Here is a 60,948-nt window from a genome sequence, read left to right as displayed (position 1 = left end):
TGAGTTCATCTTGTTTGGAACTCTCTGTTCTTCCAGGATTTGTGTGTTTTTTCTCCTGCACTAGGTTTGGGAAATTTGCAATTATTATTTCTTCAAATAGGTTCTTAATCCCTGCTCATTCTCTTCTCCTTCTGGTACTCCTATGATGCAGATGTTATTATGGTTGATGCTGTCCCAGAGGTCCCTTAAACTCCCCTCATTTTTAAAAATTCTTTTTCCTTTTGGCTGCTCTGATTGAGTATTTTCTGCTTCCTTATCTTCCAAGACTAGGAATGGGGTTTAGAGTAGTGCTTCTTAAACTTTATTTTAACATAATCTTGTTAAAATGAAGATTTTGATTTACTAGGTCTTAGTTAGGGCTTTGGTTTCTGCAAATTAAGAAGCTCTTGGATGATGCCAGTGTTTCTGGTCTATGCATCACACTTTGAGTGGTAAAAGAAGGGATAATCTGTATTATTTTATAGGCAATCATTCATAAGTGTTTTTCTTTCTGGGAGTTTTGATAGGAATGGACCAAGGGTAGGTGTGAGGTTATTCTAATATGTGTCTGGAAAGCAGCAATTATTCAATATGTAGTGCCACAGGCCTTAGCTTAGCTTTTAACAGTAAATTGTCTGGGATGTCAAATTAGGGGACTAATAAGGCAGCTACCTCACCTCTGCACAGAGATGGCTGTGGCAGCATCTGTAGGCAGGGCACAGATTCTTCTCAAAAAGTAATAACTGTTTGTTGATTTCTGAAACAGGCAAACGAGCTTTCAGAAGGTCAAAGTTCTTCATCCTGATTATGTACACAATTAATTTACCCTGGAAAAACTTTAGAGCAGCCATAATTATTTTCTTTAACCATAAAAGTAGTTCAGTAAAGGACCCAGAGGTTATACCTTGAAGAAATATAATTTTCTGGTGAACATATTAAGTTAAACTGATTGTAAAATATTATTAAATAGATATATGGAGTTTTAAATTATGAACTCATTTAATGTTGGGTAATAGTGAAAGAAAATAATGACTAATTCTAGAGTACTTGGTATCTAGTCTTTTGGGGGAAGTAATGTGATAAGAAGATGATTCTCTGTTAAAGAAAATCTTGGAGTGTTTGAATTGACATGCCATCTCTATATAAGAGAGTGCTTATATTTCTTGTCTTTTTTTTAAGTGAGAGAAAGAGAGACAGACAGACACACAGGAAGGGAGAGAGATAAGATGCATCGACTCATAGTTGCAGCACTTTAGCTGTTCATTGATTGCTTTTTCTTTCTCTCTCTCTCTCTTTTTTTCAACATGTCAGGGGAGAGCGTGAATGCAGTCCCCCACTACCACAAACTATGCAGTCAAGTTTCCCAATTTCGGGGAAATCGCAGGGATCAGTACATCTGGAGTGCAATGGATAAGCCTCGCCCTGGGAAAACAACCTTCATGATCATGGTATCTCCCCTGCCAGGTAAGTATTGATTACTTTTTCATACATGTCTTGACTGGGGTGCGCCAGCTGAGTCAGTGACCCCCTTTCTCAAGCCAGTGTGACCTTGGGCTCAAGCCAGTGACCTTTGGGCCCAAGCCAGTGGCCATGGGGTCATGTCTATGATCCCATACTCAAGCAGGTGACCCTGCACTCAAACTGGTGAGCCAGCACTCAAGCCCGAGACCTCGGGGTTTCAAACCTGGGTCCTCAGCATCTCAGACTGACAAGCCACCACCTAGTCAGGCTATATTTCTTATCTTTATAGTGGGGTAATGCACTCACATCAAGGAAAAGTGGCATCAAATCACAAGGATAAAAATATGAGAGGGGAAGGGGGCATTGCAGATTCTTATTTTTGCCTCAATGGAAATTCTTAGCTTTCCTGTCAAGAAACCACTTTTTTTTCAGATTAATTCTTGAGCTAGTTCTAAGGGAGATTTTAAATGGGCATAAGAAGACAAATTTAAAATTTTTTTATTTGAGTATAAGCAGTTTGACAATTTATTTTGTTTTCAAAGGACAAGAAAGATAAATGGAAGACAAAAGTATGATTATTATTTGTGGCAGAGATAGTAATACCAAATATTCCATTCAATCTTTTACATTTTTAATCCTCTTTGTAGTTTGTAAGCCAATGTGATTAGTTTTGAACAATGAAACGGGAGTAAAGGTAATCTTCAGACTGAGGTGGTAAAAAGCTTGGTAGTCCCTCTTTTTTTTCTAATTGCAGAAGCTATGTATTCTATATGGAGCATCTACAAGTTGGTCAGCCAGGTTTCCTTAGTGGAGCAGAGCCTCTTGATGACCTGTGATGGACATATGGTATGAGCAAGATATAAATTCTCATTCAGTTAAGCCACTAAGATTCAGGATTAATGTTACCATAGTTGAACCTAGTATATCTCAACTAACATATTTTTGTGATAGATTTCTCCACAAGCTAATAGGCGAGTTTAATAATTTTAACAGGGAAATGGCTTTCTCTAAAGAATCCTTGCTTTTTATGATAAGTATTGATTTGAGAAAGCCAGCATTAGTTTAAAAAACATAGAACTGACATACCGATTGGATGGCAGATGCAGTAAATTTGTAGGTTAAAGAATTATCCTTTGGCCTATGTGGTGGCACAGTGGATAGAGTGTTGGTCTGGGATTCAGAGGACCCAGGTTCCAAACCCTGAGGTTGCCAGCTTGAGTGCGAGGTTGCTAGCTTGAGCATGGGATCACAGACATGACCCCATGTCACTGGCTTGAGCCCAAAGGTCATTGGCTTGAAGCCCAAGGTTGCCGGCTTAAGCAAGGGGCCACTAGCTCAGCTGGAGCCCCTCTGTCAAGGCACAATGAACAACTAAGGTGCTACATGAAGAATTGATGCTTCTGATTTCTTTCCCTTCCAGCCTGCTGTCCCTGTCTGTCCCCTACCCCCTCTTACTTAAAATTTTTTTTTCCTTTGAAAAATAAAATTAAAATATTCTTATGATTGGGATCTAAACTGACAGGTTTATATGTATAAAGTTAATGAAACTAAACAAATTAGCATACATTCAAAATAGTATTTAAGGCTTAATGATCCCATGTACTTTTTTTATTCATTTAAGTTGAACTTTTAAAGTCAATATACAACAGATGAAAACAATACTGACATGCAGTCAGAGATCGTCTTGGGATGTGGAAAGTTAGGGTTTGGGATTAAATGTTGGCTATATTGCTTCTTAGTTTTCTAAATGTCTTTTCACTAATTTTAAAATGAAGATAAAAGTTCCTATCTTTTGGGGTTGTTCTGAGAAATAATAATAGTACCATCATATATATCATTGCTTAGTCTGGATTCTGGCCCTCAGAGAAATCACTTATAACTCTAATGATAATGGTAATAATTTCATCAACGAAGATATGAGATTTCACAATCTAAATCACAAATTCATACCTTGAATAACCTGGCTTTATAAGATTCGCTCTGATAGATAAATTTAAATCTGTTGTAATCCAAGATATGGCTTTGTGTGTGTGTGTGTGTGTGTGTGTGTGTGTGTGTGTATGAGAGGAGAGAGAGAAAGAGAGAGAGAGAGAGAGAGAGAGAGATTTTCTCCTTTTTAAAAAAGAACATTAAGGATATTAAACCATTGGTAGAAATAAGAAGCCAATAGCATCTTCTAATTTGTTTCAGATGTCTTATTATTAATTGTGTCTTTTGGGACTTCTGCAATCTTTTTTTTTTTTAATTTAAAATTTTTTTGTATTTGTCTGAAGTTAGAAGCTGGTAGACAGTCAGACAGACTCTTGCATGCACCTGACCAAGATCCACCGCATGCCCACCATGGGGCGATGCTCTGCCCGACTGAGGCCTTGCTCTGCTATGGCTGGAGCCATTCTACTGCCTGAGGCTCAGGCCATGGAGCCATCATCAGCGCCCAGGCAAACCATGCTGCAATGGAGTCTTGCCTGCGGGAGGGGAAGAGAGAGATAGAGAGGAAGGAGAAGGGGAAGGGTAGAGAAGCAGATGGGTGCCTCTGCTGTGTGCCCTGACTGGGAACCCAACCCAGGATATCCACACACTGGGCTGATGCTCTACCGCTGAGCTGACAGGCCAGGGCCCCTGCAATCTTTATCAAACAGCCTGCAGGGACTGTTGTCAGTTTGCTGAGAGAGCAGCATGTCTGTGATCAGCAATCCATTGATAAGAAAGAGGTGAGAGGAGTAGCCTCTCCTTTGAAGCTGCAGGGCTGAATTTTAGAAGTCATTGTATAGCAAGAAGCCACCCATAAAATCTGGAAGATTCCTGATGCCTTTACCCTTTCCAGAGCCTTATTTTTTATTATTCTGTCCCAAGCATGAATGGCTTCTGGGTAAACTATGTAAAAGAATGGAAAAAAAGGTGGGGACATTACTTTATCTTAGTCTAAATATTCCGTTTGCAAGAAAGCACAGAGGAAACAAACAAAAATATTTTCTGTAGCTATATCTAAGGTCAGCCAAAGCTTTTTCTGGGGTAATCTTATTTACTACTTTTTAGAAGACCTGGATTTTGTTCTTAAATGCATTTAGGGAGGCTTTTTCCTTTTTGATAAATATGTTCCTATCTTAAAGTCTGGATCATCAGGAAGCTTTAAGATAGGGCTCCACAGGAAGTCACAACCAATCTTTCCTGGGCTGCTTAGAATAAATAAAAGATAGAAGAACATAATGAGAAGCTACATATTCAAAATTTAGATTGGACCTTTATTAGGGAAATATAAATGTTAAATTACCTAAGGAAAAAAGAGGTAAGTATGGCTAATTCATCTTTATTTCTGATCATTTTATTCCCCTTGCATACTGAAGATAAAAACTCTAGATATTCTCGACCTGTTTCTCAGTTAAATTTTGTTTCATATTTTGTTTCCTCTTTTCCTTCAGAACATTATTGCAATTATAATTATGTTTTTCTTTGGGCTTTTTAAAAAATGTATGTGTCCTACTCAACCATAAGCACTGTGAAAGGAGTATACATACATTTTTGTTTACTCATCACCAATGTGGGGTGAACAGTGTCTGATACATGAGAGACAGCCAATGAAAGTAATTGAATAGAAAATTACATCTTATAATGTTTTATTATTATATAATATGTTAAAAAATTCAGTTAGTTTTTGGATATATATACTAAAGTTATCCATAAAAGTCAATGTATTCGACTCCTTATCTTTAATTTACCATCTGGTCTTATAACAGTAAAGAAATCTTAGATTTTGAGAATACTCAATGGAGTTTACTAACTTAAATAAAAGTAACTCCACAACTGTTGATTCTCTAATTAGCTTAGAACACAGACACTGTTTCTGGGTGGTATTGGTCATAGGAAATCAATCTAAGGCAGAATCTGACTGAAGCTGGATAAATTTTAGCTGGTTCCCTGGTTATATTTGATTGGTGTGTTAGCTTCCTACTGCTGCTGTAACAGGGCTACAAACTTACTGGCTGAAAACAACACAAATTTATTATCATATAGTTCTGAAGTCTGAAATCAGTTTCACTAGGATAAAATTTATTGAAAGCAGGCTTTAATTCTTCCCAGAGACTCTAGGGGAAAATGTATTTCCTTGCCTTTTCTAGTTTCTAGATGCTGCTTACATTTCTTGATTTATGGCCTCTTTCTTCACCTTCAAAGCCAGCAGCATAGCATTTTATCTCCTCTCTAACCTCTCTGTTTCTATTCTTACATTTATCTCTCTTTCTTTAATCCTCTTGACTCTCTCTCATAAGAACCCTTATGTTGCCCTGGCCGGTTGGCTCAGCGGTAGAGCGTCGGCCTAGCGTGCGGAGGACCGGGGTTCGATTCCCGGCCAGGGCACACAGGAGAAGCGCCCATTTGCTTCTCCACCCCTCCGCCGCGCTTTCCTCTCTGTCTCTCTCGTCCCCTCCCGCAGCCAAGGCTCCATAGGAGCAAAGATGGCCCGGGCGCTGGGGATGGCTCTGTGGCCTCTGCCCCAGGCGCTAGCGTGGCTCTGGTCGCAACATGGCGACGCCCAGGATGGGTAGAGCATCGCCCCCTGGTGGGCAGAGCTTCGCCCCTGGTGGGCGTGCCGGGTGGATCCCGGTCGGGCGCATGCGGGAGTCTGTCTGACTGTCTCTCCCTATTTCCAGCTTCAGAAAAATGAAAAGAAAAAAAAAAAAAAAAAAAAAAAAAAGAACCCTTATGTTTATATTGTACCCACCCATATAATCCAGTATATCGTATTTCCCCATGTTATACATAAGACACACCTTCATTTTGGGGTCTGAAATTTGGAAAAAAAATGTATTACATAAAGTTACTAAACTCAAGCTTTATTCATCATAAAATTCATACAACTCCTCATCACTGTCAAAACTACCATCCCTTAGCTTGTCCTTATCTGTGTCTGATGATGAATCATGGTCTTCATATAATTATCTTGTCCTCAGTTCCATCTATGGCATTTGAAATGTCACACTTCTTAAATGACTTGACAACAATCTCAATCTTGATATTATCCCAGGATCTTTTCACCTAGGTACAAATTTCTCCTAGAGTTGGTTTCTTCATTCTTTTTTCTGGTGTCAGATTGTCCCCAAAAGACTTCATGCATTGGTTCCATTTGTCTCTCATGGCAGCTTTGAAGGGTTTATTAATGCTGACATCAAGTGGTTGGAGTTGGGATGTCAAGCTTCCAGGTATGACGGCAAGCTTTGTTTTTTGCTCTGCAGCAATCTTCTTTGTATTTTTTGTTATGTGAGCCCTGAACTAATCAAGCACCAATAGGTTTGTATAAGAGCCCACCTGGTCTCCTTCTCCAAACTTTCTCAAACCAGATCTTCCTCCCATCCTGATGCATCCAACCCTTGTCCTGAATGTGGACAATCACTCCTCGAGGAATGTCTTATTTTGGCATTGTTTTGTGTTTGAAAACAAATTGAAGGAGGGCTTCATCCATATTTGCAATCTGTCCCAACTCAAACTGATGTGTCTTTTGACATTGAATGACAAAACAATGAAATGCAAGGACCTTCTGCTCATAGCTTTCAAGCATCTTTTGGGCAAGTCTGGTGCATGCACACATGCTTAGTCTGTTCTGTTTCATGAATCTGAAGCACCAATTGTATCCTCCTTTGAAATCAGTAACTTCTTTTTCATCAGCAATTCTTCTTGCCTCATGGTGAAACATCTTTGTGGACATAGGAATTCCAATTGCCCTTTGCTCTTCAATTCCCTCTCTAAATCAGGCCATTTTTCTGATTTGCCTCTCATGGCCTTTTTCTGCTGTGGTGTTTTCAGTAGGGTTTCTTCTTCCCATAGCCAGTCTCAGATTGATTTCTCAGTTGGAGGAAGTCCAAACTTATGTTCAGCAGCATGATTTCCATTCACTTTTGCAAACTGGATCACTTTTAACTTAAATTCAGCACTGTAAGAAAATCTTTTCTGAGCCATTTCTGGGCAGAACATGGCAAAATGCAAACTACCGTGATATATACCAGTAAAAAGTGTGAAACAATGAATGCAAAGACAACAAGTCTGAAAAAGCAGAAAATGCAAGTAAAAAAACAACAACAGTGAGTGCAAAATCAAGTGTGAATAAGCAGGAAATGCAAGTAAAAAAATCTACAACCACCTGTATAAGAAGCACCCAGTTTTTAGACCCCACATTTTTCAGAAAAGGGTGCATCTTATACATGGGGACATATGGTAATCTCTCTTTATCTGAAGAGACTTAATTTAGTCACACATGCAAAGTTCCTTTTACCATGTAAGGTAATGTATTCACAGGTTCTGAGGTTAGGATGCAGATATCTTTGTGGGAGGGGCATTATTCAGCCTGCAACAATTGATCCAGGGGTGCAATCTGACTGAGGTCAGGCCAGAGCCCTGTTTCTTTCCTTTTTTTTTCTTTTTTTGCTTGGGTACATGAAAAAATCCCCCACAGTGATAGAAGTTCTGACATAAGAGGCTTAGAATCCATCAGCAGTCATATTTCTTGAGGTACGGGAGAAGCGGTATAAAAGAGAAGCAGGTATAGTCCCTGGTCAGTTGGCTCAGTGGTAGAGCATCGGCCCAGCGTGTGGAAGTCCTGGGTTCAATTCCTGGCCAGGGCACACAGGAGTAGCACCCATCTGCTTCTCCACCCTACCCTCTCTCCTTCCTCTCTATCTCTCTCTTCCCCTCCAGCAGCCAAGGCTCCATTGGATCAAAGTTGGCCCAGGCACAGAGGACGTCTCCATGGCCTCTGCCTCAGGCACTAGAATGGCTCCGGCCAAGCGGCACCCTGGATGGGCAGAGCATCGCCCCCTGGTGTGCATGCCAAGGGGATCCCAGTCAGGCGCATGTGGGAATTTGACTGCCTCCCGCTTCTAACTTCGAAGAAAAAAAAGTGAGTGTGTGTGTGTGTGTGTGTATATACATATATATATATATGTATATATATATGTATATATGTGTGTATATATATAAAAGAATGTTTTTGCTGTATTGGCCAAGAGTTTGCTTAAAGGCTTTAATCATTGTAAAAAAAAAATAGAAGACTGGATAAAGAAGATGTGGCACATATACACTATGGTATACTACTCAGACATAAGAAATGATGACATTGGATCATTTACAACAAAATGGTGGGATCTTGATAACATTATATGAAGTGAAATAAGTAAATCAGAAAAAACCAAGAACTGCATGATTCCATACATTGGTGGGACATAAAAACGAGACTAAGAAACATGGACAAGAGTGTGGTGGTTACAGGGGGGGGGGGAGGGAAGGGGGAGGGGCACAAAGTAAACTAGATAGAAGGTGACAAAGGACAATCTGACTTTGGGTGATGGGTATGCAACATAATTGAATGACAAGATAACCTGGACATGTTTTCTTTGAATATATACATATGTACCCTGATTTATTGATGTCACCCCATTAAAATTAATAAAAATTTATTTACAAAAAAATAAAAAAAGAATGGAAAGCTCTGGAAGAAGGACAAAAATGGAAAATGGAGGTGCTGAGGCCCAGGTGTATTTATATGTTATAAGTCACCATAGTCTCCCAATCTTGCCCCCTTTTGCTAAACCAATTTGAGATGGCTTTCTAACAGTGACAAATAATTCAGTTAAGTTCTTGCCACAGGTGAGACAATTCACTCCAGTTACTCCAACACAATGTCAAATTTGCCCATGCCTGACAAATTGATAGACAAGGCAGACCTTGTGCACCCCATTCGTGTGCCAGGGTGGTCAGTGATTCAGATTCACCAGGAAGGTACTCAGGATCAAACCCTCGGGAGAGTGGAGCTGACAAAGGAATGAAGTGACTGAGGGCAGGTGTCTTAGCCAGGAAAACCTAGAAAAAATCTGAAGTTTCTGCCTGTCAGATTATATAATAAAGAAGCAGAGCTCTTCCCCTTAAGGGATCCCTGCACAAATCCTTCTCTCTCCTCTCTGGCAAGCTCTGACTCAATTCTTAAGACCCAACTCAAAAGTCTCTTCTCCAGTGCAATCTTCCCTGGATGTCTCCTTCACCCCCTTTCTTCTTCTCTACCACCTCCACTCTTCCAGAAGTAATTGTTCCATCCTGTGTATTCCCATACTATTTTGAGCATACTTCTGCTGGTGTCTTTAAAACATGGTATGTTACATTTGCTTGTTTTCTTCATGTATCCTTAACTACCTGCCCTGAAAGTGAGTTCCTTGAGAACATAGCATACTTCACTGTGTGTCAGGTACTATGCTATGAAAAGAATATGCAGTAAAAGACAGTCTTTACCCCCCAAAAGCTAAGAGATTAATGGAAGGTAGAGCAGTAGAATTCTCACTGTGTGATGAGTACTATTGCAGGGGCATTGACAATATGATGGGAGTACTGCTAGGGAGAGTTTACTCAGGAGTGTGCAGGCCAGGGATGATTACTGAAAAGATAATGTTTGGGCTGAATCTTAAGAAGATAATTAGAATTTTTGGACAGTCAGGGGAAAGGACATTTCAGGCAAAGTCACAGAGGCATGAAAGAACAGAATAGATTCAGTGCACCATCAACAGTTTAATACTATAAGAACAAAAAGTTTGTGTAAAGGAGTGATGAGAAATGAGGTTAAGGAGCTTGACAAGGGCAAAATTGAAAAGGTCTCAAGGGTCCTGCTAGGGAGTAAAGATTCTATTTCCAAAGGCAATTGAACAGTGTCTGGCATAGAATATTGACCATTACACCACTGATGGTTCTGATGCAGGGATTACTCACAATCGATACAGAAATCAAAAGACATGGTCACAGAATTGATGTTTGGCAACTATTACACTGACATCTTTGCTTTGGGAGAGAAAAAAATCAATGTTGAAGAACTAGATTTCTCTGCATTTTTAAAATTTAAAGATCAAAGACATAAGTGTGACTGGGTAACTGCATATGAAGGGGATGATGAGTAAAATTGAAAAGCTTGGAAATAATATGCACTTAAAACCTAGGACTCCTCTATATTCTTAACACACTATTACTAATAGCAGGGATTTTAGCCTAGGGTCTATTGATGAGCCTCTTAGAGTTCTGAAAACATCTGGAAATTTTAGGCAAAATTTTTTGCATATGTACATTTGTTTATTTTTCTAGCAATAGGAGTTATGGATTTTTGCCACATTCAGGAAAGTTAAAAAAAAGACATGCTAGCTTCTAGCACAGGCAACTAGAACAAAAGGCAACTTGAACAAAAAAATTATTTAGATATTACATGTTGGCTTATAGTCACAAAAGTTTTTTTTGGGTGGAATGTATTTAGCAGGTAGGCCAACACCCAACGGTCTAATAATCCCCTAAACACAATGCCTTATCATAATAACAATTTATTTCTTATTTACCTTGACGATCCATGCAGTCAGTGTGGAAGGGTCTTCTGTATATAGTCCTTTAATAACACAGGGGAACAATTTTTTTAATTTTTCTGTTGTATGAGGTTTTAGAACTGTTTCTATATATTTCTGCATCACTGATTCCAAATCTGAAATCTGTTTTTTTGGTGCATGCTCTAGTTTTTATGCAATTTTAATTTTTTTGTTATAGTTAATGGCATGCATTGGTTTTTAAATTGGAGTTAAAGGGCAATGACTCTTGGATTGAACATAACCACAAGGCAATTAATGTTTTACAAACATCACTTTTACATAATTGTAGTTGTTTTAAAATGTAAAAAATTATTATCTGATAAAAACACCCTCTTATTTTGTTTTAAGATTGAATCATAAAAACAAACAAACAAACAAACAAAAAAGATCGAATTATGGCTTCTTCGAGTAGGCGTAAATGTAAGAATAGTCCTGACACCTTCTGTTATATAAGTGGCTGTTATACACTTCAACATCAAAGGCACAATATTTCATCATTTGTGACACAAGCATATATTGCCTATTTTCAAATTCCTGCTTGGCGATCAAGACAAGAATTGGACTCCTCATATTGTGTGTCATAATTGTGAGGAAATGCTTCGTGACTGGACAAAAGGAAAATGCAAAGGAATGCCTTTTGGTATTTCCATGGTTTGGTGTGAACCTAAGGACCACAGCAGTGACTGTTATTTCTGTCTGTTCCGTACAAAGGGCATTGGCAAGAAAAAACGGCATATGATCGCATATCCTAATATTCCTTCAGCAATACGACCTATCCCACACTCTGAGACACTCCTGGTTCCAGTTTTCAATGGTTTTATTTCTTCTAAGGATGAAGAAAGTGAACATGGTGATCAAGTGTATTTTGATAAGATGCATGAGGAAATGGTTGTAGAATCTGAAGGGTCTTCTTCTGATGCCAAGCAGTCATTAACCCCTCAACAATTTAGCCAACCCGAATTGAATGACTTAGTAAGAGATTTTGGCCTATCAAAGAGAGCAGCTGAGTTATTAGGCTCCAGGCTTCGAGGAAAGAATGTACTTCACTGGTTAGCTAAAGTATCCCATTTCAGGAAGTGTGAACAAATTTTTGTGGACTTTTTTTCCAAAGACAAACACTTTGTTTACTGTCATGATATCAGTAGTCTTCTCAGCCAGCTAGGTGTTACCACTTACAGTCCAACAGAATGGCAGCTATTTCTTGACAGCTCTAAACAGAGTCTGAAATGTGTTCTCCTACAGAATGGTAATGCTTATGCAGCAGTTCCAACTGGTTATTCAACTCATCTGTGAGAAGATTATAATGACATAAAAATTGTCCTCGACTTTCTGAAGTATGAGGAGCATAAATGGATTGTTTGTGTAGATCTTAAAATGGTAAATTTCCTGCTAGGCCAACAGAGAGGTTTCACAAGTATCCTTGCTTTCTGTGTTTGTGGACAGCCAAGCTCGGGAGAAACACTGGACACAGAAGGAGTGGCTGAAACGTGTAGCCCTGGAAGTAGGGATGCAAGATATTGTGAATGAACCTGTAGTTAATCGAGACAGGATCATTTTCCCCCCACTTTACATCAAACTTGGCTTAATGAAGCAGCTTGTTCAGGCTTTGAATAGAGAAAGTGAATGCTTTCAACATATTATTTCTGCTTTTCCTGCCTTGTCTTTCGAGAAGATAAAAGCAGGTGTATTCGATGGACCTCAAATGTGAACCCTCATACATGACGAAGAATTTGCCAGGAAGACAAATAAGGAGGAGAAAGCAGTATGGCAGTCTTTTGTGGCAGTTACAAAGAACTTCATTGGCAACAAAAAAAACAGAAAACTATGAACTTCTGGTTCAAAAGATGCTGTTGGCTTTCCGCAACATTGGATGTAACATGAGTGTTAAGATTCACTTCCTGAACAGTCACCTTGATAAGTTTCCCAAAAATCTTGAAGCTGTTAGTGATGAGCAGACTACTGCTGGAGCATCAAACGAGATTGTCCTCAACAAGTACACAAACACAAGAGCTACAAACGCAAATTTTTGCCTAAATATATAGAATTTAAATAATTTTTGTGCAAATTTTATGATTAAAATAAGTGTTTTAATATGTTCTATTTTGAAATTGTAGACAAATTCTGATGCAATCATATCTTTTAGTGTATTAGTGTATTTACTGCATTATATAAATTATTATATTTTCACAAAGATGTTGCCCAAGAAGACATTCTACTTCATTGTTAAATTAAATGTTGAAAATTTTACAATAAGATGAAAAACTAAAATCTTGAATTGCAAAAAAACTGTAGCTTACAGAGAAAAACTAATGTCAGATTTGAGATCAGCACACTCGAATTAGGTAAGAATAAGTGTTTTTGTGGATGCAACAAAAATTTTGTACCCCAGTGTGATCAGATTCCGTCCATGCTGTGGCTATGCCATCTTCTGCATGTTACCTCAAAGGTATTCTGGCATCATCAAGGTAGCTAGCACTCGGGAAAAAGAGCACATGAGGAAGGTACATCCCTCTTTTTTTTTCTTTTTTTTTTAATTTTTATTTATTTATTCATTTTAGAGAGGAGACAGGGTTAGAATGAGAGAGAGAGAGAGAGAGAGAGAGAGAGAGAGAGAGAGAAAGAAAGAGAGAAAGGGGGGAGGAGCAGGAAGCATCAACTCCCATATGTGCCTTGACCAGGCAAGCCCAGGGTTTTGAACTGGTGACCTCAGTGTTCCAGGTCAACGCTTTATCCACTGCGCCACCACAGGTCAGGCAGGTACATCCCTCTTAACTGCCTAGATTGATCACCGAGAGATCCTTTCTCACATTTCATTCACAATAATTGATCATGTGGTTCCATTTCTAAGTGCAAGGTAGTTGAGAAATACCTGGCACACAAGAAGAGGAAATGTACTTCGTGAATCTCTAGCCCATCTCTGCTATTGGGAGTCTTAAAAACTGTTTGGATTCTTATTTGGTGGTCATGGTTTTGAGCTAGATACTCTTTCTCAAAGTCCTTCCTGTGGTTGTATAAGAAGTTTTGGAAAATGTGTCCTTTGTTTAAAAAATGTTTTAGGTTAGGAGCACAACCTCAGAATTCTCTGATTCATCCTTAGAGGTAGTCACCCACCCAGAGACAAAAGATTTCTCCCTATACTCCTTTTTGTACTGAAAATCTATAACATTTCAAGACCTAGTGTATTTAATTGTCAAATAAGATTCACTTTCTGCTTTCATTCTGATAATCTCTTTTCTAAAGCTTCAGTCCAGGAATTCCTTTATTCAAACTGCAGAATGAATTGATTTCAGAGGGGAACACAAAGATAAAATGATGTAGATCTTCTAAGAACAGAAGCATATTGAAATGCTTTACTTTGAAAGTCATATTCAAGTGACTACTTTAATCACATAGAAATTTTGCTAATTAAATAGCCAATTTAAATGTCAACTCTACTAACTGAATTTTGAGTTACATTTAATTTTAATTCTTTCTGTTCTTTAAAAATATACATCAGAGCTTTTTAATTTTAATTCCACATTTTATGCAGCAGTTAACTCTCCCACACAGTCAGCTCCAACATTCACAAAAGCAGAAATAAGTGCTTGCTAAAGGTACAGTTTTCCAGTTTTTAAAAAGTTTATCTGTTGAACTGTTTAAATTAAATTCTGCGCTTTACAGTAGCTCACCAGACTCACAAAAGCCAAATAAACAGTGATCTGTACAAATGTCATTGTGGTTCAATCCTGACTACATAGTCTTTTACCGACTTTAAATATCATATTTTCTTCTCCATTAAAAATAATCCTACCTCTTCCTCTTAAATGCAAACCAATATTCTGGCTCTGTCTTTGTTTATTTTAAAAAATGCATAGATCAAAAATCTACTTCGCTGTGTGACCTTAGGCAAGTCACCGTGCATTATATAGCCTCAGCCATTTTATCTTTGAAGTAGGAATAGTCTCTTAGGTTTGTTGAAAAGACTGCAAGCCAGATGATGAATAGGAAAGTTCTTTGAAATCTTAAAGGGCTGTAGAATTACAAACTACCATTATTAATATAACCACTAAAATGCCAAAGGGGTGAAACAATAAGTCCTGCAGAGTTCAGAGAAGGAACAAAGTATAACTTAAAAAATCTTACTGAGAGCCAGAGGAGAGAATGGGGAGGTAGGACTGAGCCATGGTGGAAGATGAGCACTTAAATATGTGGAGAGGAAAGGGGAGGGCACCTCAGACAGAACTGTAAGATCTGTTTTGAGGAAAATGCACACAGGTGAAAATGAAGTACTCAAGCTGGCTGGCTCTGAAGCAGGTTGTTGTCCTGGGCATATTAAGGAATGAACTTAAAAAGTAGATTAGGATCAGGTGGAGAGAGTCTTTCCAGTGACAAGGACCTTGAATCAATTTTTGATTAGGAAGTGGTGAGATGAGGTTGGTATTTTCAGAAGACTCATCTGGCAAGAAGGGAGAGTGACCAGATGCATTAAGACCAGTTGGAGGGCTGGCATGCCAATCCTGGTGAGAAGAAATGAAAGCCTGAACTACTGAGTAAAAGAGCTGTGGGATAAGAAAGAATGGTATGTGAGAGAAATGAAGAACTGTTGCTACCATTGTTCCGTTGCTGCCACCACAAAAACCACAAAACTATGCTATTTCAAGAAAGTTGCATGGAGTTGGTAGGACAGTTAAGGGGAGAGTCAAGAATGACTCTAGCTTTATAGTTTCAGTGACTAAGAAAATGACACCGCCTGACCTGTGGTGGCACAGTGGATGAAGCGTTGACCTGGAACCCTGAGGTCACTGGTTCGAAACCCCAGGCTTGCCTGGTCAAGGCACATATGGGAGTTGATGCTTCTTGCTCCTCCTCTGTTCTCTCTATCTCTTTCCTCTCTCTCTCTCTCTTTCTCTCTCTCTTCTCTCTCTCTAATAATAAAAATGAATAAATAAAAAAATAAAAGAAAGGTTTGTAAATATCTTAAAAAAAAAGAAAATGACATCATCAAGAGGCAAAATGGTATCTTTCCAGGAGACAGAGATGCAGCCTTTAGTGTTGGATATATTGAGCTTGAGGTGAGAGATGCGTGCGAAAGGCTCAGGGTTCCGTTGCTCACCATTTCTTTCTTTGTTCTGTCCTTGTAACACTGAACTGTTGCCATCCCTTTCTTGCACGCACCATATTATCATATTTCCATGCCTTTTTTATTCCTTTTATGATTGGAATGCTTTTCCCACCTTTATTTTATTATTTTTTAAAGTCAGGTTTAGTGATGTATAATCTACATTCAGTAAAATTCATCCTTTCTATAGGTATGGTTTAAGTATCAACAAAAAACATACAGTCATGTATATATAGAAAGATATGAAAATTTCTTTTGTGTGATTTTGAGTCAAGCCCATCACCTCATTCCTAAAACACTACTAATATGATCTCTGTCCTGATAGTTTTTCCTTTTTTCTTAATATCATATAAATGGAATCATACTGAGTATAACATTTTCTGTCTGATTTCTTAGTGTAATGATTTTGAGATTCATTCATGGTTTTGCATATATCAGTAGTTTGTTTCTTTTTATTGCTGAATAGCATGCCTTTGTATGGATGTGCTATACTATGTATTGTTAAGGAACAATATTCAACTGAATAAATTTGAAGACTTAATTAGCTTTATTGAGCAATTCATAAATTGTGCAGTAACCCATCTAACAACTAGAAGGGAGTGCTGAGGGGATGTACAGATCTTTATAGGAGGAAGGGTAGGGCAGAGGAGCTATAGCAAAAGAAAAGAAAGGATTATTTTTAGACGAGGACATCTTTTGGGGGGAAGAGAACAGCAAGGATTTTTATTTTACAAATTTCCTCTTTTTTCTATTGGGGACAGCGAGATAGAGAGGGCCCATGTGACAGATTACCTCATTGGTGTTGACCAGAGTATTACAGACTGTTTGATTAAGATTATGTTTTTGGAGAGGATGAAACAGCAGTTAGGTCAGGTGCTCCATTTAGGTTTGGTATTATGGGCTTTAGCACAGGTGACACCATATTAGGCCTATAGTTTTCTCTTTAACAATATATACATTCTTCAGTTGAAGACTGTAGAATAAACTATTTTTACTTTTTGGCTATTATGCTTGAAGCTAGTATAAAATTTCATATACAGGTCTTTGCATAGTCATATGTTTTAATTTATCTTGGATTGGCACTGGCCAGTTGGCTCAGTGGTAGAGTATTGGCCCAGCATGTGGATATCCTGGTTTGATTCCTAGTCAAGGCACACAGGAGAAGTGCCTATCTGCTTCTCCACCTCTCCCCTTCTAGCTTCTCTCTCACTCTCTCTCTTTCTCTCCCCCTTCTGCAGCTATGGCTTGATTGGAGTGCGTTGACCTCAGGTGCTGAGGATGGCTCCATGCCCTAAGGCACTAAGAAGAACTTGGTTGCTGAGCAATGGAGCAACACCCCAGAAAGGCAGAGCATTTCCCCCTTGTGGGCTTGCCAGGTGGATCCTCATGTGGGGGATGCGTGAGTCTGTCTCTGCCTCCCCTCTCACTGAATAATAAAAAAATTTTTTTGGATAAATAGCTAGGAAAGAGATTTCTGGATCATAATATAAATATATATTTAATTTTATAAGACATTGCCAAACAGTTTACTCAAATAACAATATTATTTATATTCCCACCAATAATGTATGGGAGTTCCAGTTACTCTGTGTCTTCACCAGCAATGGCTGTGTTGGATGCCTTCCCTCTCTCTCTGAGGGAAGACAGTTAGACAGTTGTCCTATGGAGAGGCCCACGTGGTAACCAACTTGTCACTGCCCAACAACCAGTGAGGAACTGAGGTTTTCCAGCAGCCACATGAATGAGTTCGGAAGTGAATTCTCTGTTTTAGTTGAGCCTTAAGATGATGGCAGATTCATCTGATGATAGCCTGGCTGCAATCTCATGAGATCTTGATTCAGAACCACTGAACTAAGATGCTTCTAGATTTCTGACCCTCAGAAACTATGTGAGATAGTGTTTGTTGTTTAAGCTGCTAAGTTTGGGGTAATTGGTTACACAGCAGTGTCTAGTTAGCACACTGAACTAAGACACTGGCATGAAGCTCAAGGGAGCTGTCTGGTCTGCAATAGATTGACATGATGCTATGAGAAAGGATGAGTTTTGTGTACTTTGTGCTTGAGGCCAGAGCTTCCTACCCTATTTCTGGGATCAAATCTGGAATGTCTCTAGCTCAAAGAATGTAAATAATTTTCAAAACAAAATTAATTTTAAAGAACAAAATTAATTTTAAAGGGCATAGGGAGAAAGGGCCACATACTCAAATAATGATTGTGTTATCTCAATTCTCTAAACTTTAGAAGTCAGTTTTCACACTGGTTTTACCTCTTTATCAACAATTCTTATGCTAAATTTATGGTATTCTATTCCTTTGACAATTTTCAAGTATATGCAAATTCTTTATATTCTACTCTTCCTCTTCCTTTTCTTCCTTTTTTTTCCCCCTGGAACTCAGTTTAAATGTTTCATAGAGTGACCCAAATTAAAGCAACTCTCGTGGAATCTGATCAGGCATAGAGGTAAGTGAAGTGGGGGAAACCTTTACTCCCTGTTCCGATTTGCACCCCCTCTCAGAGAGTACATTTATTCTGGAGATGTGAGTATGGGAAATGTATGGGTGTGGAGAAGACTTAGTGGGTTATGGCTAATTCATATTGTCTCAAACACTCTGGAGAAATGTGGAGACACGTTTGTGAGCTGCAGAATATTCCATTGTCTAAACAGTGACTGGAACTTGGTCAGCCTAGATGAAGCTTGGGCAGCATTTAGAGGCTGAGTTTAAACAGAATCTTTCTACCTTCTAATTCAGCTAGAGCTTGACAAGTACGGGTAGTTGGATATGTGGGGAGAAGGTATCAGGAAAATGTTTCTGATGACATCTTCCTCATCTCATTAAACATATTTTTCATTGAATAGCAGCCAAGATTTTAGGCTAGACAACTGGCACTACTGGATCCTCCTCCTTGTATGAATCATGGGATTCCTGTGACTTATACCGAAAACATCATCCAAAGGAAAGTTCCTTTACTTAATAAAAGTGGGTCTGATTTCCTCCATCCAGGTTCTTTACTGTCTCTAAAGGGGCACGCGGCCATTCATACAAACGAGAGGAAAACTACAGAGTCTTCTGAATGTAGCATCCTTACTTCTCATGGCAAAATAGCCATGCCCTTTAGGAGAGAGAGATTTCAGGCAAATCAAAATGATATCTAATGTCTTCTAAGACTTTCCTTGCAATATTAGGGTAGGAAGGTCTTTTGGGCCTCCTTATCCTCCTGCCATACCACATTATGAATATAACTGAGCCATTCTATCAATACAATTGCTTCTTTTTTCGTTCTTCCACAAAGCCCATTTCTCCCCTGAAGCCTTTCATTGATAGCCCATTACTGAAAGCTTTCTGAAATGGAAGTGGGAGGAAATGTGTGCAAAGCAAAAAGAAATGGGAAAATGTTAAACAAATTACTTTCAACTGAGATTTTTCTCCTTTTCTTCCCAGCATTATTTGCCTAGTCTATTGACATTTCACACTAGGGAAGGATTATGCATAATTGCACTGGCAGTTTCTTTCTCTCTCTGAGGGCTTATGTGACAGAGGTTGTTGGTCTGAGATACAGGATGTTTGCATTATTGATTAGGCCATACTGCTTTGACTGAAATACTAGTGAATATTGTTGGTTGATTTGCATGTGTCAACTTGGTTTGCTTCCTGTCCATCAATCCTGGGGAGATTTTGTTGCTGCTGCATGTATTAGACATCACATCTCAGGATGTTCTTTCAGACTGTCAGTCACCTTATCTGTTGCTGCTGATTGCAAACCTTATCTCAACCAAGAAACTGTCTGCTGCTTGTTTTTGTGTCTGTGACCACCAGTAGTAGTTGGGTGCTTCGGGCTATCTTTATTGTAGATTCCCATTTCTGGAAATTTCAGCTGTTTTTGTGGAGTGGAGGTTCACATAGCTGAACAAATTACTTTGCCAGTTTCAATCTAGTTGTACTAGAGGGGCAGCAAAAGATGAAAACAAAACATACTTCCTCTTAACAACATTTCTGACTTACTAAATAATGCTTTAGAGCCATGATTCTCAAGCTTTAGTATATAAAATGCAGATTTCTCAGCTGGATTGACGGAGATTTTGATCCAGTAGGTCCCAGAAGGGACCCAGGAATTCTGTGTTCTAAACAGCCTGGTAATTCTGATTTAGATGAAACATGGGATATGCTGCAAGAAACAGCTATACAGCATTGAAGAGTTGAGTGGAAGAGATCAGGTTCTGTCTTAGCCACATGGCAAGTCAAAGATAATGTCGAAGGAAAGGCCCAATACTTCTCATTTATAACCAGATTGTTAGCAACTTAAGGATATAATGTATGTCTAATTTTTCTTCAGTAATGCACTTAGATTGATACACTTGGTAGACAGGCACTAAACAATTAATACTGATTTTAACTAATGTAAAATATTTATCATTTATTGAACATTTTTATTAATATAACTCATAATAGAGAACCCAAAACTAAATCCCCAAATATTTAGGTATTTAGTAGCATTTTAAATTAGTCAGAAACAAAGAATTCATTATTTTCCACATGGTGTTATAACTGGCTTGCCATTTTGATTTTAAAAGGAGCTGGATTTCTACTTCACTTCCCACCCTCAAATAAATTACACATGAATTAAAGATCTAAACTAAAAATTAACAAAGCTGTATATATTCTGAAATAAAATACAGATACTTCTTTTTTTAATTTATTGATTGATTATAGAGAGTAAGGTGAGAGAGAGGGAGAGAGAGAGAGAGACAGACATTGATTTTTTGTTTTACTTATTTATGCATTCATTGATTGATTCTTTTATGTTCCCTGACCAGGGATCAAACCAGCAACTTTGGCATATTGGGACAACACTGCAACCAACTGAGCTGGTTTTTTTTTAGTGTCTTGGCATTGCATAAAACCAACAAATTTAAAAGCTAAAGATAGACATATTTGACTATGAAAACTATTGTATGATAAAGATATAAAAGAGTAAAAAAATCAAGCTTAAAATTAAAGATAAAATTAACAAGAAAACAATTTTTAAACAGGCAATTCACAGAAAAATTACCCCTAAATAGCCTATAATTTATGAAATGATATTCAACCCTGCTCAAAATTATGTAAATGGAAATAAGGTATTATTTTTCATTTATTTCACAAAAATTAACATATTTCATGATATCAGCATTGAAGAAGGCTAGAATGGTGGAGAAGAGTCCTTGAGCAGCCTCCAAACAAGATTAAAATACATTTTTTTTTTTGAATCTTTCTGAAGCTGGAAACGGCAGGCAGTCAGACAGACTCCCGCATGTGCCCTACTAGGATCCACCCTGCACGCCCACCAGGGGGGTGATGCTCTGCCCATCTGGGGCGTCACTCTGTGGTGACCAGAGCCATTCTAGCGCCTGAGGCAAAGGCCAAGGAGCCATCCCCAGTGCCCGGGCCATCCTTGCTCCAATGGAGCCTTGGCTGCGGGAGGGGAAGAGAGAGACAGAGAGGAAGGAGAGGGGGAGGGGTGGAAAGCAGATGGGCGCTTCTCCTGTGTGCCCTGGCCGGGAATCGAACCTGGGACTTCTGCACACCAGGCCGACACTCCACCACTGAGCCAACCGGCCAGGACCAAAATACATTTTTTGATCCAGCAATTCCACTCCTAAAAATGTATCCTAGAACTATAATTGTACATATAATCAGAACAGGGAGATGATAATTATAGTATTTTTTTGTAATAGTAAAAAAAAAACAAACTGGAAAGGCTACAAATGATAATTAATAGAGGCTGGTTAAATAATTAATAATCCATAATACTTTGTACTATTTATAAGGTTTGGTTATTAGATCTGCATATTTGGATATGGAAAAGCCATCAATATACTTTGTTAGAGTTAAATAGAAGAAAGAAGACAGGACAATAATGTGTATATTTCTTCTATTTCTATACAGCAAACCCCCAGAAAATGTATGTATATATGTAGGAAACTTCTGGAAACATTAAGAAATAGTAAAAAATGGGTTCCTTTGGGAATGGGAATAAAGATTTTGAGGTAGGAGAAAGACTAATTTTTCATAGTATATACTCTTGTTTTGCTTGAAAATCTAAAGTCATGTAATATATCATTGAAATTACTGAAGAAAAAGCTCCTTGAAAAAGGAAACATTTTATATACCTCAGCTGTTCTGATTACAGCATAATGTTTGTGATATCATACTTTGCTATTAGAAAGATCAAATTATGCTTAATAAAACAAATCAAGTAAAACATGTGAAACATTTGTAAAGGTGGTTATTTCTTAAAATTCAGTGTGTGAATAACAAAACTTCATTAGGAAATGCTGGCTGACTGGCTCAGATGTAGAGCATCAGCTGGGCATGTGGATGTCCTGGGTTTGATTCTTCGTCAGGGTACACCGGAGACACAATCATCTGCTCTCTACCCCTCCCCCTCTCCCTTCTCTCTCTTCCTCTCCCACAGCTATGGCTCAGCTGGAGTAAGTTGGTCCTGCGTGCTGAGGATGGCTCCATGGCCTCACCTCAGCTGCTAAAATAGCTCAGTTGCTTAGCAACAGAGCAATGGCCGCAGATGGGTAGAACATAAGCCCATGGAGGGCTTGCTGGGTAGATCCCAGTTGGGACGCATGTAGGAGTCTGTCTCTCTGCCTCCCTGCAAAGAAAAAAAAATTTTAAAAAGACTTTATTAGGAAAAATTCATGCAGTTGGCACAGCCTATATGTACTTTACTTTGTCATACTGCTATGCAAAGATGTTCCTGACATGCTGTCTGTTGCAAAACACTTTTAGAACTTTGCTTAGTAAAGGTGGCTATTTGACATATCATCTCAGTGTCTTCAGCCAGTCTACTTTCTTGGTAATCAGCACTCCAAATCTTAGCATCTGGGGGATAATTATAAATGAATGAGGAGTGGTTTGGGTCTTTTAGCTATAACTCAGCAATTATTGAAGATAAGAGAAAAATAGAGCTGTTAGGAATGAAATAAAACTGTCAAAAATACATATTACATATTGAAACTTAAAAACATTTTTGATAATACTTTACCCAATTATAATTAAAAATTATGTATCTGCAATTAACTAAAAAATAGTTTCCCCAATTATAATTAAAAGTAATATATGCCATTTTAGAGAGCATAAAGAAGTACAATTTATACTATATTAACAAAAAGAAAATTCTCTAAATTATGAACATAAATGCAGTTTCTTCCACTTTTGTATTCTGTTCATCATTTCAAGAGAATATGGATGGAGATGTGGAGTTATGTATAACTTACTCATGTATACCTAGGCTATGTGGAGGAACTGGACACATCACTCTTGAAGTAGGAAAATCAGGGGCCTGGGGAGGGGAAAGGTCATGTTTGGAAGGGACTGTTTTGACCATTCTTTAGTATAATTTATTATTTTACTACCCCATGTATTTTTGTAAAAATACAAAAGCACTGTAAACATTAAAAATGCTATAAAATATATGAATTCTCTATTCTTAATTTTTATATAAAAATATAAAATAAAAGTAAAACCCATTACTAAATCATAAACCAAATAAAATGATTTAATAAGAGCACACAAGGAACATATTTTCTTAATTGTCTAGATAAGAAAGAAAAAATGGACTGAAAGAAGGACAAATGGAGGGAGAAAATAGAATAAAGAAGAGTAAAATGCCTCAATGGAAAGGAGGGAAGGAAAAGGAATTTTTGCATAAGACTTAAAAGGTATCCTTCCCTAAGATCATGAAAGTGACTGATTTCCAAAAGAAGCCTTCTACTTTGAAAATACACTGCCAATCCTTTGAAATTTAAACAATAGAATTTCATAAATAATAGTGACATCAATAGTGCAAAAGGTGAATGGATAGTGTAGATATGGGGAGAAATCATCTGAAGGAGATAATGAAAATATGAAAAAGGTATAAGAACAGAAACAAATCAGTTTCTCACAAATTATAAATCCCCAAACAACTTTGTTTTCTTTAGTCAGTTTCTTTGTGTTAGACAAGAGTTAATTTTTCTATTACAAGAATCTTCTAAACTCTCCCTTGAGGAAGTTGCTGGTCATATGTATCTAAACTAAGCCAATCCCTACAGAAATAATCCTGAGAAGAGTAGGTGGAGACAGGCACCTATTTAGGATCATAATCTCAGTGTGGATAAAACAGCATAGCCATATGGGTAGGTTGGAGAGAGACATTATATTGGGAATCTTGGAGTTAAATGTACCACAGCTGGTAAGCCACAACGCGTATGTTCTTTTTAGGAAGAAAATGAGCTTTACAAAGGTGAAATGAGAGGGGGGAGAAGGCACAATGTTGAGACCCAATCAGCCTTTCTCACAGCTGCCTCATTCCTTCTCCATGCATCCTTATTAAATCTAGATGTACATCTAATTTTAGAAAAGTCTAAACAGGAGTGTGTTTTATTTTTCTGTTTCCTCCTGGTATAGTGTTGTATGCCTGGCAATGCTCTATATCTGTGATCTGAAATTTACAGCTCTTCTCCTGTTTTAAGTAAACATCAGGTACTTAGCTAATTAAATGTCATACTGGTAGGGTCTTGTTTATAGGAAAGTGTCAACTTTCAGGATGTTGTGTGTAAGTCTTGATAAAATTATGTAGAAAATGACAGCGTGCTCTTGTTTCATAGACTGACCTTGCAGTCATTACTGCCTGAAAATGGCTCAAAACTAAAAAAATGATGTAAGGGTTGAAACAAGATAAGATCAAATTGATGTCATTGTAATTACATGAAGTACCATTCAATCATTAGGTGGAATTTACTGTTGATCCCTGGGCTTAGATTCAGGTGGGAACACACAGTTTTTATTACTCTGCTGGTATAAAAGCAGGTGAGGGCTTTATTTAACTGCAGTTACTGAGAAATTACAAAACGAAGCTAAAATCCCTCTTCAGATCCACAATCAACTGCCCTGAACACATCCTGCAAAAAGTCCAGAGGAAGGTAATATAAAAATGGAACAATTTGGGGGACTGGAATTGAATGAGGAGTAGAAATATTTGAGAATGTAGGGGAGCTGTGCATAAACCTTAGTAGTTAGAGGGACAGGCGTTTCCACATTCTCTTTTCAGCGCTCTTGACTGAATTGGGAGGAAGGCTGTAGTACTGTGGTCTGTGATCATAGCCTAAGATGTTATCTAACAAAAGCCAGAAACCAAATGTCTCCTGCTGAGATGCATGATTGCGTATCAGTTCTAAATTTTTTTCCTTAAGAAATGTTGAATGTCATTTGAAAGGCATTTGTTTGAGGAACTTCCAAGGGTCAGGCAGAGGGTGAGTAGATATTATGTAAGTTGCTGATATTGTTTTATCATCAGTCTTTAAATGATGCATGACTGATTAAGCTGCCTACTGATAGAGCAGCTCACCTGTTCAGCTGAATGATCATAGCTCCTTATATCTTTTGAATAGATGTTCTTGTCTAGACTTGAATAGTAACATTGAAATCTCTTGAACAACATTGTTTCCATTGTCTCATAAAATGATATAAAAAATAAGAGCCAATAGTAGTTCTCCAACTATTACTGTTGACCTTGCTGTTCTAAATCATTTGCCCAAGTTTAATTGTTCCACAGAGAGTTTCTGGAAACTTTTGATAATCTTAGTTATATTTGCATCAATGTTAGTTGAAACGGCAGCTGGTTGGGAAATTGGAACTAGAAAAATGCTTTTCCACCTCCCCCCACCCCCATTAATGTTGAGGAATAGGGTTTGAGCACATGGGAGAATTATGTATGGGTCAACACTATGTTGGTTCCTTTGCTTTGGAATACAGAATTTCCATTTCATCGTCACAAGAAATTTGGTTTCCTAAATCCCACTATCCTTTCCCCATTTAAAAGTAAGATATTTTATATTAGAACAAAGGACTGTTTTTAAGTTTCTGAAGATGTCTTTTAAATATATACTTAACACCAATTCAATTACAGACAATCTCTGGGTTATGAATGAGATAGATTCTGTAGGTTTGTTCTTAAGTTGAATTTGTATGTAAGTTGGAACAGGTACATTTACCTATTAAATGGAACTTAAGCAGATGTTTGTTTTAAAACAGTATTTATTTTTGCCTTTTTGTGTATACAAATACTTAAACATTTTCAAATCTACAGAACCTATCTTGTTTGAAACCTGGGGACTGCCTGTATTCAAAATATTTGTCACCCAAATTGCTTCTAATATTTTGCCATAGTCTTGAATTATTTTAAAAAGAGAAAACACCATTTATGAAAAGTTTATATGTTTTCATTTCAACTTTAACTCTGGTTTTAAGATTTTTTTTTCAGTAATAGAGTTGTTGAAATTTGAGTCATATTTCTTACAATTTCCTGCTAAAAAGAGTAGCAAGTGAACAATGTTAGTAAAGCAAATGATTATGTTCCCGAACAGATTCTCAGTTTCACTGCATATTCGTTTGTAATGTGGGACTCAAATTTACATGAAAACTCAAAGTGAGAGCTGAGAAATAGAAACAGTAAAACTAGAAGGTCAAGTGCATCTCGTTCAAAAGTAGATGTAGATAATCTGCTTTCACAAAGAGAAAATATACAAGAATCAATTAATAGTGCTATTGAAAACAACATGACTCATAGCACTGGACTCCCACTTTTATATTATAGATTGTGAATCCCAAGGTAATTTGCTATTAACTTAGGATCCTTGCAAATTCTGGTTTTGGTGTGTAACATATCAACATTACCCATTGTAATATTGCACAAAGTAATCCAGTAATCCTTGGTTCATCAGACTCAGAGATGATATAGAAATGCTCTAGCATCCTTCCTTAATACACTGGGTTGAGTGAAGGGGGCTAAAGAGAGATGGAGGGGGAGGAATAAAATCAAGGTCAATATTAGGAATTGAATTAGAAAAGACAGTAGTAACAGCATGACCCCTGTGTTAAACAATGTCCTGAAGATGGAAATGAATTAACTGTTCTTTGAGGCTATAGAGGAAGAACAGGTGAAAGGGCATCATTTTAAGAATAGATCACTTTCCAGGTGACTTTGGCAAATCCTTCTACTTTTCTAAAGTGTGGTTTCCTTATGAAACAGATGCCATAATAATGCTTTCCTCAAATAAGGGTAAGGAGAATCAAACAAGGGAATGTATGTGAAGGACAGTTCTTCTCCCCTTTCCCCCACTTCCTACAAATCAGACACTAGTATAATTTGATCAGTTATAAAGTGCCTTTTTATCCAAATGAAATAGCTTTCTAAGGCTGTTCTGAAGAAACTGAAGTCAGATAAATAGTAAAATAAAACATATGAGCAAATTATATTTAAGCTGACTTGTTCAATGTTACTCTAAAAAGGATGTAAACATTTTAGGTAGAGATATACCATTTGAAAAGATTATTTAAGAAGTTCATTATAAAATATAAAGATTTGAAGGCACTATAGTGAAGTGTGCTTCAGATCTTAGAGTTTAGAATTGTGAAGAAACATTCTAAAATCTTGGCTCTGCCAGTGATGCATTTTGTGACTCTGTATAGGTTACTCTACCTCTAGAATTTCTTTATCTGCCAAAATTAGAATAATATCTCATAGGGTTGTCATGAATTTTAATATATTTGTGTGTTCAAGGTACTTAAAAGAATATGTAACACAAACAATGCTCACTTAATGGTAGGTATTATTTTTAAAGTATGTTATGTGTGTGTTATGTTCCATTGAATCAACTCTGATACCTGGTGACCCTATAAATGAGTGATGCCCACAATGTCCTGTCCTCAACAGCCCTGCTCAGCTCCTGTAGACCCATGCCCATGGCTTCTTTATGGAGTCAATCAATCTCATACGTGGTTTTCCTCCTGCTTTTTGTTTTTTCCAGCATTGTTGTCCTTTGCCAAGAACCCTGCCTTGTCATGATGTACCTGAATCATCAGTTTTGTCATTTTTGCCTCCAGCAACATTGTAGGCTTAATTTGCTCTGAGATACACTCATTTGTTTTTCTGGCAGTCCAGGGTATCTGTAGAGCTCTCCTCCAACCAATATTTTATTTGTTTGTTTGTTTGTTTATTTATTTTAAATGAGAAGAAGGGAGATTGACTCCTGTATGAGCCCTAACTGGGATCTACCCTGCAACCCCCATCTAGGGCCGATGTTCTGCCCATCTGGGACCCAAGCTCTCAACTAAGCTGTTTTTAGCATCTGAGGTAGAGGCTCCAGGGAGTCATCCTCAGTGTCTGGGGGCCAACACGCTCGACTCAATCAAGCCATGGCTGTGGGACAAGAAGAGAAAGTGAGAGAGAGAGGAGAGAGAGAGAGAGAGAGAGAGAGAGAAGGGGGAGGAGAAGGGTAGAGAACCAGATGGTCACTTCTTTTGTGTGTTTTGACTGGGAATCAAACCCAGGACTTCCACATGCCGGATTGATGCTCTACCATGGAGCCAACCAGCCAGGGCTCACAATATTTTAAATGCATAACTTTTATCCTATCAGCTTTCTTCACTGTCCAACTTTCACTTCTGTACATAGTAATTGAGAATATGAAAGTGTGGATGATATTAGCTTTGGTGTTTAATGACACATCTTTGCTTTTGGGAATTTTTCTTAATTCTTTCATTGCTGCCTTTCTGAAACTCAGCCTTCTCCTGATTTCTTGGCTGCAGTCCCTGTTTGAATTGACTGAACCAAGGCAAACAAAATCTTTAATAATTTCAGTGTTTTCATTGTGAATGTTAAAGTTGTGTATTTCTTCTGTGGTCATGATTTTTATCTTCTTGATGTTCACATGCAGTCCTTTTTTGTCACTTTTTTCTTTTACTTTCATCAGAAGTCATTTCAAATTTCCACCAATAAGATAGAGTCATCTGCATATCTGAAGTTATTGATATTTCTTAGACCAATTTTTAAGGTATGTTACTATTATTACCAAATCCAGTATTGTAAATACTGTGTAAACTGCTAAGTCTAATCTTTTTTTCACACTTTGTTACATTTCCTCTAATAGATTAATTGAATATGTATTATATAAACAGCATCCGACAGAGGAAAAGTGTCAGGAGAAAGTAGATAGGCAAGATTGGGATTCTATATCTCAGAATCTGGAGGAGAGATTTTTGTTAAAATAGAGAGCAGTTGTTCCTATTATCTATTGCTGTGTGACATACTACTCCAAAACTTAGTGGGTAAAACAAGTTACTATCTCTTAAGATTTTTGTTGGACTAGGCTCACCTGGGCAGTTCTTAACACGGGTTTCTCATGTATTTGTGATAAGATAGTGGCTGGGGCTGGATTCACCTGAAGGCTTAGCTGGATGACTTTATCACTCATTACTTCTTGGACTATTTCTCGCTTTTCATGTGGCATCTCATTCTTCAGAGCCTCTCCATGTGGCTTGGCCTTCTTATCCTTTGGTAGTAGCACTTCTTATGTGGTAACTGGCTTCTAAGAGACTGGGAAGCAGGAACTGCCAGGTCAGTGCAGGGGTGCATTCACAACTGGGCCAGTGTTGCTCCTGCCACATTCTATTGGCTTAAGTAGTAAGTAATTGGGCCCACATAGATCAAAGTGGAAGTGCAACTATAGACACACCACTTATTAATGTGGGAGTGGCAGGGTCATACTGCAGAGGAAATGTAGGTTGAGAGATATTTTTGTGGCTGTCTGTGGAGACTACAACCTGCCATAGCATTTAACACTTTGGGTCAATGAACAACAGAGGCTTTTCTATACAGCTCCTCTGCTCTGTTTTTATCACACAAAAAAATCCTTATCAAGTAGTATCCCAGGACTGAGAAATCCATAGTACCAGTTTGTCTATCCTATTGTTGAGACTTCAAAGAAAATGAAATATGTTTTTATGCTTTGAAGTAAGAAAGATATTTGGTGTGTCAAAAGATTGCATGAAAATAGCTCAAATAAATACAGAAAAAAATGATGCACAAATTTTAAAACTTACAACGAGTTTTATATTAGTATAACAAAGTATAAAAATTAAAAATAAATTTGCTGGCCTTTGGATGTTTTATTTTTGGATGCCAAGTTAACAGTACCCAATGTTTTTATTCCTGATAAGCATTTATTACTGGAATAATGTTAGTTTTAAAAATTGGGAATTTTGAAGCAATACACATTTGATTTTCATTTAAAATATTTTATTTTGCATAGAGTTTGTCTTATCAAAATTTCTTATTGATTTAGTGTGTAGACAATTTTTAAAAATGTTAATGTGCTAGGAAAACTAGAAAGGTAATGGAAAACCATAATTACATAACTATGTTAACTTTGTAAAGTGCCTTTAAATAACAATTGAAGAAGAGAGTGTACATCTTATTGTAAGCTCCTTAAATTTAGTTAAGTAAGAAACTTTTCAAATGTGATTATTGTAAAAATGGTCATAAAATATTGTTTCTATGAGCCTTCCAGTTTTCTTCTAGATACTGCTGGCTCTTTTTATATATTTTTAAGAATAAATATTTTAAGGCCATCTTTTGTTCTGTTCTTCTTTATGGAAACCCCTGTTTTCAAATGCATAGCTGTATAAGCTGTGCTATTTCCCTTGTCATGGGGACTCCTTTTTCACTTCTTTTCTATTTTATCTGGAAAACAGGTTGGCTCTCTTTGAAAATTTTGTGAAGGCACAAAACAATATTAAGTGGTTGGTAAACAGAAATCTCTTTCCAAATACTGCTGCTGAACTATGTGATGTCACTAGGCCTTCTTTTCCTCTTGATACTGTGGCACTTTGGGGACAAACTATTTGCTACCTTTACTTTCTGGGGAAATTATGAGTACTACTGAATAGAATAAGCTCCTGCACAAATGTCAAAACAATAAAAATATATTTACTACTGTCATGTTTTTTTAAATTCAATTTATTGGGGTGACATTTGTTAATAAAATTATACAGGTTTCAGGTGTACTAGTCTATAACACATCATCTGTATATTGTACTGTGTGTTCACCACCCCATGTCAAATCTCCTTCTATTATCATTTATCCTCCCCTTTACCTTCTTCTACTACCTCTCTCACTCCCTTTCCCTCTGGTAATCACTGCACTGTTGTCTGTCTATATGAGTTTGGGGTTTTTTTTTTTTTTTTTTTGGCTTAATCCCTTCACCTTTTCACCCATGTTATGTTTCTTATCCCATCAAGTATATGTTCTTTATTCCATTAGTTTTTCATGTGTCCATGTTCATGTGCATATAGACTACCAAGGGTCTCAATGTCTACAAATGCTTTTATCATAGCATTTAACACTTTAACTCATAGTTATTTGCCTCTGTATCTGGGTCAGATAGTAGGAAACCTTTTCATATTTGTGTTACCTATACTTGGTACGGTGCCTGACATGTAGCAGGTACTTATTCAAAGTCTTTAAATCTTTCAGGTGTTCAATTTGGACCTTACACTTGGCCCTTAACAACATTGAACTCCTGTCAAATTACCCACTTTGGATAAGAGAACACTAATTATCTATATCAAAGGATGAAGGTATTTGAGATGGATTGTGGGAGTACAACAAGGCTCTTCTCTTCCATCTCCTCAATCTCTCAGATGTTCCTTGTCACTACTTTTGGAGAAAGCTATCAGTGAATGTGTTAATTGGTCTCAAGGTCATGTTAGTGCCTGGGATTAATGGATGTCTGCTTGTAAAAACTGGGAACCTGGAGGATTATTGAGACTGGGGGCTGGAGAATGGGGTTATGGAGGCACTCACTGCTAGACTGGGGTTCAGAACATGTCAGAAGAACAAGGTAAAAACCTCCTTACTGCAACTAGAGCACACAATGAAAGAAAACCAGTAGCCATGGCCACTCTAAGCTGCATTTTCTGACCACTGACCCCAAACTCTTTAAACTCATGTACCCGAAGACAGAGGTAATCATTTGGTAGGAGGTAGGAGTGAGACTGCTGAGTGGGCCTACTCACTGGAAAGTGGTGAAATTAAGGATTACAAACATTCTACTTTACCTTGTGACGTCCCATCTTCAAATTTTTTATCAAGGCTGAATGATTGCTATGTTCTCTGGACCAGGCTAGATACTAAAATTCACAGGCCTATTTTTTAACGAATTATTGAATACCTAGGTCATGCCAGTTATGGATTAAAGGCTGTACTTTCAAGGTTCTCTTTCATTAATTACCATTCTCTGAAGGCAGCCTACTTTTCCTGTCTTTGGTAGTTAGTTGGGTTAGATGAGCTAGTGAGATGAAGTCTTTGGTTAACCATCTAGAAGTCAGTTAGATTTAATCTGTTTTATCAACAAAGAATTATGCCTTTTATCCTACCCAGTCATCTCAAAAACGTGTTATGAGTCAGCTGGGCTTCCTGGTGTGGAGACTATGAATGAGTCATCTCATCTATCACACCGTTAGAAAAAAAACACACCTCACTCTGGCAGTGGGGAGCAATGGCAGCATTTTTGCAGGTGAAAGGCAAGATGTCACACTGTACCACAAGTTTGTAGTCTTCTGGAAACAATCTTATATATATGCATAAGTACATATATGTGTGTATGCATTTATACACATATACATATCCACACATATATACATACACATGCATATATCTATCTGTCGATTTAATATTAAAAATACATATAATTTCCTTTGAGTTCTTTCAATAATGGGGTAGATAGGCCAGGATTATAGGTTTCTCAAGCCTGGCACCTTACAAGGATTTTTTTTCTGTGTTAAAACAGAGCAGAGAAGCTGCAAAGAGAAGCCCTCTTTTCGTTCATTGCCCTAAGTTTTAACAGCTATGATAGGTGTACTTTTCAAAGATGGCCACAATAATATCTTTCAGCCTACATTCCTTCTGCAGGATGACCTTGCCACTCCCACATCAAAAAGTGATGTGTCTATGTTTGTACCCCATTTATGTATAGTATGTTATATATAAACATAGGCCGCTCCTTAGAGAGCTCTGAGGAAGACAGGCTGAGAAGGGGGAGAAAGGCCCTACAGGCCAAGTTGAGAAAACATTCCCCCCCCTATTCTGATGGGGTAGGTGGCAGGAGCTAAGAGCATGTTGAGTGGATGTTAGAAATGGACTGTGGGGTTGAATGTATAGTCTGTCATGTCTGTGAGGTACTCACTTTGAATACCAAGAGGCTGAGATAAACAAGTCTGACTGAGATCGAGCATTTTTACAAAATAACATAAATCTTAGTTTGAACATCATTATATTTTCTGCCCTAGTTTATAATGTTTTTCTTCCAAATTACAAAACAAAAAGACCTAAAGGTGATTAGCATGATAGAAATATTTATTAAAATGTTTCCAAACACCTAGAAATTTGAGAGTTAATCCCTTTCTGCTTGGTTACCCTAATTTTTAATAATTTTTTTTACATTTTACTTATTCATGTTTAGAGGGGGGGGGGAGAGATAGAGAAGGGAGAAAAGCAGGAAGCATTAATTCCCACATGTGCCTTGACCAGGCAAGCCCAGGGTTTCTAGCTGGCCACCTCAGTGTTCCAGGGTGACGCTTTATCTACTGTGCCACCACAGGTCAAGACAAACTATTGTTTTTTTAAACAAGGACAAAGCTGTTTCTGTTTTTAAAAGATTCAGCAATGGGGACTTTGGTTCTGTTTTTTCAATCTTCTTTTCTCTTTATCATAAAGCAAATTCTAAAATGTGGATCGACTTCATGCTCTCACATTCTGCAATCTTGTTATAAACATTTCTCTTTGAATTAATTCTGATGTATGTTCACTGCATAATGCTGAATTTTCATAATATATGATCTGAAACATCAAAGTAAAAATGATGCTAGCTTAAAAAGGAAACCACTTTCAATTATGAAATTTTCCTTGTAGCTTTGTATGTCACTTAAGCAGTGGTTCTCAAAATTTTGGTCTTACAAACTGTTTATGCTTTTAAAAATTATTGAAGAGGCCAAAGAACTTTTTTTTCATCAAGTTGTATTCATCAATATTTACTGATTTAAGAATTGTCAGAAAATATTTCAAAATATTTATTCTTTAAAAAATAAGAACAGCTCTCTCGGCAAGATGGCAATGGAGTAGGTGGATGTACCAACTACCACCTCCCAGGACCAAAGTGAATTACAACTTAATTTTAAGAACCATCATCTGCAAAAACCAACTTTGGACTAAACTAAAAGGATTCTTTAACCAAGGAACACTGAAGAAGGCACACTGAGACTGGTAGGAAAAGCGGAAATGTGGAGAGCTCCATAATGCCAGCTCCCAGGAGCAAATGGCAGACCTGAGAGACTCCCATGGTGAGAAGTGAGTTTATCGGAGAGGGGGGATCTTGGGCCCCAGGAACAAAGCCCCAGCTTGTAGCCCCAGAGCCTAGAAAAAGTGTATGGACAATATTTAGATGTGAAACAAGTCAGGAAACTGGGAAAGAGACAGATTTCTCAGACCCAGGATTCTTCTTAAAGGGACTCTGCAGAAAACCTCTTTCACAACCACTCACCTGGGGTTCATGGGGACGAGGAGAGATGAGAGAACCTGAGTAGCAGGAAGAGAGTGTAATCTAGGAGGCACAGGGAGAAACACTTTGAGGGACAGCCACCCTAACCTCTGGGCTGAGTTACCTGCCACATCTAAAGTGAATATTTCCCAGCGATACCAGCAAAAGGAAGCAGGTCAACAGCCAAAGAAACTCTCCAGTGGCACTCAGAACAGAGTCACTTAGAAGGAGGGAGCCTTCAGGAATACAGTATTGAGTGCTTAGATCTGAGCTGCAGCACCCCCACCCACACTGCTGAGGGATCGCCGAAGGGCAGGCAGCAGCAGGATGTGGAAGTGCGTCCTGTCGGTGGGGCCAGAAGCTGGGCCAGCCATGACTGAGGCCAGGTGTGAGCTCAGTCTCACCCAGTAGGGGCAGAGGGGATGCATGAAAGCAGTCTGGTCTGGCTGCAGGCCCAGGAGAGCAAGAGTGGTCCTGCCTGCAATCCCGCATGCAATCCTGCCTGCAGGGGAAAGGCGAAAGCCTGGGAACTACAGAGACTGGTGGCTGAGCATGGGCATACAGCCCCGCCCAGCTCACGGAGCTGGGGCTTGTGGCCAGACACGCAAACACAGCTACACCCACAGGGGTGGAGTGAAAGCCTGGGAATAGGCGGAGACACCTGGTAATGGCTGAGCATAGGTGCGCAGCCCTGCCTTGGTGCCAAGGCTTGCAGCCCTAGGCGTGGTGCAGAGCCCCACCTGCTGGGGTGGGGTGAAGGCTGAGGCTGGCTGAGGCTTGTAGACCCAGGCACGTGAACATAGCCCCTCCCATGGAGGAGAGGTGGAAACCTCAGCAACAGCCACAGTGGGCCAGCCCCAGCAATGCCTATACCCGAATGCCCCAGGCAGTGGCAGAGGTGGTGGCAGGCCTGCAGATAGACCACACCTAGGTAATGCAGAGGAGAGGCCACACCCATTGGACATCAGTGGCCCACCCTTCTTATACACAGACAATATGGGAGGCAGAGAAATGCAACACAAATGAATAGAGAAATCCCCAGAAAAGGACTTGAATGAGTAAATACAAGCAAATTACTGGATGCAGAGTTTAAAATAATGATTGTTAGGATGCTAAAAGATCTTAGAACAATAGATGGATATAATGAACACCTAAATAAGGAGATAGCAAGTATAAAAAAGGACATTAAAATAATAAAAAAGAATCAATCAGAAATGACAAATACAATATCAGAAATGAAGTCCACAATGGAAGGAATTAAAAGCAGGATGGATGAAGCTGAGGATTGAATCAATGAGATAGAGGACAAGATAAATGAAGGCATGGAAGCAGAGCAGCAAAGAGAATAGAGACTCAAAAAAATCTGAGGAAACTTTAAGAGAGCTCTGTGACAACATGGAGAGAAATAACATCTGCATCATAGGGGTTCCTGAAGAAGAAGAAGAGAAAGAACAAGGGATAGACTTTGTTCAGTCAAATCATAGCTGAAAACTTTCCTATATTGATGCAGGAAAAAGTCACACAAGTTCAAGAAGCACAGAGAATTCCATTAATGATAAACCCAAAGAAATCTATACCAAGACACATCATAATTAAAATACCAAAGCTAAGAGATAAAGAGAAAATATTAAAAGCTGCTAGAAAAAAGAAGGCTATCACCTACAAAGGAGCCCCAATAAGGATGACATCGAACTTCTCAACAGAAACACTTGAGGCCAGAAGGAAATAGCAAGAAATATTCAAAGTAATGCAGAACAAGAACCTACAACCAAGACTTATTTATCCAGCAAGGCTATCATTTAAAATTGAAGGAGAAATTAAAAGCTTCTCAGACAAAAAAAAAATTACCTCAAGAAATTCATTACAACCAAACCAATGCTGCAAGAAATGTTAAGGGGCCTGTTGTGAACAGATCAAAAAGGGAAAAGAATATAGCAAAAGAGGAATACAGCTTTAAAGAATACAATGGCAATAAACAACTACATATCAATAATAACCTTAAATGTAAATGGACTAAATGATCCAATCAAATGACATAGGGTAGCTGTGTGGATAAGAAAACAGGACCCATACATATGCTGTCTACAGGAGACACACTTAAAACAAAAGATGCACATAGACTGAAGGTAAAAGGATGGAAAAAAGATATTTCATGCAAATGGAAATGAAAATAAAAAGATGTGGTAGCAATACTTATATCAGACAAAATGGACTTTAAACAAAAGATATAGTAAGAGATAAAGAAGGCCACTACATAACCATAAAAGGAGCAATCCAACAGGAAGATATAACCATTATAAATATCTACACACCTAATATAGAAGCACCTAAATATATAAAGCAGACTTTGATCGATATAAAGGGCAAGATCAAGAGCAATACCATAATAGTAGGGAACTTCAATACCCCACTAACATCACTAGATAGATCCTCAAGAAAGAAAATTAACAAAGAAACAGCAGATTTAAAGGACACGCTAGATCAACTAGATTTAATATATATCTTCAGAACCTTTCACCCTAAAGCAGCAGAATATACATTCTTTTCAAGAGCTCATGGTACATTCTCTAGGATAGACCACATGTTAGGGCACAAAAGTGGTCTCAACAAATTTAAGAGAATTGAAATCATATCAAGCATTTTCTCTGATCACAATGGCATGAAACTAGAAATCAACCACAGCAGAAAAGCTAAAAAATACTCAAACACTTGGAAAATAAATAGCATGTTATTAAATAACGAATGGGTTAACAATGAGATCAAAGAAGAAATAAAAAAAATCCTAGAAACAAATGATAATGAGCATACCACAACTCAAAATTTATGGGACATAGCAAAAACAGTACTGAAAGGGAACTTCATAGCATTACAGGCATACCTTAAGAAGCTAGAAAAAGCTGAAATAAACAACTTAACCCTGCATCAAAAAGAACTAGAAAAAGAACAGCAAGTAAAGCCCAGAGTTAGTAGAAGGAAGGAAATAATAAAGATTAGAGTGGAAATAAATGACATAGTGGCTAAAGAAACAATACAGAGGATCAATGAAACCAGGAGCTCGTTCTTTGAAAAGGAAAACAAGATCGATGAACTTTTAAACAGACTCACCAAGAAAATAAGAGAGAAGACTCAAATAAATAAGATTAGAAATGAGTGTGGAGAAATAACTGACACAACAAAAGTACAAAATATTGTAAGAAAATAGTATAAAGAACTGTATGCCAAAAAATTAGACAACCTAGATGAAACGGACAAATTCCTTGAAACACATAATCTTCCAAAAATCAATCTGGAAGAATCAGAAAACGTAAACAGAGCAGTTACAACAAATGAGATCAAAACAGTTATCAAAAAACTTCCAACAAACAGAAGTCCTGGGCCTGAATTCTACCAAATATTCAAAGAAGAACTAATTCTTATCCTTCTCAAGCTATTTCAAAAACTTCAAAAGGAAGGAAGACTTCCAAGCTCCTTTTATGAGGCGAGCATAATTCTGATTCCAAAACCAGGCAAAGACAACACAAAGAAAGAAAATTATGGGCCAATATCCCTGATGAATTTAGATCCTAAAATCCTCAATGAAATATTAGCAAACTGGATGCAGCAATATATGAAAAAAAATTATACATCATGACCAAATGGGATTTATTCTGGGGAGACAAGGCTGGAACAATATTCACAAATCAATCAATGTGATTCATCACATAAACAAAAAGAAGGAGAAAAGCCACATGATAATTTCAATAGATGCAGAAAAAGCATTTGATAAAATCCAGGACCCATTCATGATCAAAACTCTCAGCAAAGTGGGAATACAGGGAACATACCTCAACATGATAAAGGCCATCTATGACAAACCCACAGCCAACATCATACTCAATGAGCAAAAATTAAAAGCAATCCCTTCAAAATTTGGAACAAGGCAGGGGTGCCCCCTTTCACCACTCTTATTCAACATAGTTCTGGAAGTCCTAGCCACAGCAATCAGACAAGAAGAAGAGATAAAAGGCTTCCAAATTGGAAAAAAAAAGAAGTAAAACTATCATTATTTGCAGATGATATGATATTGTCTATAGAAACCCTAAAGTCTCAGTCAAAAAACTACTGAACCTGATAAATAAATTCAGCAAGGTGGCAGGATATAAAATTAATACTCAGAAATTAGAGGCAGTTTTATACACAACAATGAACTGTCAGAAAGAGAAATTATGGAAACAAATCCCCTTCACTACTGCAACCAAAAAAATAAAAGTACCTAGGAGTAAATTTAAAGAGGGCGATTAAAGACTTGTACTCGGAGCATTATAAGACATTGATAAAAGAAATCAATAAAGATACAAGCAAGTGGAAGCATATACCATGCTCATGGTTAGGAATAATAAACATCATTAAAATGTCTATATTACCCAAAGCAATCTATAAATTCAATGCAATACCAATTAAAATACCAATGACATACTTCAAAGATATAGAACACATATTCCAAAAATTTATATGGAATCAAAAAAGAATACAAATAGCCTCAGCAATCTTGAAAAGGAAGAATAAAGTGGGAGGTATCACACTTCCTGATATCAAGTTATACTACAGTTATAAAACAGCTTAGTATTGGCATAAGAACAGGCATATAGATCAATGGAACAGAACAGAGAACCCAGAAGTAAACCCACATCGTTATGGCCAACTGATATTTGACAAAGGAGGTAAGAGCATACAATGGAGTAAAGATAGCCTCTTTAACAAATGGTGTTGGGAAAATTGTACAGCTACCTGCAAAAAAATGAAACTAGACCGCCAACTTACACCATTCACAAATATAAACTCAAAATGGATAAAGGACTTAAGTGTAAGCCATGAAACCATAAATTTATTAGAAGAAAACATAGGCAGTAAGCTCGCCGACATCTCTCGCAGCAATATATTTGCTGATTTATCTCTACAGGCAAGGGAGATAAAAGACAGGATAAACAAATGGGACTATATCAAACTAAAAAGCTTTTGCACAGCCAAAGACAATAAGAAGAGAATAAAAAGAGAAACTGCACAATGGGAGAACAGATTCAACAATATATCTGATAAAGGACTAATAACCAAAATTTATAAAGAACTTGTAAAACTCAACACCAGGAAGATATACAATCCAATCAAAAAATGGGCTAAAGAAATGAATAGACACTTCTCCAAAAAGGACATACAGATGGCCAATAGGCATATGAAAAAATGCTCAACATCACTAATCATCAGAGAAATGCAAATTAAAACCACAAAATGAGATATCACCTCATACCAGTCAGAATGGCGCTCATCAACAGAACAACACACTATAGGTGCTGGCAAGGATGTGGAGAAAAGGGAACCCTCCTGCAGACTGGTGCAGCCACTGTGGAAAACAGTATGGAAATTCCTCAAAAAATTAAAAATTGATCTGCCTTTTGTCCCAGCTATCCCACTTTAGGAATATACCCCAAGAACACAATAGCACTGTTTCAAAAGGAGAAATGCACCCCCATGTTTATGGTAGCATAGTTCACAATAGTGAAGATCTGGAAGCAGCCCAAGTGTCCGTCAGTGGACGAGTGGATTAAAAAGCTATGTACATATATACAATGGAATACTATGGGGCCATGAAAAAGAAGGAAATCTTACCTTTTGCTACAACATGGATGGACCTGGAAACTATATATTATGTTAAGTGAAATACACCAGGCAGAATAAGAAAAATATCATATGACCTCACTCATTTGAGGAATCCAATGAACAATGTGAACTGAGAAATGGAATTGAGACAGAGGAGAGATCAAAGGGACTAGAGGAAAAGAGGACAGAGGGAAAGGGGATGATAGGATAGGATAAACCTGAAGGGAAATGGGGAGGGTGCTATGGGGAGGGGGGCAAGGGAGATGTTGAGGAGAATATGAGGGAAGAGGGATGCATTTGGGGCAACACTAGAATCTATGTAAACACAATAAATTAAAATCAATAAAAATAAAATAAAACATAAGAACAGTCTGACCAGGCAGGCGCAGTGGATACAGTGTCGGACTGGGAGGCAAAGGACCCAGGTTTGAAGCCCTGACGTTGCAGGCTTGAGAATGAGCTCATCAGGCATGAGCACAGGGTTGCTGACTTGAGTATGGGATAATAGACACGACCCATGGTTGCTGGCTTGAAGCCCAAGGTCACAGGCTTGAGTCCAAGGTCACGGGCTTGAGCAAGGGGTCACTTACTCTGCTGTAGCCCTCTGTTAAAGGCACATATGAGAAAGCAATCAATGAACAACTAAGATGCTGCAACAAAAAATTGATGCTTCTCATCTTTCTCCCTTCCTGTCTGTCTGTTCCTATCTTCCCTTCTCTCTGTCTCTGTCACAAATAAAAAGAAGAAAAAATAGGAACATTAAGCCCATCACGTTAACATAAATGACAGTTTCCAAAACAAAAATAAAATTAGTGAGAAGAGTGCATTGTTTTACCTTTTTGCAAAATTTTAAAAAGACTGACCTAATAGAATATAGCAGCATTCTCATGTGTTTCTTTATTTAGTCTGTCGTAATATCACATGTTATGTAGCCTGTAGAACATTTCTTTGAACACTCATGAGAGGATGAGAGTGAAAAAGGCAAATAGCATCTTAGTATTATTATGAAAATAATTTTAACCTCTCAGACCCATGGAAAGTGTTTAGGACTCCCAAATTACACTTTGACAACCACTGACTTATTGTAGAATAATATAGATTCACTATTCATTATGGATGAAAATAAAACCACTAATTACTTGCATATAAGTATACATTAGGTAGAAATAATGACATACATATGTTTTAGCTTTACCTATACTTATAAAGTCCACTTTTTTGTATTATAAACTGTTAATTCTATTGTTTGACTAATCATTCTTATGAGATATAGGGTTGATATGAACATCTAGCAAAATCATGATCTTAGTATGTCAGTATATGAAAAATAACCACAACTTTTGACTCACCTGCAATTTTATATTTTATTCTAAAGTGTCTTTTTAAAAAAAGTTTTATTTTGAATAAGTATAATTTAGAGAAAGTTGCAAAAAAAATAAACAGGTAAGTCCTTTGTATCCTTTAGCCCAGGGGTCCCCAAACTGCAGCCCGCGGGCCGCATGCCGCCCCCTGAGGCCATTTATCCGGCCCTGCTGCACTTCCAGAAGGGGCACCTCTTTCATTGGTGGTCAGTGAGAGGAGCATAGTTCCCATTGAAATACTGGTCAGTTTGTTGATTTAAATTTACTTATTCTTTATTTTAAATATTGTATTTGTTCCTGTTTTGTTTTTTTTTTTTACTTTAAAATAAGATATGTGCAGTGTGCATAGGGATTTGTTCATAGTTTTTTTTATAGTCCGTCCCTCCAATGGTCTGAGGGACAGTGAACTGGCCCCCTGTGTAAAAAGTTTGGGGACCCCTGCTTTAGCCAGTTCCCTCAATGACAACACCTTGCATAGCTATATAGTACAATGAGAAAACCAGGAAATTGACTTGGTACAATGCACAGAGCTTATTCAGATTTCAGTCGCTTTGTGTGTGCGAGTGTGTGCATGTGTGTGTGTTATATGCAATTTTTTTGTTATTTTTTTTGTTATATGCAATTTTATCCATGTGTATGTTAGTGTGACAACTAATTCATCAAAATACAAAACTATTCCATCACCACAAGGCTTCCTTGTGCTACCTCCCTCAATTCTCTCCCCAACACTAACTACAAATAAAGACAGTGAGACTTCTTAATAGGGTGATATGTTAAAAAAGAAAATTTATTGTTATCATTAAGCCTGATTCTACTGGTTGATGTCAGAAATGAGAAGATTTAATTTCCTACCTCTTTCCTAAAGACAAATTGCTGTTCTATACATGGCTTTAGAGTATGCCGAGAGCTGTAAGCAGAGGGAACAAGACACTGAGGACTATTATTAATAGTAATGTTAAAACTACTAGTGTTGTTGTTATGATGGGTAAGCAGATAATAGAGTAACTTTTTTTCCCCCATTTTGTTTTGCAGAAGAGCAATGGATTACCACAAAAAACATGCAGCTGTCCTTCTGGCCATATTGTCTGTGTTTCTGCATATTCTCCATTCCTTTCCTGATGGAGAGTTTACAATGCAGGGTGTGTAATCCAACTTGGTTTTGCAGTAATAAGAAGAACACACCTTTCTAGATGTACATCTAGAAAACTCCATTACTTGTACATCTACCTTCTTTTCAAATGTGGTAAATCCTTGCTGCTGGATACATATCTAGGCACTTGTAGATGATGACATAAAATTAAGTTTCAAAAATGTACAATGAAAATACATATATATTTAACTATACAATGGAATACTACTCAGCCATAAGAAATGACATAATATCATTCAATAGATGGACCTTGAGAACATTATACTGAGTGAAATAAGTAAATCAGAAAAAGCTAGAAACAATATGATTTCACGCATAGGTGGGATACAAAACTGAGACTCATGGACATAGATAAGAGATCAGTGGTTACCAGGAAAAGAGGGTTGTGGGGGGGGCAGGAGAGGGGAACGGAGTGAAGAGGGACAAATATGACATGACAGAGGATGATTTGACTTTGAGTGATGGGTATACGACATAAGCAACTGTTCAAATGATGTGTAGATGTTTACCTGAAATTTATGTACTCTTGTTGATCAATATCACTCTGTTAAATTTAATTTTCTAAAAAAAATAAAATAAAAGAAGTAGAAGCTTGCACATTTTCTCTGAAATAGATTCCTGATTATTCTTTATCTGAGTTTTACAAGCAGGAAGTATTCCTTATTTAGTTTAGCTCAATTTTTTTTCTTTTTTAACATTTCTTCTGGAAGTTTTAAAATTTTAACATTGCCTTTGTAGATGAATTTTCATATCAGTTAATAAGTGAGAAAAAAATAATTTTTATGCAGGAAATTTGTTTTGCTATATTATTTGAAAAATTCCATAGAGTAGCGATATAATTCCATCTGCTTTGAAATTGTGAGTTACTGTTGGTTCTGGTTTTTCTCTAGACAAGAGCTAATATTTTAATCCCAGATCCTACTTGCAGATACCTCCTCTAATTTCAGATTCTATTCTTTTTTTTATGATTTTAATTTGTGTTTACATAGATTCAAGTGTCCCACCGAATATATCCTCCCCTCAATGCCTTGCCCCCTTCCCTTCAGGATTTGCTGTCCTGTTCTCTATAATGCTGTTATGTATATATAATTTCATTAATCTCTTTCCCTTCTCTAATCCTATCTTCTCTTCTACTTTCTCTCTGACCACTTTCCCTCTGGTCCCTTTGATCCCGCCTCTGCCTCTGTTCCGTTGCTCAGTTAACATTGTTCATTGGATTCCTCAAATGAGTGAGGTCATGATATTTTTCTTTCTTTGCCTGGCTTATTTCACTTAGCATAATAGTTTCCAGGTTCATCCATGTCATTGCAAAAGGTAAGATTTCCTTCTTCCTCATGGCCACGTAATATTCCATCGTGTATATGTACCACTGATTTTTAATCCACTCATCCACTGACAGACATTTGGACTGTTTCCAGATCTTGGCTATTGTAAACAATGCTGCAGTAAACATGGGGGTGCGTTTCTTCTTTTGAATCAGTGATTTGGTATTCATAGGATATATTCCTAAAAGTGGGATAGCTGGGTCAAAGGGCAATTCCATTTTTAATTTTTTGAGGAATCTCCATACTTTTTTCCACAGTGGCTGCATCAGTCTGCATTCCCACCAGCAGTGCAGGAGGGTTCACTTTTCTCCACACCCTCTCCAGCACTTATTATGGGTTGTTTTGTTGATAAGTGCCATTCTGACAGGTGTGAGGTGGTATCTTATTGTGGTTTTAACTTGCATTTCTCTAATGATTAGTCATGTTGAGCATTTTTTCTGCCTATTGGCCATCTGTATGTCCTCTTTGGAGAAGTGTCTATTCATTTCTTTTGCCCATTTTTTGATTGGATTGTTTATCTTCCTGGTGTTGAGTTTTACAATTTCTTTATAAATTTTGGTTATTAATCCCTTATCAGATGTATTGGAGAATATATTCTCCCATTCTGTGGGTTGTCTTTTTATTTTCTTTTTTTTTTTTTTTTTTGCATTTTTCTGAAGCTGGAAACAGGGAGAGACAGTCAGACAGACTCCCGCATGCGCCCGACCGGGATCCACCCGGCACGCCCACCAGGGGGCGATGCTCTGCCCATCCTGGGCGTCGCCATGTTTTGACCCTCCTGGGTGTCGCCATGTTGCGACCAGAGCTACTCTAGCGCCTGGGGCAGAGGCCACAGGGCCATCCCCAGCGCCCGGGCCATCTTTGCTCCAATGGAGCCTTGGCTGCGGGAGGGGAAGAGAGAGACAGAGAGGAAGGCGCGGCGGAGGGGTGGAGAAGCAAATGGGCTTCTCCTATGTGCCCTGGCCGGGAATCGAACCCGGGTCCTCCGCACGCTAGGCTGACGCTCTACCGCTGAGCCAACCGGCCAGGGCTTCTTTTTATTTTCTTAATGGTGTCTTTTGCTGTGCAAAAGCTTTTTAGTTTCATATAATTCCATTTGTTCAGACTGTTCTTTATTTTACTTGCCCATGGAGATAAATCAGCAGAAATAGCATGTTATGAGAGATATCAGAGAGATTACTGCCTGTGTTTTCTTCCAAGATGTTTATGGTTTCATGACTTACATTTAAGTCTTTTATCCATTTTGTGTTTACTTTTATGAATGGTGTTAAGTTGGTGATCCAGTTTCATTTTTTTGCAAATACCTGTCCAATTTTCAACATCATCTGTTAAAGAGACTGTCAGACTCTATTCTTACTAAGCTCTCTTAAGTCTGACATATTTTTATCTCCCAGTATTTGGATTTTTATGAGAAAGAAGCAATATCAAGTTTTAAAGAGGAAAATATTTTGCCTTTGGGCAAAATTCTCCTTTCAGATGAACATGGTGTTTTCATTTTTCAAGTTTTCCCTATGTGCATACTGTTAGTTTTGGGATATCGAGGTATTGCTTAGAAATAAAGAAAATAAAGTTTAGATTTTCCATGCATTCTGTAAAAATTGTTTTCCCATAAAATAACTCTAATTAATGTAAGTAAATTATGTATTATGATTAACATAGAGTAAAAAGCTTTTGTTTATATTATTTCCAATGGAAAAAAAGAATATCTACCATCCCACAGTAAAAAAAAATTTTTTTGAATCATGCTTAGGTTATTTTCTTATTTGTTTTTTTCTTTTTGTGATAGTTTGCCCAGAATGCAAGCTAAAGGAAAATAAATACTTCTCCAAGCTGGGCGCCCCAATTTATCAATGCATGGGCTGCTGCTTCTCCAGAGCGTATCCCACTCCAGCAAGGTCCAAGAAGACAATGTTGGTCCCAAAGAACATCACCTCAGAAGCCACATGCTGTGTGGCCAAAGCATTTACCAAGGTGAGAGCTTAAAGGGCTCCAGAAACCTTCTAACAGTCCAACTAGAGAAATGTCCCCAGAGTACACCCATGAGGTTTAATGTCAAAGGCATCTAATGACCCAAACTTGTTGGACATTTATATAGGGAGGGGTTGCATTTATCCTCTTTTAATAAAGAGTCAGCAACCTTGTGGGTACCAGCTGGTCTTATTTAGAAAGAAGCTAATAGGAGCAGCCCTGGCCAGATAGCTTGGCTGGTTATAGAGCATTGTCCCAAAGTGCAGAGGTTGCCAGTTTGATCCCTGGTCAGGGCACATACAGGAACAGATAGGTGTTCCTGTCTCTCTCCTTTCCTCTCTCTAAAAATCAATAAAATAAACATAAAGTAAAAAAGAAATGGGGCAGAAGTGATGAGGGGCAGATTGGGTAAGAGTACATGCAGCAAGCTTACACAATACACACCTCATTTTTTAGAATGAAAATATCAGAAAGGGAGAAAATACAAATATAACAACTATTTAGCTCAGCTGGCTACAGATAATTTTATTTAATTGCTTTTAATTTTCCTATCATCTACCTAGCTTCTATTGATTATCTATCTATCTATCATCTATCTATATTTAATTACCTATCTTTTTTCTTCCCCCTTAGGCTACAGTAATGGGAAATGTCAAAGTGGAGAACCATACAGAATGCCACTGCAGTACCTGTTATTATCACAAATCTTAAATATTTTCAAAGTGCTGTGTTGATGACTGCTGATTTCCTGGAATGGAAAGTTAATTTGCTCAGTGTTTATGGCTTTGTGAGATAAAACTCTCCTTTTCCTTACCATACCACTTTTGACATGCTGCAAGGCTATCCTGCAGCTTTATTGCTTTCCTCTGTCCTTATCGTGAGTTCTTTTCATTTGGAATGAAATGCAGCATTTAGCATGACTATAAAAAAGCTGGTTTTGCTGGAAATAAAGTCTTTTAAATATCTACTGTATCTCTGAATTATAATTTGTTTCTTCAAAGTTTAAAGCTTGTTGATTTGGATAGAATTAATTGAAAGGCGTGAGCTGGAGCCACATGCACTGAATGACCTGACCCTAGAGAAACTTGTTCCCACTGAGTCTTCTAGAGCAAGCTGTGAATCCCTCAGCCAGTGGACTAGTAATAAGACATTCCATTGGGGTGAGGAAAGAATATATAATTTATAAATTTTTTTGTTTATAAAAATTTATTAAAATTCAAAATTGTCTGATCATCTATCCCATGAACATCCATCCATCCAGCTGCCTCTCACCCAGTCCGTCAGCTGCATGGCTGCTGTCATAAATGCCTTTGCTTAAAACTCTTGCTCCAGGCCTTGTGGTCAACCCAACTCTTCACACCTTTATTTTAAATATCTTCAATATCTTCACCCCAAGCATGCCATCCACAGATCAATGCTTATCCAACAGCTCAGCAAATACAAAGCCAGTTCTAACATGTCAAAGACTCAAGTCCACCGTTCTAACTTCCAGTTAGTTCTTTCTAGTGCCTACAAAAAATGGTAAGTCAGGTTTAGTAGAGGTACTTTGGTTCTGCAGAGCAAGCTGTGAATCCCTCAGTCAGTGTACTAGTAATAAGACATTCCACTGGGGTGAGGAAAGAACATATAATTTGTATTTTAATTTATTTTTAGGTTATTCCTTTAAATGGTTGATAAATTTTGTAAAAGCACAGATACATGAGTATGGCAATGCATATATACAATTTATAAATAAATAATTATGCATATTTGGGGATTTACCAACTTTCTGGTAGAAGTTTTCAATCAGAAAAAATGAAATAGAGAACTTTGCCCTAGGTTTAGGAAAGACAAATCCTTCTAGCTTGAAGTTTCTTTATACTTGGCTTATGTCTAATGACAACAACAAAAATAGTACATCTTATGAGTCCCTGGCAGCCAGGTGATAACTGAATGGGGTGGCTCAGGAAAGGCTATCAGGGTCCTCAACTGAAAGTAGGCACTGCTCCGAGATTCCAGAGGTATCAGCTCTTTCATCCAATGTTCAGTTCCGAACGGGAATGAATACACGATGAACAAAGTGTTTGCTGAGTGTTCACTGTGGGTTAGATAATGTACTAAGCAAACACTTTCACTTAGTTCTATCCAAATGCTTAAGAGCTGCCATGCTTGAAAGTCACATTTATTGAGCATTTGTACTTAAACACAGATTGTCCTTACTTTGAGGACCATGGTTTTTTGTTCATTAAGTTGTATTGGCTATGTTAAAGATTAAAGACACCCAAAAGTTCTACTTCTAAAGAACCCTGAAATTAGGGGGAAAGAATCACACTAGACACAGGTATGGTTTAAAAAAAAAATCAGTATTACCAATGTGTCAAGATCCTATTTCTGAGTGAAAGGACTCTTCCTCAGGGTTGATAAACACACCAAGAGTCAGGGTAAAATAATAAAATGAGTGCATATACTTTTTAAGAAACACTGAAATCCACATGAACATATTACTTCACCTATTAATTCATTTGTTTATTATTCATTTATTTGATGTCTAGTAAGTGCTGGCAGATTATTAGATCATGAGGATTCATTCAGAAAAATCAAGATCCTCTGGAAGGTAAGACTGAGAAAATATAATGCAGCTTAATTAGAAAAAATAGTGTTGCTGATCATTGGTTCATTCAAATATTTAACAAATATTCATTGAGAATTTACTATGTGTCAGGTCTTGAGAGCTTGTTTGGATGATTAAGTGGGAAAGGAAATCTGACACAATTTTGACTGGAGTGCTCTTGTCTATCTGGGATCATCCTATTTGACAGAGGGGATAGAAGGAGTAATGAAAGAGGAAGAGGACATCCTTATGGTCATTCAAATCAGCCAAATCAACCCCAGTGAACAAAAGGATGAAATGTCTTGGCCATATTTACCTCCAATCTGATTGTGTGCCAGGCATGGTGCTGATCCTGGGAAGGCCAAGATGAACAAGACACACAGACCCTTCCCTGAAGCAATTCACAGTCTAGTGGGGAAGAGAGACATAAACAAGGAATTATAATCTGAGCTATCTGCTATGTAAGAGGTGTGAAATTTGGTGGCGTAAATGGTTAACTCGATCTGGTTTGGTTCTTTACAGAGCTTCATAGGGCTGGTGATACTTGAGTTGAGTCTAGAAGAGGAGTATATAGATGGGGGGGGGAGAAGTTTATTCTAGTTTGAAGAAACAGTATAGGTGAATGTTCTGAGATGAGAACCAGTATGATAGTCATAGAATTGTAAGAAGTCTAGTGTGACTAGACTGCAGGTAGCTGATTGGAAGGTTGGAGCTTCAGAGGCAAATGAACACCTGTCAAGATGGTCCTTATATGAAATGCAAAAAATAAAAATGTGCATTTTATCTAGGACCCTAGCTTCTTTTTATTTTTTATTTACTTTTAATATTTATTGAATTTATTGGGGTGACATTGTTTAGTAAAATTTTACTGGTTTCAGGTATACAATTCTATAGTATATCATCTGTATATGGCATTGTGTGTTCATCACCCCAAGTTAAGTCTCCCTCCATCACCATCTAATATCCCTCTTCCCTCCTTCTCCTCCCTGCCCCCCTTACCGCCTGCAATCCTATAAGTCTGTGTCTGTAAGTTAGGACCCTCGCTTCTCAAACTAGAGTGCCCGAAGGTTCCTGAAGGCCATAAGATAAACACGCACCTTCTTACAGAATCTATTTTGCTTGAAGATTTGAGGGAATGTAATTTTAATTTCAAAACAAAAGCTGATATAGATATTATAAAATAGAATACAAATTTGCAAAAAGTGTGATAAAAAATTATAACTTAAAGAGAAACGTCACATTGCAAATGAGGCCTTCTGAATTTGCTCTTCTGACCCTCCCAGACCTCCTGGAACTTGTTCATTCTTTTTATATTGGAAGTACTTAAGTGAAAGAATTTGAGTTCTATTAAAGAAATAGTATGCTTAGCTTTGCACTTTAGAGATATTATTGTGGCAGCAAGTAGAAGGTGATTTGAGAAGGTGAGAGTCTGGACACAAGATCACGAGTTGGGGCCTTTGCAATTTTCTTGGCAAGAGATGGTGATGGACTCTGGTAGTGAGAGTGAAGGTCAGAGGAAGGGATGGATTTGGGGGGGGTGAATTAGGAGGAAGTAAAGAGATGATTATGGGTGTGGTTCATGGTTTTTGGGTGGCTGGTGGATGACTGTGCCAATCACTGGGAAATGGAAAATTTGGCACGGCAGCAGGAGATAACAAATTCAGTTGGGGACCTGCAGAACTGAAGCTCTAAGGAACAGGTGAGACTGTCTGACAGGCAGCATGTTCAGTGATACAGAGCTCAGGAAATGACTCCCAACTAGAGGGATAGGCTTGAGGAGCACCAGTGGTAGGTAGTATTGAAACCACAGGACTGCTTAGAATTGTTCAGGAGTGTGTGAGGGCATGAAGAGGAGACGATGTTGGACCACCAGGGACAGATTCTGGAGCTGCTTGGCTGGGAGAATTGGTGCTATGTCTTTTGGCATAGTCAATTGCAATACTCTGGCCTTACTAGGAGGTGGCACAATGGGAAGAACATTGGGCTAGGATGCTGAGGACCCAGGCTCAAAACCCTAAAGTCACTGGCTCGAGCACAGGCTCACTAGCTTGAGCGCAGGGTCGCTGGCTTGAGCAAGAGGTCACTGGCTTGGCTGGAGCTGCCCAGTCAAGGCACGTATGAGAAACAATCAACACTTAAGGTGCTGCAACTATGAGTTGATGCTTCTCATCTCTCTCCCTTCCAGTCTGTCTGTCCCTCTCTCTTTCAAAAAAAATTAAAAAATAAAATAAAGGAAAGAAAAAGTTCTGATAAAAGCCTTCTCTAGAGAAAAGTTTATAGTCTCAGATATATAAGCAATGAAGAGGAAGAGAGGCTGGTATAGTGGCTGGAAATTTTGCTTTAAGCCTATCTGTTAAAAATGCCTAAAAGAAGTAATAGAGGTAGAGTAAGCACACATTTGAGGAGTGCTTCTTTCAAAACACAGTTTATCATTCACTAAGCCAGAGAGCTGCCTAAAATTCTTCTGTTTGAGATTCCTTACTTATGGTTAAAACATGGTATTTCCGACACCTTCTTTTTAAATAAGAACACATCTGGACATTAACCACAAGGTGAGATAACAGACTACCAGGTCTGTCTGTTTGGAGGGTCCTGGATCCTGGTTACCAGAGAGAGAGGGTGTCTGGCAGAATGATAAAAGGATAGAACAGAAGCAAGACTTGTGCTATTTTGTAGTTGTGTCCGGAACTGACCAGGAGAAGAAACTCCTAAGTGATCACAGGATGTCATTAATGAACAGGGCTCAAAGAGGAGGGCAATAAAACAGGAATGGCTCCTAGGCATCAACCTGTCTCCTGGGAGTGAGAGGAATGGGCAGGAAAAGATGGAAGAGATAGAGGAAAGGCAAGAGAAAGAAGAATAAAGAGGGTATAAGAATAGGGGAAAGAAAATGTGCAAGAGGGAAGACAGAGAGGTTAGAAGGGCTGCTGGAGGAGTCTGTAGCTTCCAAGTTGGCTGAACTGAGGCAGAAAGAAAAAGCCATGACTCTCCTCATTTCCACTTCCCTCACTCACTACTGTCAGAATCCAAGTAATCACCCATAGTCAGGACCTCTAGTTTATATGGAACTTTTGAACAAATGGAAAAAAGATGCCCTCACTGAAAAGGCAGAGCACTTAGAATAAGTGCTTCGTAATTAAATGGCACAGAAAAGTGGGTATCAGTCAGTCCTTACCCTGTGGCTGGGCACTTTTGTGCAATACACGTACTATGCAATCTCACAGAACAGCAATGCCCATTTCTCATCATCCTAACATGACCACCTGCTGCATTTTGGAGAGGCCATGTCTTAAATTGGTGAGAATCTTAGTTGACACTGAAAATTCCAAAGACTGATGTTTTAATTATTCTTATACTACTTGGGGGTGGGGCTTTTGTAGAAAATATTCTAAATAATTTTGTGTTGCTTTTGCCATCTATGGAGAAACTAGAAAAGATGCCCACAATCTGGTCCAACAGGAAGGTAAAACCAAAGAATCGACATGTAAAAAGTCATGAAGCTGACATGAAAAAGTTGGTTAGGACCACAAACCTCAAGACATCCAGAGAGGTCTGCTATTTGAAAAAAAAAAAAATCAATGCCAAACTACCTGACATGAGTATAGCACTTCCACTTTCTCAGAACTTTCTGTGTCTTGTGTGTCATGAGTCTCCATCAGCCCCTTGTGGACTACAAGTCAGAGAAGGTGGCACCACCTCCATTTCCCAACTGAAAAATGAAAGAACAAAATGTTTTGGTTGTAAAGGAACTGAGACCACGTAAAATCCTAGGTCTCCTCTTTCCCCAGTTTGGTGCTGTTTCTTTCAGATTCCAGTTTCTTCTCAAGGTAAATAACATATACTATTTCTCCCTGGATACTGAATAGGAGAGCTCTCTTGGAGATTTGCCCCGTTGAGAAGCCATCATATTAATATAAATGAAGTCTAACCTGTGACTTGTCCACTGATGTTCAGCTGGCAGCGTGGACTCTGCTTTACCTTCACCATTCCTCTTGACTTGCTCATCACCTTCAGACACTTTCATTTTGAACTTAATTAGAGGAAACACAAAAAAGATTTCTCTGTTCTGAGAACTGGGTAGGATTTTCATATTCTCCTATTCAAAACTGCGTAGCATATGGAATTGTAAATATTAAATGCTGTTTTCACAAAGACTGAATGAAGCTGGGTCTGTGTTTCCTTGGAAAAAGAGAGAAGTTAATTATTGCATCAAACTTCAAACAGGGAGACATAGAAAGAAAATAACCATTGGCTTTTAAAAATGAATTCTGCTTCTGAAAATACAGGTACTAAAAAAGTACTTTCCCATTGAATCTGACTTCCAGGGCTCACTAACTTTCAGGTTTTGGGAAAGGGTGTTCAGCCAAAAGCTTGGCATATAACTGAAAGTTTGTAAGAATGTTTCCCACAAAGACATTCTGTCATTTTAAAGCCATTTCCACTAATGGAATATTTGCAGAAAGTAAGCTAGGAGAGTGGAAAGCCCCTAAAACTACATAAATTTTCTCCAAATGCTCTTGATCAGAAAGTGTGTTTGAATTATAGCTACTCAATTATAAACTGTGAACAGTAATTGACTCTCAACTAAGTTGACAGTGAGTAGAATTTCATCATGTGCAAATTTCCTCCAACACACTCTTTTCTCAATTGCTTGTTATGTTGGGGAGAATTAGAAACAGCCAGTATTAGGGACAGGCCTGGGGAATGGAGGGGCGCTGGGAAGCAAAGCAGAAGTTTGCCCAAGAAGGCCTCAAAGGGATAAAGGAAGAGAAAGAAAGAAAACCTAGGTTTGACCCAGAAATGCACTGCAGCTTTGAGAAGATGAAGGAAGTGGCATGAGTGTGTGTCTATGGGGCTGCTAACAGATACATGGGTTGAAGCCATGGTGGGAGGAACTAAACCTTTAACTTAGGGTATTAGGGAAAGATTTTATTAGCTATCTAAATTATGGTTATTCTAGTGACTGTGTGTCTCCGGTACCACTCTCTGACCTGGAAGAGAATCAGAGTATCAGGGACGTAGTCACCATTTGCACGGGCAGAATGGGCTCTGAGGCGCACCCTGCGGTTCCTGAAGACACCTGTCAGTGCTCACCATAGGGCTGTGAAGCTTGAGCATGGCCAGAGAGAGGCTCTCCTAAATGTATCAGTCAGCCACAGAGGTGCTGCTGCCCCTAGTGGACAGTGGCAGAAGGAACTTGCAGAAGGGTTAGTGCAGGGGTCCCCAAACCTTTTACATAGGGGGCCAGTTCACTGTCCCTCAGACTGTTGGAGGGCCGGACTGTGAAAAAACCTATGAACAAATCCCTATGCACACTGCACATATCTTATTTTAAAGTAAAAAACCAAAATGGGCCTGACCAGGCGGTGGTGCAGTGGATAGAGCGTCGGACTGGGATGCAGAAGACCCAGGTTCAAGACCCCGAGGTCGCCAGCTTGAGTGCGGGCTCATCTGGTTTGAGCAAAAGCCCACCAGTTTGAACCCAAGGTCGCTGGCTCCAGCAAGGGGCTACTCGGTCTGCTGAAGGCCTGTGGTCAAGGCACGTATGAGAAAGCAATCAATGAACAACTAAGGTGTTGCAATGCGCAATAAAAAACTAATGATTGATGCTTCTCATCTCTCTCCATTCCTGTCTGTCTGTCCCTGTCTATCCCTCTCTCTGACTCACTCTCTGTCTCTGTAAAAAAAAACACACAACCAAAATGGGAACAAATACAAGATTTAAAATAAAGAACAAGTAAATTTAAATCAACAAACTGACCAGTATTTCAATGGGAACTATGGGCCTGCTTTTGGCTAATGAGATGGTCAATGTCCGGTTCCATATTTATCACTGCTAGCCATAACAAGTGTTATGATGGCGCTTCTGGAGCCATGACGCATGCGTCCGACGTCACTGGAAATAGTACTGTATGTGAGCGCCGCTGCGCTTTGTGGCGCTGCTACATACCGTACTTCAGGAGCACAGGATGCATCTTCTCACTGACCACCAATGAAAGAGGTGCCCCTTCTGGAAGTGCGGCAGGGTCCGGATAAATGGCCTCAGGGGGCTGCATGCGGCCCGCGAGCTGTAGTTTGGGGACCCCTGGGTTAGTGGGTGAGGTAGGAAAGCCAGTGTACTTTTTCAGGGTGGCTGGCAGATGGGTCTACCTATCTGAGAACATTTTTCTTCAGATTGATAGGATCCTATTCATTTGCCTCTGATGTGCCCTTTTAGTACCATCTGACTAGCTACAGGGTGACAGCTCTAATGCATTGGCAGTCAGCAAATTACATTTTCAAATCACTTAGAAATATTTGATAAGCTAAAGTTAAAACTCAGAATACATTCCCATTATTATATGATTTTCAACATGACATTTATCAATGAAGTAAAGGGAAAAGCCATTAGCTTATTTAAATATTATTTAAAATATTATAAAGTTTGAATGATTGTGAAATATTGTACTTGTTTTAAGAATATTTAATACAACATACAGGTGTTTTTTGTTTTTATTTTTGCTGGTAGTGAGTATCAAGAATTTGAAGAGGCTGCCATTAAAAAGTGTTAAAGATGAATTTCATGTTGCCATCTCCAACATAAAACCTGAAAAACTGCTCAAATTTCTCATTATATAATATTAGAAAATATTTTAATTTGAAAGTTTTACATAAATCTGATTCTTCATATTTTTCTCATAACTATTCTTTTTTTAAATCAAGCCTTATAAGGACATCCCCAAATACCTGCAGGGCACCCCACTTTTTTCTTGTGTGCCATAAAATGAAAGGTTGTGAAACATTGGGCTAGAGGTCTTGATTAAAAAAAACAAAAGACTTTTTGTTTGCCACCTATAATAAAACACAGCATATATGAAAGCCATTACTGAACATCCAGGAAGGTGAGGTCCTAAAAAATGTTAGCAAGCCAAGGATGGAAAATAGAATTAACTATATAGTAACCTGTTATTACTAGTTTAAGATGTGTAAAAATACCATTAACATTACCTTCATTTGGTTTGCTATCTTTATTGTTTTACATAGTGAACATACAACTATTTATAAATATTTATAAATGCTTTCTATAGTTGATTCTGCCAAGTCCATTTTCTCTTTTGTGGTTGGAAAAAAGGGCCACAATGTATACGTGTGTATACAGTGTGTCCGTAAAGTAATGGTGCACTTTTGACAGGTCACAGGAAAGCAACAAAAGATGATAGAAATGTGAAATCTGCACCAAATAAAAGGAAAACTCTCCTAGTTTCATGCCTATTCAGTGCAGTTCGATGTGGGCTCATGCACAGATTTTTTTAGGGCTCCTTATGTAGCTATCCCGTATAGCCTCTACAGACTCGGCACTGACTGATGGCCTACCAGAACAGGGTTTCTCCACCAAACTGCCGGTTTCCTTCAACTGCTTATCCCACCCAGTAATGTTATTCCTATGTGGTGGCATTTCCTTATAAACACACCAATATTCACGTTGCGCTTTGGTCATGGATTCGAATTTAGTGGGCCACAGAACACACTGAACTTTCCTCTGTACCGTCCACATCTCGACTGGGCTGCTCGACTGGCCGTGGGCTGCTCCGCTGTATACACGGTGTTATGTCATCATCTGCGCATGTGCACATGCTGCCACATCATCCTACAGAAACGGAGAGGGTTTTCCTTTTATTTGGTGCAGATTTCACATTTCTATCGTCTTTTGTTGCTTTCCTGTGACTGGTCAATACAGACACACTGTATTTTCATATCTATGGGCTCATTTGCTCATGTGTCCTTTTACTTGAACTTGAGAGCTGAATTTGAATAGGATGATAAAAGTGATTTGCTATTAAGGTTTCAGAGAGTTCTGGGCCTTGTTTACTGTAGAGGAAAATTGAAGCAAGCCCAGTAACTCCTGACCTTCAAAAAACTGTGCACTATTTGCTAGTGATTTACACATGGGGGTTTCAGCTGGAACCTTTGCTGTCCTAATTAGCCCTCCCTACTCTCTCAAAAATATGGAGGGAAGAGGACAAAAAGAAGGCTGGGTGTGGTTGAGAGAGGGAAGTTGGCAAGTTCCTTTACTGGTTACTCCACCAACTTCTCCCATCCAAGGACTAACCAGGCCGGACCCTGCTTAGCTTCCGAGATCAGACGAGATCGGGCGCGTTCAGGGTGGTATGGCCGTAGACCACCAACTTCTCTTTCTAAGAATTCTACCCCACTTAAGTAGGATTTCAGCATGTACAAATTTCCCCCACTATAATGTACTTTGAAGAAACCCAGTTATTGCTTCCACAGCTTTCCTATGGGCATCAGCCGGCTGCATCAACCTATTAAGTTTTTAGGCTCTTTTATTCCAGAAATCAGAACTTCAGTAAATCTTAGATTGAAATAGATTTCAATCTATTTTAATCTTAGATTTGAAAATAGAAATAATATGCTTTACCTTTTAGCATGACCAATTTTAACACAAAACGGGAAGCAGCAACTTGTGGTAAAAGTTGGGGACGAGGGAGACCTTCTTAAAGGCTGAGGGCCACCCCATACCAGGAATACTAAAATCTCTGAAACTCGCCCAGACAGACCCACTGGTGCCCCGGGTGGCCCTCTGGCTTGTTCTCTCATCTGCCCACATACTCACGTGTACAATGGCAGCGCTGTCGATAATTTAGAATAATACTGTTCACTTTACAGCAGCCTTTGATGTGACCTGAGGCTCCTAAGCAGTCTGTCTCAAAGTTTGAGAAGAAAATGGGTGAACAGTTTTATTAGAGTAGGGCATTGCAGTGTAATCTTTCCACCAGGCTGGTTTTATTTTAAAAGCTGCAATCAAGTCTTTAAATTAGAAACTCAACCCCGAAGAGGCATGTTGAAAAGTACAGGAACCAAACTGAAAGAAATCTCCCGGTTGGTCAAAGCTGAACCAATTTGAGCAACAAAATAAGTAGCAATAATAGGGATTATTACGCATAAGATAAATATCCATGAATCCATAGATATAAATGCTTAACTACATATGTAAATGAGGAGAAGAGACAGCCCTTTCTTACAGAAAAATTCCAATTAATAAATGTGGAAGGAGGAAACTCAGTACCAGAGTAATAATTGTTGTCGGCAGGTCCACTGTTGGATGCTAAAGTTAAAAGTGAGCCCAAATTTGAGGAGAAACAGGATAGCTGCAGAGTCAAAAAGCAACTCTTCCAAGATATTTATCACAAAGGGAAAACGTGTAACTTTACAGTAGAGAAAGCTGGCGGGCAGGGCCTTAGCCAAGTGATGAAGTAAACATGTGTTATCAACATCATAAACCCTCCAATATGATATGCTGAGAAGGACCCACCATGCATGACCTCAGTCTAAGTGTGAGAATACATCAGATGAACCCAAACCGAGGGACAGAATAACTGAACGGCACTCTTTAAACGCATGCCATGAAACACAGGAAAGGTGAGGAGTTGTCACAGAAGGGAGGAAACTGAAGAGGCACAACCAAATGCATAGTGGGATTCCTGGATTGGATCCCAGAACAGAAAAAGAACAGAAGATTTGGAAAAACCAGTGCAATCCAAATAAAATCTCTACTTTAGTTTAAAATCTTGGTTTTGATGATTGTGCTATGCTTTTGCAAGACATTGACATTAGGGGGAGCTGAGTGAGGGGTATATGGGAACTATCTGTTCTATTTTTGCTACTTCTCTGCAAGTCTAAAATTATTTCAAACTAAAAAGTTAACAAAAATCCCCCTTATTGTCTGATTTCTGCATTCTTGATTCTACTGTATTGAGTTTTTTTTTCCTGTTTATTACTGACCTGTTTATTTGCAAAATTCTATTGTTTTTGTCTCTCTGACACTCTTGGCCTCTTTCTCTTGTAAAAAAAATAATATATATGGAGCCACTATAAAACAGAGTCTGAATTGCTGTCCTGGAGAAACTGCTTTGCATTCAAAACTTTGGAATGTTAAAACAGGGCAAGATTACCTTTGGATCAGGCCTCAAGCAGCATTGTATCCCAAACCACTGTTTGCGGATAACAACAAAACCAATATTACGATTACTGGACTGATGACTACCTGACTGAAAATTTAAAACATTCTTAATTTCAAAGCACTGCTTGAAAATCCTTTCTTGTATTTTGCATTTCTTCTTCTTTAACTCTCTTGGATAAATATCTTGAGCATCAGCAAGAGAAAGCAGCAATAATTATTGCCTTTAGTCCCTGGAGTTTTGGCTTCACTCAAATTAGAGAAATTGCCTGATAGATTCATTTATTATGTCACTTCACATTTTTATGCAAAGAAAGATGGTTTGGGGCTTCTTATTAATGCATTTTTTTCTTTTAGGACACAGGTAATAAAAAATCACCACCACCACAAATAATAACTTCATAAAGTCACAGCACAAATGAAAATGTCATTTTTAACTTTACTCTTGACCCAACACATTCAAGTGTTTATTGTCTGACCATTCTCTATTGAAAAGGTACAGAGAAAATGTTTCACTTAGTCATATAAAGTAATCATTCTATTGATCAAAATATCAAAGAAAGCCTGGGGGATTATTTTAACTCAGATATTAATGGGGCTCAGAAGAAATTTAATTTCCTGATCCAGTAATGAAACATATGAAGTCATCTGTTTGGATTCTCTATATGCTCCTTTATGACTTATTATTGAGTTTCCTATACCTTTTCCAGAAGCAACAGACCCGGATAGCCAAAAGAGGAGAAACACAGGAATGTTCACCAGGAGGTCCATGTCCAGTCCCCCCTCACAGATAGGTAGAGCCATGTGACTACTCCTGGCCAATGAGCTGTGAGTGAAAGTGACTTGTCATTTCTGGGCCGGTGTGAATTCTCTTTGCCTCCCATAGGGACTGTTCCAGGGTGATGTTCCAGATGGCAGAGCCTCTGTGAGCTGAGGTCCATGAGTGACTATGTGTAGTAAGGCTCCCGCCTGAAAGGGACATGTGGCATAAGTGAAAAATTAACCTTTTTCTGTTGAACCTCTGAGATTTTTGGATTGATCACGGTAGCCTTGCCTACCCAGACCTGACTAATGCGGACACTACGAGGTATCATAAACATCCTGGAACGTGGGCTCCCTTGCTATGTTTGCTTCAGAGCAATGAGTATTTGGAAGATCAAAGACAAACCTCGTGTGTGTGTGTGTGTGTGTGTGTGTGTGTGTGTGTGTGTGTTATGCAAATTAAAGAAGGCACACATTTTATTTTACAAACTTTTTGGCCAGAGTACCTTGACACTTAAGAGATTAGCTCCTCATTCTTGAATGGTAAAGACCATTAAAAAATAATGTATGTCCCTTCTTGATCTTTTCTAATATTCCTTGGTACTGGCAGTCTCCATTACAACCTTAGAATTTGCAGGTGTGTTTCATTAGCTAGAGCCTGCTAGAAAAGTTTATCTGTTTGCTGCTTGGTGCTGACTGTACTTTACTACCTCAGGAAATCCAGAAGGACTGAGTACCTCACACACACCTTCTTAGAAGCTTCTACTTGTGTTTTCATGCTCTTAGGACCAAAGCGACAGGTTCCTGTTAGCCTGGAGGAGGAGTTCTGTCCAGCTTTGTTCTGGGGAAAAGTTCCTGCAGTGCTTCTTGTACGCCAGCTCAGGACTTTCATCTACAGAAATCAATGTGTATGATTTCAATAGTCCCTGCTGTCAATCTGTTTATAATTTGCCATAAAATAAGAGTAAAATAACAATAAAACCAGTGAATAAGTGTAGTGCAGAGAAGTGCACAAGTGGCAACTCCTCTCCCTTCAATAAAAGACCTATGGGAATTCCTACTTTAAAAAATTACTTCAGGATGGGAGAAAGTAGAATCTAACATATGTCTTATGTGGTGTCACCTTTTGACTGTTGGGGGTGGGCATAAAGACATGTGGAAGGGTGTGTGCAAAGGCATAGTGTGGTCATGAGACATGCCTGGAATAAAGCAAGAATGAGGGAGAAACGCTTGGAAAGATTGGTTGAGAGCAGATGGTGGAAAAGCATTGGATTTTGGACTAAAATGTAGAACTTTAGTTTCTAGTTAGTGGGGGTTATTATTATTATTTTTTGGTAATATGGAAAGTGTCATAAATTGGGTAGCATTGTAGTGACACTAGTCTGTCAGCCAGCTGCAAGATTATTTAGAGAGGCTAGGACCTGAAAATGAAGATGCTTTCATTGTAGACCAGTAGTTATGTGTAGAGAGAGGGGATAGACAAAGAGGCTGTGATTAGAAAAGGGGGTGCAAATTTGGAATTGCTGGCTCAATGATAATGATAATAGTCAACATTTATAGTCCCTACAGTGTTCCAGGCATTAGAAGCATTATATACAGTAACTCACTTAATTCTCAACCTAAGATAGGTATTGTTATTGTTGTTTCAAAGATCTAAAATCATAAATGAGTCTCACTAACATGCCCAAGCTCTTACAGTTATTTCTGGGATGCTCTCCAGTGACTGCGATGGGCTGAAATTGAGGTCAGTAGGATCAAGAATGACTGTCTGATGAGCCTCTCTATTGGATGCAGAGGGGATGCTGAGATTATTGGGGTGAAACATCCCTTTGGGAAGCCAGGATGTGGTCTTCCTTCATCCTCAGACCCCACTGGCTCTGTGGGA

The 60,948-nt window shown here is 38.3% G+C and overlaps 1 protein-coding gene and 1 non-coding gene across 2 annotated transcripts; one reads left to right on the top strand and one right to left on the bottom strand.

Moving 5' to 3' along the window:
• Window positions 1–1,287: 1,287 nt before the first annotated feature.
• Window positions 1,288–1,451, bottom strand: LOC136321378 (U1 spliceosomal RNA). The gene has a single exon (XR_010728636.1). It is a non-coding gene; the product is annotated as a U1 spliceosomal RNA (small nuclear RNA).
• Window positions 1,396–46,467, top strand: CGA (glycoprotein hormones, alpha polypeptide). Its single transcript, XM_066253016.1, has 4 exons — window positions 1,396–1,443; window positions 42,346–42,452; window positions 45,575–45,759; window positions 46,390–46,467. Exons 2-4 carry the CDS (start codon window positions 42,353–42,355, stop codon window positions 46,465–46,467), a joined length of 363 nt encoding a protein of 120 aa, XP_066109113.1. The 5' UTR covers window positions 1,396–1,443; window positions 42,346–42,352.
• Window positions 46,468–60,948: the final 14,481 nt, after the last annotated feature.

This window comes from Saccopteryx bilineata, chromosome 1 (genome assembly GCF_036850765.1).
Source record: "Saccopteryx bilineata isolate mSacBil1 chromosome 1, mSacBil1_pri_phased_curated, whole genome shotgun sequence".
In the NCBI taxonomy this organism is placed as follows: Eukaryota; Metazoa; Chordata; class Mammalia; order Chiroptera; family Emballonuridae; genus Saccopteryx; species Saccopteryx bilineata.
Note: the sequence above shows the minus strand (reverse complement) of the source record. Positions and strands in the feature narration are given on the sequence as shown.

Excerpts from the sequence above, each read along its gene's own strand:
- CGA (XM_066253016.1), top strand. The coding sequence starts at position 42,353 with ATGGATTACCACAAAAAACATGCAGCTGTCCTTCTGGCCATATTGTCT. Across the intron at positions 42,453-45,574 it reads TGGAGAGTTTACAATGCAGG|TTTGCCCAGAATGCAAGCTA; the intron begins GTGTGTAATCCA and ends TTTTTGTGATAG. Across the intron at positions 45,760-46,389 it reads TGGCCAAAGCATTTACCAAG|GCTACAGTAATGGGAAATGT; the intron begins GTGAGAGCTTAA and ends CTTCCCCCTTAG.